Source organism: Aplidium turbinatum, chromosome 4 (assembly GCF_918807975.1).
Source record: "Aplidium turbinatum chromosome 4, kaAplTurb1.1, whole genome shotgun sequence".
NCBI lineage: Eukaryota > Metazoa > Chordata > Ascidiacea > Aplousobranchia > Polyclinidae > Aplidium > Aplidium turbinatum.
The window spans coordinates 1,537,171-1,598,118 of NC_137475.1; the positions used below are offsets into that span (position 1 = coordinate 1,537,171).

Here is a 60,948-nt window from a genome sequence, read left to right on the forward strand (position 1 = left end):
CTATATTTGCCTCAATAAGTTAGAAACAATTGTTTGAATTTGGAAATAATTTGGAATCTTTTTATCGTTTGAATTTAGAAATAATTGAAACAATGGCAACTATATGTGGTAAAAATTTTGTATGGAAGCCACTCTGTCGCTGGCTTTACTTACATTGCAATGATTTAATGCATTCATAAAGATAACTCTCCCGGATTGGCATGAGTGGTGGGAGATGCTCATTTCTTGCATTAAGTGTATATACATTTGGTGTAAGCGGTAAAAGCGCAGTTCGGTAAAAGCTTAGTTTAGTAATAGCAGCAAGGTGGTGACACACAGTCATGACGTTCTGAGTGATGTGCTGCAGTGCGTTTCCTAAGTATAGTTTAAATAAATCTTTGATAGAGAGTTTGCTTTGTTGAACCATAGAGAAATAAAACAGAATAACCTTAGCGGGTTTAACATACTTTTTTACACACAAAAAATATCACATAATTAAAATAAACTCAAACGTTTTCGACACGTACGTGTGTCCTCATCAGGAATTAAAACTGCAATTTACATAAAATAAAAAATCGTAAGATGAATTTTACTTTGCACTATAACTGTAACGACACTCTGGACTGAAAAGCACAAACTGAAATAATAGCTCACTTAAACCCAAACCTAACAACCAAAAGTGCAATTAAAGAGCACATCGCCTCTTGTGAAACGTGCACTGACAATGTCTCGATAGACCAATTTAAAATCATCTCTCGACGTAGATCTAATTTTCGGACTAAGATCATGGAAGCCGAATCAAACGTAACAATCCATCTTTCAACAGGCAATTATTCGCCTGTGGCTCATCGTTCCTTTTGTGTGTGTTCAAATTATTGTTTGTCCAACGCCTGTAGTTTACACCTCATGTGATTTGTTTCCAACCGTATAATTTACTCGTAATCGTTCTTGTGTCATTTGTTCAGTTTGTGCTTTCAGTCCAGAGTGTCGTTACAGTTACAGTGCAAAGTCAATCTTATCTTACGATTTTTCATTTTATGTATATTGCAGATTTAATTCTTGATGAGGACACACGTACGTGTCGAAAACGTTTGAGTTTATTTTAATTATGTTACATGTTTTGTGTGTAAAAAAAGTATGTTAAACCAACTAAGGTTACTCTGTTTTATTTCTCTAAAACTTAATTAGTGCACAAAGAGTTTAATATCACGAGATTTGCTAAATATGATAATTATACAATTATACTATGGGAAATATGTTTCTACAGCAAGGGAATGTAATTAGTTTTTGTTCACAAGTGCAACAGCATTGCATATTCCCACAAGGTAGGATTATAACCTTAATGTACCTAAAATATGCTTTTTGATATTATTTGATGCTACAGCATATCTTTGGGTCATCGCTTCTGCTTCTTGATGTTGAATGTTTTATTTATCATTTTTCTTGCTGATTCAACATAAAATATCAATTGATTGAGTTTCGCTTTTAGCAGCATGATTGTTGCTTACTTCACAGTGTAGATTTTAACCCTATCTTCATACGAACTCTTTTCGTACGCGGAAAGCACGTCACGGGCTATCTTAGCCCCGTGCTAATTATTCGCTAATAACAGGAGCTATGAAAATCACAAAGCCAAAATATTTTACAAGGTAATAGCCATGTGTATTGTGCGTATAGAAATTAGATTTTTATCCTACCAATTTATTGAAATAAAGTGTTTGAGATGAAAAGACGTCAGAAAGATGGTTTTTATTCTACTTTCCCGAAAATAGCTTCAAAATTGAAATTTTTAAATTATAACATAAAGTAGGCCTAATGCTAAACTAAACAAAAATTATTTTTGCTCATAAATATAAGGCATTTTTGGGCGTTTTTACCTTTCAAAGTAACTGCACTAACATTTATGTTGCACTTACATTAAATTATATATATCTAGCATTGCACGAAAATGTCTAGCCACCTGAGACGAAATGCTTATTGTGAAGCCCAGGAAGGTAGAAAAACTACTAGTGTAGGTTTAGAAAATTCGCCAAGAACAAAAACTAAAAGTCAAGAAATTTCACACTTTTTGCTGATTTCCTTCTGTGAAATATTTCACTACTAGTGTGGGGCATTCTCATAAAACATCGTGTCGCTACAGATAGGGTTAACGATCTGTTTTAGCCTGATGCTGCAAGTTTGCAGTGGCAATAACGAATTGCACTAGCTTTCGGAACACAGTTCCCTAGTCATGTGCTATGACGAAAGAATAATGATGTTATGGTGTTTATTTATTGTCGCTCTACAACAGCTAAGGTATTTTAGCGACAGGGCTCATTTTTAATTTATATCAGGTTTACGATGTTATCACATTATTACCCGACTCATTCTCACTGCGCTATGTAGGATAGAACACAATCGGTAATGTTCTTAAAGTCTTCGGTTTGACCCGACCTGGAATCGATCTCAGATCTACCAGCACCAGAACCGAAGGCGAAATCACTCAGCCACTGAGCTGGTTTTTGTGCTATGACAAATGGCATTGAAGTCAGTGAGTGGTTCTTTGATGTGGCTCTTTGGTTTAGCTTGCGGCTGCTGGCTGTTGAGTTTCTGTGCTGTTAAGCGTTATTGCTGTGAAATTTTGTTGAATCAGTTAATTAGTAGATTAGGTGACGTAGTTTTTCCCTTTCGGCACGGTTGTTGATTTTTAGATTTTGTCTGCTTATGAATATGACCTCTTTGAAGCGTAATTGCACCGCGTCATTTTCTCTGGCAATATTTTTAAATCAAAATTAAAACAGTGCCACGCCAACTTTGAATTTAAAATTATTGCCAGTCGTGGTTAATGCTTTTGTGTTGGTTAAGCAAGAAAAATTATAGAAATAACGAAACCTTTATGATCTTCAAGCATGTTTTAGGTACATTAAGGTTATAATCCTACCTTGTGGGAATATGCATTGCTGTCGCACTTGTGAACAAAAACTAGTTACATGCCCTTGCTGTGGAAAACATATTTCCAATAGTATATTTGTATATCATATTTAATAAATTTCGTGATATTAAACTTTTTGTGCATTATTTAAACTTCACTTAGGAAACGCATTGCAACACATTACTCAGAACGTCACGACTTTGTGACATCACCTTGCTGCTATTACCAAGCTAAGCTTTTGCCGAACCGCGCTTGTACCGCTTACACCAAGTGTTTATACACTTAATGCAAAAAATAAGCATCTCCCACTTCTAGCGTGCCCTTTGTTTGATCCCCCATATGTCCCAACCGTTAAACTTCCACTTCTTGAAGTTGAAGACCCTTTGTTAAATATTATGATGGAAATGAGAGGAGAGGAAAAATCAAATGGGAAAATTAGTCTTTTTGAGCCCTGAAAAATTGTATGGGAACGGTCGCTACAACTAGAATTACTGTCTCACAACCATTTTGAGAAGCAATTCTTAACAAAATTGGATTAGCTCAATGGAAAACTACTAGATATTGAAAATGAATGCAAGTTTGTATCTATTATATCGTTGTTGAAGCTTGCTCTAACTTGTTATTTATCACGATATCTTGTTTGCAGTTCTACGTGTTTGGCATCGGTTTACGTGTGAAGTATGACATCATAGAAGACACGTTTGGAGACAAAAACAACTACAATATCTTCTACTTCAGAGATTACGAAAAATTGGTGGAATTCGGTCCTTCCAGAGTACTAGACCGTCTCTGTCCGTATCGCTGCTTTTAACAATACCCCATGGTGTTGGCAATTGCTTTTCGCGTCTTTGTTGAAGAATTTCGTTTGATGAAACTTGTTGTAGTATTTTTAATAATATGCTGGAAGCACTGCTTGTTGCAATCAGCGCGAGAAATATCTGATTCTCCCGAAGCTACACTCTTGCGCTGACTGCAACGCGTTTATTGTTCAGTTTTAATCAGTTCGACTTGTGCACTGGTAGAGAGCACACGCGTAGTTCTTTGCCTTCAGTTAACTTCACAAGCAAAAAGTATCAAACAAGGCGCTGCAAATGGGGTAACGATCCTTTTAGAAAATTCAATGACTATTTAGTATCGTTGTGCGACTTAGTACAAACCTGTAATTACTGCAATGAAGAATGCGCAAACAAAGCCTTGAGGCATCAAATTCTGGAAAGAACTCACGCTGAAGAGACCGTCGAAGAGTTATTTAGAGAGAAGCCTTTGACACTGGACAGATGCGTAGTAATTTGTCGAGCTCGCAAATCTGCCGTCGGCAAAGAGCTGACCTTATAGTCGATCGAGTAAACTACTGGCAGCTGACATAGATGACCTTACAGGTCTTTCGTTGCCATCCTGTTGTGCTGATAGACACTTAATTTGTATGTACTTTTTGTTGCTTATCGCCAGCAAAACAATAAACTGAACTGAACCACGCTTCGGCCTACAAGCGGAACAAAAGGAATTTAACTCAGACGGCTAAAAGGATCACGGCGAGTAAAGACAGCTCAACTTGTGGCATGTGTGGCCGCCCGTGGCATAAAACTTTAAAAGACTGTCCAGCTCGCAATAAAACTTGTTTTAAGTGCGGCAAACTTAATCATTTCTCGGCTCAATGTAAGAACCACAACGCAAGATCTAGTAATAAATAGGCAGTTAATAAGGCAGACAAAGCTCTAAAATTGATGACATTTCAAGAAATGACGCGTTCACTACGTAGAATTGGTAGCGCACCACGAGTAAATTTGGAAGTTCAGTCACTTAATCGATCGGCGAGAATCACTGTGCTGCCGGACTCTGGATCAGATATCTCAGCCGCCGATGAAACGACCTTACGTTTGCTCGGAGAAGACGCACGGAACAAGGATCATGCCACAGCACCAAGAACTATATACACAGTCGATGGATCACCACTGAAGGAGATTGGCCAGCTCAAGGTACAGCTGACGCTGGGTGAGATAACTGCTGAAGACATTTTACACATTTTTCTTTCTATTTCAGGCGGCATGTTAATCTCGTGGAGAACAGCTAAAACTTTACGAATTCTCCCATCGTTTTATCCTAAGCAGATTAATAGTGTATCACGGAAAGCAACGACGAGCACCACACTGGAAGACTTGGTCGAAGAATTTCCAACCGTCTTCGAAAGATATTGGTGATAAAAGGAGAAGAATTTTGCATCGACTTAATGTATCAAAAACAACCATTTTGTGTGAGTACCCCTAGGGTGGTGCCTTATGCTTATAGAGATAATTAAAAAAAGAGTAAGAGCTTTTGGAACCTCAAGGCATTATAAAGGCGTGATGGAAACTACAGAATGGTGTGCACCTATCGTGATCGCACCAAAAAAGAACTCGGATAACATTACATTGTGCGTTATACATCTTCCCCGCCGGCTGAAGCTGTAGCCAGCATTGATGCAGAACAAGTATGTTTTTTCACAACATTTGATGCTTTAAAGGTTACTACCAGTGTCCTTTAGAAAACAATAGCCAACTACTAACAACCTTCATCAATCCATTTGGCCGGTACAAATTTCTACGTGCCCCATTTGGTATTTGCTCAATCTCTGAACATTACAATCGAAGAATGGATGAAGCTTTCTCTGGACTGGACAACGTCGAAAGGTAGTAGATGATATTATATTTGACTCTAAGTAATTGATCACATCAATAGAGTAAGAAAATTTCTTCAAAGATGTGCAGAACCAGGGATCTCTTCATAAGAACAAGTTCCAATTTTGTCAATAACGCATTAAGTTTGCTGGATTAGAATTATCCCAGGAAGGCTATAAAATTGATAGCTCCTTGTACAATGCACTTAGTGACTTCCCAATTAGTGACTTCCGAAGCCCGAAGGCGTGTTGCCGAAGGCAACACTTCCAGCGGGGGGTCTGGGGGGCCTCCCCAAGAAATTTTTAAAAAACACTTCCAATTTGGTACCCTCTGAGAGCATTTCCAAAACAAATCAAAAATAAAAATCTGTCAAATTGTGCTTCGCTTATGTCGTGATCATACATCCATTTAATGTTTAGAAGTCATAAACAATCTTAATTTTAACGTTGCAGCACCAAAATCCAGTGTTAGACATGGAATAATAGTTGTCTAAATATTTAATTCGTCATGAATGTTCATTCTCAGATATTCAGTTAGGCCTACACTCCGAAAATTAACACTTAGGCCTAAACATTACAACCGCAAGCAATTTGTACAAAGTTAATCCTAACTGTTTCACAGCGTGAGGGGTATTGGCTGTATGCGTGGACCTTTTGTTCTCACCATGGCTTATAAGCGACGTCGATACAGTAAAAGCTTCAACTTTGATACGATGATATGTTTCTCGGCAGCCGATTTGTAGCAAGAATTGACAGCGATAGACACCGTGTTTCGCCCATGTGTTAAACTGTTTTATTTGCATCAACAGCGCACGGGTACAAATAATTGACACGGCGAGAGAGCACAAACAAACATAGCCAGGTCGAAGACTTTCAGAAACCGGCCTGCCACACCCCGCGGCGGCGGGGAGCGGCGTGATTTAGGGGTGACGATGCACCCGGAGGGGTAAGTCCACCAGCTTAGGTCGCGGGGAGTCGAGGTACCTGTGGAGGGAGTTCTGCCACAATGATATTCGACCACCGCTTTACCAGTCAGTTTAACTCTCATCTTTGTGGAAACAAAGAAAGAGCCAACAAAACCAGCAGGCGCCAGGGCAGAGGACATGTGAAGAGAGGGGCGTTCTTCCCGGCTATCAGCACAAGGCTGAGCACTCGCTAGTACAGCGAGCAGCTGCGATTCGCTAACCATAACGGTGTAGCTTCCACGCAAGCCATTCAGACTTTCCAATCAACGATGCGTTTCTCGGCAGCCGATTTGTAGCAAGAATTGACAGCGATAGACACCGTGTTTCGCCCATGAGGTTGGGCTCGTCAGTATCGCACCACTAATTCTGCCACAATGATATTCGACCACCGCTTTACCAGTCAGTTTAACTCTTATCTTTGTTTCCACAAAGAAAGAGCCAACTTGCACCACCACGACGGATTATAACATCGAAAAGACTGGTGAACAGCATAGATTCCTCTCTCGACATGAACAACTACGATGATGTTGAGTTTCCCGACACACTGAAGTCTTATACAACTTTTGTAGAAAAGCCAAAGAACAGACAAGAGGGCGGCGTCAGCATTACTTGGTCTAATGCGAGGCCGGCGCACAATGCGAAAAGGGGCCGAGCTAACATTATATCTGGCCCGACTGGTGTTAGAGGAAAAGCCAAAGAAGCCAAGACTCCTCGGCAAGCATGGGAACGATTTTTTTCTTTAAACATTTTGAACATTATTGTTAAAGAAACAAATAGAAAAATTGCCACACTCATTTCTCAATTGCCAGAGAGAATTTTAGATGACAGCAGGTACTGCTATTTTGGCCCAACCAACAACGAGGAGATGCTGGCCTTTGTTGGATTGGGGTATCTTCGGGGGCTTTTAGGACAGGCTGGTCATTCCACGGATGTATTGTTCAATCAACTGCAAGGGCATCCCGTGTTTAGTGCAACAATGAGCAAAAACCGCTTTAAATTTTTATTTTCGAATGTTTCGTTCGACGACCAAAATACTAGGCCGCAACGTTGGAAGAATGACCGGTTTGCCACATTTCGAGTCGTTTTCAAAATGTTTAACGAAAACTGCGGCAAACATGTCATTCCAGGTGACTACTTGTTGTTGGCCGAAACGCTATACCCCATGAGGACACAAATTACCTTCAAGCAATATAATCCAAACAAGCCTGCAAAATATGGCCTTCTGTTTAAGTCGGCAAACGCCAGCAGATTCCCATACACATTTACGGCATCGGTCTATTCAGGTAAACCGAAGGAAGAGCCATTTCATTTTTGCCTGGAGCCTGAAACAACACGGTGACCTTCAAGGTCGAAATATTTTGTATGTCTGCTTGTACATTGCCATACCACTCGCACAGTGGTTGCTTGACAGGTGTATAACGTCAGTGGGAACCCTCAACGCTATACGTAGAGGAATACCCCTGGAAGTGAAGCAAGTGAGTGGTAAGGAGGTTTCATAAACTTTGGCTTCAACCACAGCCTAAGCAAAACGCGGGGCTCAATGAAAGATTTTCCTTTTTTCCTTTCATTAGACAGATAGCTATTTTATGTTGATTCAACATATCAAGAAGTTGAATACTTGTAAACACGCGCGGTTTTGCATATAGATTGCTCATCAAAATCACCTATCCTTTTTTGTATAAAAAGTGGGTCATAAAACTAATCGTAATACTCGATGTAAAATTCAGCATTTTTATAGGCTGAAACAGTATTGTATTCATATTTTATAAATTCATTTTCTATTTAGAAAGTATCAATATAATGCGGTTTGAACATAGCTGAATTTAAGAGAAGTAATCTAATTGCAAACCCGCGCATGTTTACACCGTCTTGTGATGTTGAATCCACGTCAAAATGATTGTATTAGCGTTGTATTCAATTCCTCGTACTATAGAACTGTAAATTTGCAGCCACTGGTAACTTCAACGTGCCTCATTGCATACATAAAACTTACATTGAGAGACGCTGTTGCAACTACAATACATTGCATTTAAACCGCGTTTTTTGGCGCATGATCTTCTATTCGTTTCGTGGACTGCATAATAGTATTTGATAAACGTCACCCTGCTTGTTCAGCTGGTCTACATTTGTTAATAAAGCGTAGGAGTTGCTGTTCTTGGAACCGAGGTCACAAGATCGTAATCTAAATTGGTGTGACGCGCGGACAGAAATCTCATTACTGCTGTAATTGATGAAGCATTGTTCTTTTAGTCAAGCAGCGAGCTTATGTTTGAGCGTGGGAAAAGTTATTATTTTGCATGAAAAATATAGATTCAAATTGAGATTATGTAAAAAAAAATTTAATCACCACATTGCAATGCATGTTCTTCATTACTCTACCAAAAAATAATGTGTAAACTCACGCTACAATTGCTTTAATCGCAAAATAATCCAAAAGTCATAAGTCACCTCAACATTTCAACGTATATGAGCAGTTCTAAAATTCACATAGTTTTAATTTTCGGGTATGCTCAGCGTGAATAATTTTACAAAGTGAATCCCAAATTTTAAAACCGTGTCTTAAAAAATAACAAAGATATCACTACTAAAGCATAAGAAGAATCGACAGCCCCCCTCCCCCCAAACTGAGCAAGACTCCAGGAGCCCAACCTTCTAAGTGTCAAAGCTTTTTTCTCAAAAACATTTCTACCACCTACTGTAGTATTTAAAGATTTAGTTATCAAAAGTGGTAGCTGGAATCTTGGCTCCTCATCTCGATCAACGTGGCATTCTTGACTCCGAGGCCAAGATTGCGTTCTTCCGCAACAAGGATAAAATTCTAAGCAGCTACTTTACTGAAGAACATAACTTTGTATTCTGTAATTATATAAATAGCCTTTGTACCTTGACGGGTGTTGCTCAGTAGGCCAACCATAAAAAAGAATAGCGTTTGTTCACCGATAGCTTTGTTTTGCTTATTTGTCTAGTTTGTTAAGCAAAACAATGTATGCACTTTGTTTGTACTTAGTAGCTTGTCAGTGTTCATGAAGTTGCTAATTAAACTACTTTGCTTGCTACAAGTTTGTGTTACTGCCTCTTATTGTGTCCATTAAGATGCTAGAATGCATTAGAAGATAGCGAGTGAACAGTTTCAGGAATAAGCGAAAACTCGATATTTTGAAAAAATTCAAACCAAGTGAACCAGTGTCAAACGTTAATATTTTTTTGTGAAATTTGGTGAAGGAGATACATTTACCGAAAGGAACAGTATTACAAAGTGACGAAAGATTTAAAAGAAAAAAAATCTTTTTCAAGATTTTGAGCCAGCCTAATATGCAGCTTATAGCTTCTATTGTGTAACTACGAACCTGTATTGTCCGCTTTTGCATGCGATTATCTCTATCCAGCTCAGAAGCAGAAGCATGAGAGGTAGCAGAAATACATTTTATGGTGGGAACAGCAGATTTCTTCAGAATGTAACGTTTTACAAAATCCCATATTAACTTCAAGATAATTTTCAAAATCCTACTCTAGAAAGTGATTTGAGCAGATAACACTGCTAGGGAAAAGTCCACCCCATTTACGGACTTGATGAGCAAACTTGCACCACTTAATTCGCAAACGTTGATCGTTATGAAAGGCAAAAAATGTCACCTTGGCACCAGAAACAGATTTTGTGTGACAGATAGAGCAAATGTTCACCATTTTAAGTGTTTGGCTCAGAACTACAATAATCTAAGAATCAAAGTTGCTAGAGAAATGTTTTGTTTTAAAAGTTTGTTTTTACAAGAGATACATTTGAACGAAAAACTTGAAACTTACAAGAATGTCACACAACATTAGTTTAGACGCACGTAGCCTACCTGACATGCTTTCCTTTTGAGCCTATGACAGCTTTGGTCGGTCCCTTAACCAACAATCTCAATGGATAAGACAACAGACCTGGCTTATTTCTTCAAACTCGAGATTGCAAAGAGCTTATACTATTTGCCTTGACATAAAAAGCACGTGCAACAAGATCGAAGCAGCGAAAAAAAACCTCCTTCCACTAGGACAAAGACTAATGTAGTCATATTAGGGTTTGACCCGGAAAAAATTCGTAACTTAACAAATTTGCTACCAAAACAAGCGAAATTTTATGTAGATCATCATATCCAAAATCCTCTTCAATCGGCTTTGAGCAAATGGAATGGGGGGGCATTTGAAATTTGCGTCTAGCGCCCCCTAACGGAAATGAACTACAATCATCTTTTCTAATACTTCCATACTGATTTGTTTTTTCAAATATCGCAATCTGCAGCTTTTTGAGAACAATTAAAAAATCCTGGATGTGACGTCATGATGACGTCACAAGAATAATTGGAATATCGTTCAATACTAGGGGATGAATGGAATGCAAGAATACTCCCAGTAAAGCCACTTTTTCTTTTCGTTTTTTACTTTGTTGAATACAATAAGTTTAATGGGGAGTGATGGGCTACTTAAAAGACATGTTGCGCTATCTAGTGCAGAAAATGTAAATGTTGACAATCGAGAATTTTCAGTGAATGCAATCGTTGGTTTGTGCATATTGTTTTGTGTTCACTTACTTGAGTAAACCTTTCAGAGCATTTAGAAAATCAATGAAAAATTGTAATACTTGCAGTAGCAATGGCGTAATAATGCACTGGTTAAAAGGAATGTTTTATGGACGATCACGAATATCACTGTTATAAAGTAAAAAGTAAAATTCAATATCAATCTTTGCAAATACTTATGAACAATAATCTACATGTCAAACCAAACATATCATATCAGTAGAAGGCGTTTGAAATTATTTAAAATTGTTTCAAAAGTTTTGTTTTCATGATTTCTTTTCCTGACTTGTAAATCGCTTTTTTTTTGCAACCAACACTTCAAAAAAGCTAGATTTTGAATAATTTTGACCAAATTTGAATCTGATATTTATTTTTCAACATCAAATATGTTTCTATCCGCTTCCTCGTCACTTCCAACGCTGTCTTCGTCTGATGAAACTTCGTCTTTGTCATAATTTTCACAATCCACTCCATTGCAATTACCACACGCAAAAACACATGGTAGCCCGTGCCGCCTGCAGCTGCAAGCGTTGGTACTGCAAGGACTTTTCTTAGTGACGTTACAGTTACATCGTACAAAGCGAAGAATGTTATCAGGAGCCGCACTCAAATCTGTCAGAATAGGATCGTAACTCCCATTGGATAATTTCCAGCCCAAATCGAGCGGATTTAGTTCAACGCTCATCAGCGTTTGCCATTCAATCACCTGCAGATGGATTCGAAGAAAATGATAGTTTGCAGCATTTTTGGTTGGAGCGAGAGACTGTGGCTTGATTGTTTTGATTGGATGATTGATTGATTGATTTGTGGCTTGATTGATTGATTTGTCGGCAGCTGTGGCCGAGTGGTTAGCGCGTTGGGCTCGCAGTCGAGAGCCTGCATGTTCGACTCCAGCCACCCGCACTTGCTGTTGTTTCTCTGGGCAAGAAACTTTACGATAATTGCCTCTACCCAGTGATCGATTTCGAGTAATGGGTCGTACCAAATTTAAGTCATAAGCAGAGTAGACAACCGGAAACAGACATTGCAGTCGGCTGCAGCGTGGGTCAGGTGTACGTCGGAAGGCGTACACCGATGCATCGCGCTCAAGTCCGCTTTCCCGTAATGCAGGATAAAGATAAACAAACAAACAAACAAATTGTCGTTTTAGATGTTGCTGCTGCCTTCATAAACTGATGGCAGCGCAAATCTTCCATCGCCCAGTTTTCTTTCCCAACATAGCTAAAAAGATAAAAATTGTTTATTAAAACTGAGCACACTTCTTAAAATTTTATTGATGATTTGGTGGTAGGAACTTGACATTATCGTTATAATACTAATGTAACCTTTTAAGTTACCTAAACATTAACAATTTAAGTCCTTTTTGTTCTACTTCCTCTGCAGTGGCTGCTTCGTCTTCGAATACTTTAGCAGTTTCTTGGAACACCTTCCTTGTCCCAAACTTCTTCAGGGTACTAGTTTTTCCTGACATAAAAGATTATAGATATAAGTAGCCTGTGCATAGCTTAACCGAAAAATTAGTAAAGAACGAAGGCAATTCCGAATCGTGTTCGTGTACAATTATATTAAAAAGAATACGATAAGGCTTATCTAAATACAATATTTCGTAAAGTAACATTTACATCATTCCAGCAAGTAAAACCAAGTTTATCATGAAAGTTCCTAGTTGCCAAAAACAAATTGTAGGTTACCTTGTTCAAACAATGCACACATAGTATCGCAACCCGACCAAGCATGGATGAACAAAATATGACTTGTAATGACATCTCCAGTTGATTTGACCAAATCTTCAATTTTCCAGATTTCTTTGTCACCTTTGTTGCTGGCATCAGAAAGCATGTATAGATGCATACCATTTTTTCAGTGAAACATCAACAACACTAGAATATCAGTGTCAGCCGCTACTACAACCACATTTTTGTTGTTATGTTCTGCATACTCCAATGCTGCTGAAACGATTTGAGTGTCCGCATCTCCCAAACTGCTTCGAACATCATGACCTTCTCTTCGCAGCTCGTCTGATAGGAAAGATATGAACTGTGATTTATTCAGCTCGTTCTTCAAAAATACTTCTTGGTTGAATGTTGGGATCATTTCTAAGTTATCCAAACTTGCAAAGGCACTCATTTTCCCTGTTCTTCATTTGTGTTCATGATCTTTTACGTAGGGACCATTATCATATCCATCAAAAACTACACACGATCGTCCATATTTCTTGTTTACTTACTTTGTGTATTGATCCAAAATTGACCGATATGGACGATTTTTGAGCCACTTTATTTTATGCAGTAGAGCACCCCCATCCAGTATATGAAATGATTGATCCCATATGTAGGTGGAGGATGTGACATCTTTCTTTAAAGCCTGTCCCAGTTTTGCTTTGCTTGATTTTTGCATCATTGAATTCTGAAACAGCGAGGTAGAAACGGCTGTCAGCTCATACTGGAAATAGCTTTGTAGCCTATATCCTCTTCTCTCTCAATCAACACAAGCAACCTGGAAAATAGGAGCAATGGGTCGACATGCACTTTCTCCTTGTCGACTCTTACACCAATCTCTAGTGCTTCCAGCGTCTTGATCTGATCTCTCTTCTTAATTTTTGCTTCTGAATACGAAACTCCGTCTAGTTGATGCTGGATTGCTTCACCAACACTTTCTGCATCATCACAATTGATTCCATCTCCTTCTGTTGACGTAACTCCTGTTGCAATATTTCTTAGTACAAGCTCACTTTCATAGAAGGGGTTATGGCTTTCAATCCAAGATCGAATCTTCACCAAATCATCATTGTCTCGCTTCATACGGCTTGTTCCTAATTTTGCATGTTGATTGCTTGTTTTATGTGTGTTCCCAGTTAATGTTGTCATAGCGTCATGTATTGAAGCGCAAACATGCATCGTGTGTACCAAGGTCAGCATTACGCTTTTTGTCATCCCTCTTCCAAGGGTTAAGCCACCACGTGTCTTCAGTGAGCGTATCAACACCTGTTCAATCGACAGATCAGTCTAAATTCCGTTCCAAAATCGAGCGCTTCGTCGGACAACATGATATTCGTTGAGCGTGAACTGTTCATGCAAATCTGGGAATGTTGATGGGAGGTCATTCATCATTTGCAGATAAAGTCTGGCACTCTTTGCGTAGTTGATATGACCTGTTGCAGCAAATAAACTCAAGTTGTTACTATCCCTTCAGAATCCGTTTCTTTATGTTTTCACGTTTCATCAACCGTATCTGTTACTGGCGTAGACCTTATGGTCTCGCCCTTTGCTAATTCAGCAATTTCACATAGAAGCAGTGACGCTAGAAACCTGAGATTTCTTGACTTTTATTTTTTTTTTTTGCCCCAACTTTTAATCCCGATTATGTTGGTATCGGATAATTGTGAAGTTCACAATAAACCTTTTGTCACAGCCAGTTATGAAATGCAAGACATTTGCTGATATTCAATAGCTGGATTGACAGTTTACTGTTAGCGTGCGGTTTCATTTTGTGTTTGTAATTCATAATGATTGAGTTTATTTCCTTAGCTTGCGGAAAACGCTTTCAGCCATGCAAGTCAATGAAGAGGTTACGTTGATTTAACATCTACTAATGTCAAATTTACCTAAGATGAGATTTTTGACTAAAGAATTTCGCTATCGCCTATCCAAGACGAAAAGAATTGCTACAGGGTTATGTATAATTATTCGACATTACTTGACGTGGAATCGACGTAAATATGGACACCAACCCATTAGTTACTTTCACATATGGCATTTTACGACAGTTCAGAGGTTCACGCTGCATGAGGAGAGACCGCGCTTCGAATGAGTCATTTTTTGCTGGCAGACAATAATTAGGAAGGTAATCTGTTATTCGCGAAAATTGCTTTGTAGTGCAAAAAGTGCATGGAATACTGTTTGCACAGAAACGGAAAAACAAAATTGATGAAATTCTGTATTTAATGCAAGAAGACTTTCAAAATAAAATGTGAACTGAGAAATTTGACCAAGAAAAGGCGAAAATAGGTCAAAAACCGAGTCTTTATCACCTTTTCTACCTAAAATACACAATCACGAATATATTTTGCGAAATAAATTGATTGAAGTGATAGATAAGGCTTTTGACCAACGGCATACTTTTTCCCGTTGTTATTTGATATAAACCGACGGAGTAATTAGCAATAAGAGAGACGTAGACCTGATGGTCTCGGCCAGTAACTCTTGCCGCTAAAAGGATGCAGTGACAGATATGGTTAATTGGTTAAGGTAATAATCTGCCATGCCTTGAAAACATGCAACATTTCGTTTTCCATCAACTTCAGCAAAATGCACTTTAACCTTTAAATTTGCATCGCATGCACGTTTTAAACTTTTGTAGTTTTGCCACCTTTTCCTTTTGTTGGTTTTGTTCCCGTTCATTATTTGTAACTTTATCATTGCTGTTGTTTTCCGACAAAGAAAAATAAATTGAATTGAATTGAATTTCCATATCTCTCCTGAAGTTTCTGTTTTAATCTCTTTGTGAAATAAACACTCTCTTCGCCTGCAAAGCTGGACATTTTGTCATACAACTCTTTCAAAGTGTAAAGTTCTGCGTCTGAATCAACTTCCAGCCATATACAGAGCATTTCAAACCAGTGAAACTTGTCTTCGTCTCTTGGACGGCCTCTTTCTCCGCAGTCTGGATCTGATGATTTCTTGTCCGTCATAAATCTTTGAAGACATATTTTGTGGTATCTGCCTTCATGTGCAACCAGGTCGTTACAGCAATTCAAACGATTGCACACCTCCTCACTCCAAGTGTCATTTCTCCTTCGACACTTTTCCAGCAAATTCCTGTGAAAATCCAAAAGTGTTACTACATGGGTTGTATTTCTTTCGTTTTTTTTTTTATCTTCTGTGGAGATTCTTCCGCATAAGAAACATTGACGTTTAAAATCACAAGATCCAATGCTTGAACGCAGCCGTTTTGTTCGAGGCTCATCGCTGGCGGTCGCCTCATTGATTTTGAAAGTTCTTCTTTTATCCGTAAAATCTCTTCGACACAATTTATGAACCAAGATTTGTGCTGCTGCTTCAACATCTCTTTCCAGCCTCTCTTCGATGCTTTCGTTTTGCCGAAGTTTGCAAAAATTTAATAATGATTGAATGCCCTTCTCTCCGACACAAATCTTCGGACTTTAATTGGAGAATCCATCCAAGCAAATGATGCACTTCTCTGATCTGCTCTCCTCGTCCATTGCCTGAAAACTATAATGTATAATACCCTGATATAATAATCTATAGAACCTAATAATAAAAATGTACTGTTATTTATTGAGTTTCGAACCTAAAACCCTCGGTTTACCAGTGTGACACGCTAGCCGAGTGAGCCAACATTTGTGACAAACCGAAGTAGCCAAAACATGTACATAGAGATATTTTAGGATACGTTTAAAGATAGGAACTGAATGGTAGGCACTTTAACATGCAGATATCCAATCCAGCACGAACCAATCAGAAGTTGCGCCCAGCACCTTTATTTACCCTTATTCAAACACAAACAAAGATATTAATCATTAGAAATCCCATATGCTGTATAGCCTAACTATAAACAATCCGGTTTACATCAATTCGAAATAGAATCAATGTAGTAGCCTACCGACCATACCAACAGGAATGCACGTGTCTGACACTCTAAAGCAGTTCGCCTTAAGATATCAACTGCTCCTCGTACTGAAACGGTACAACTGTGATTATAAACTAGTTGATCATGGTTTTATCCGGTTTGAAGTTCAAGTCAGTCTACGCACAACAAAGAGCCTGTGAATTACGTCGAAATTGCATGCTTTTATCATCCAGATCACATATGACAAGCTGACAATGCTAAAGTAACCCAGTTTTACATAGAAAATAGATTTCTGGTGGTTATAATTATATAAGAAAACTTTGCATTGCATTACACATACAAATTGTTGTTTATTATTATTTTTTTTTCTGTCGTCACTACAGTAGGCTATATAAATCCGAAATTTTGTTTTTGTACATCATTCGCTCTGAAAATGCGCATTGCCATGATGCGCCAAACGTCAGTGAAGCAATAAACAACGTATCTGTTTCTGCTTTTCCTTTCGCATTCATCAGATGAACGCTGCAAATATTGCTAGAAAAGATACGTGATATTCCTGGTAAATATCCAAACTTTGCAGTATTCACTTTATTTGAAAATCGAAAATGTGAGTTTTGACATAGTTATATAGAAATACCTTTAATTTCTCAAATTATCGCAATTTATTTTACTGTAAAAGCATTCCTAAGTTTTAATTTTGAAGAATTTGATTCTGTGGCATCACAGTCTCTATATTACTAGTCTGGAAGCTCAATGGCGTTGCTATGCAAGGGTGTGTCTTAGCATTTGAGACAGCGCCTCAAGTGGCACGTCAGTACTTTGCAATTCGTAGCCAAAAGTCTAGGCAGGTTTAGCCGAGTAATGTCAACTGCAGGTTGTTTTAACTTTAAGTAGGCTAAATTCTTATTTACATATTACCGCTAAATAGGCCTAGGCTATTTTTTCTTATTCCAGATTATCCTACTAAGTTAGTCTTAAATTTTTAATATAGAGACTGTGGTCAAATCACAGAATCTGCTTGGAAGGTAGGCTATGCAAATGCAGGCATATTGCCAACTATCAACGGTGAAACTGCATGATATTGTGGTTGCAGACTGTTTTTAACTAATATAGAATGTTTAGGATGTTTGTTACAGTTAATATCTAGCATGACTACAAATAGTTAAAATATGATGTGAGTTTTCAAATTACTAAGGAATTGATTACTTTATAGTTTGAAGTAGTGGTCTTTAAAGTTCATAAGTTTCTATGTACCAAGTATATACAGCAGCTTAATATAATTGAAGGGTTTAATTACTAAATATTTGTGGAAGCTTTAAGCTGAAGTAGGCTTGAAATTAGTACCGTAATTGGCAGATGCTACTTAGCCATCATCATTTCCAAAAACATTGATTGATCAACTAATTCAGTTGACACTTATTTAAAAATTTAAGTTAAAGTTGTTTTATTTAGTGATACAACAAAAAGTTGATATGTTTCAATCTGTGGCACTCAAAATAGTCACTGCCAAAAATAATTTGTAAACAAAGAGCATTAGCAAGACAATTTTGAGTACGGTACCGGTAAGTATGCAGGTTCAGTAATTTAAAGCGACAAAGATTAAAAGTTCTGAGATTTAACTTGTATATATAGCAGCGTTTCTCAACCTGGGGGTCGCGACCCCTTTGGGGGTTGCGAAGGTCATTTGAATGTGACAACATATGAATTTGACAACCATGTATGCAACAGGTAGGCTTTTTTACTCATCCAAAGCATCTTGCAAAGAATTGCTTGTGCAAGATTATAAATGTACATAAAATCCAAGACTGTGTACCAGAGGAATATGCCCAGTTGTTTGAGTTAGCTGATCATGGAGGTTTGTCTGCTCCTACAGATGCTCGACTGCACTACATTATTTTCTATATGTTAGTGTAGCGATCCCCCCCCCAATCAAGGAACTTCAAACATCCTCCGAAACCAGGCAACAATGAGCGACGTGGCAGTCGCGATACCCCCCTTTCAAGGGTTAATATGCTTGCCCATGGCAGCAGGGGACCTGGAGCCACCGGAATTGCTTAAATACTTTTCAGAATTGCTTAAATACTTAGAATTGCTTAAATACTTTTCAGAGTGCTACGTAGTGCACTCTTCGGCTTATGCGATTGTTTAGCTGTTTTGTTTCTACCATGTAAGAAGTCTTGTAGTGGCAAAAATATAACCTCCTCATTCGCATTTCCAGCACTTTTTTTATAAGTTCATTTTTTTTTATTTCTGACCATCACAGCGAAAACAATACACGTCAACATAACAAGGGTCTAGAAAAGTTCTTCAAAAGCGCCTTCGTAGAGAGTTTCCAGTTAATGGATTGCTGTATACCTTGCACAGTCCAGGTCCGGCAATAAGCTTTCTTCACAATTGTCATGATATGCATCAGGCAGATTAAGGTTGTTGATTTCATTGCGCAATATGTCGTTGTAATACTGTAATACCCCACTTTTTGAAGAGAATTTCCCTGTCATTGGCGAATTTCACCTTCCAAATCTTCATTCAACTGTAAGTACAAATGAATTCAGTAATGCACCATTTTCATCAAGTGCCAGCATACCAGTAATGTACGTAATGCATATGTGTAAAATAAGTCACGTTCAATTGCTATATATACGTAGTATGCAAAAAATTGGCACCCAAGGAAGAACGTTCATTACCGGTACCTCAAAACGTAAATATAGCTACGGAATTATTGAATTAATGTACTTCTAAAGTAGCACCATCGTAATGGTGTATATATAATTGCATAGTATGCTTTTGAAAGCTAACTTTTCCAACACGGGCTAACCCTGAAGCAGTTAAGTACTTCATTGGCTAGATTTCCAATTTTCATACCATATTAATAATATTATTATTACTATTTATTTGCATCAGGCCAATAAGTCCATATTAATTATGTACCATACATGCAAAAAGACAAAAACAAAAAATACAAGAACAATCATAATAACCCGGCTAACCTATAATGCTGTTGTGGAGAATTGTTAATGAGTAAGCTGCAAATGGCACATTTGAAATAAGACGATTTGATAAGAGCGTCAGAATTGCAGCAGAGCATTTATGAATAGAAGTCTTAAAGAGACTTACCGTAGTTAGTAAGATATATGAATAGTATTTTGCATGTAAACAAGTGTAGTTCAACATACCTTATGAAAACATATTGTAAGTTCTTGTTCACTCTTGTCTTGAAAAGACTCCAAACATTGTGACAACATTTTAATGACTTTTTAAAACAATTAATAAAAAACTTTTCTGTACCCTATTGCTGCATTGTAAAAAATATATTATATACTATTATATATATTATATACTGTATTTATGAACATGCTCTGCTTGTATTATGCATATAAATTGTTTTCTATATCGTGAGTGGCCCACGAGTAACATGCTAAATGTGACATATCTGAAATATAGAAGTGCTGTATTTCCTTTTCTATGAAGCTAGCCGTTTGCATTCAAAAGTGAGTTACCAATACCTTAGCCCACCCGACGGTGTTTAACGCAAACATAGTTATTTTGCTTAAGGAATTGGCTCAAAATCAACCATGGTTACGGTAGTGAATAAGAACTCATAATATATAGGCTACAAATGTGTCAAGTGGAACAAGAAAGGAGATTACATACATAACGTAACTTTATATTTGTATCAGTAGTAAACAAACAAATTTTTTGCCAGTATATCTGCAATCTGTAGTAAACTGACAGCAATAAATATTCAATGGCAAGTTAGAATGAACTTATAGGGCCTAACCTAGAAAACTAGCCACAAGAATGGGCAATTTTTTTACTGTACTGTAATTCACATATTCTTAATGAACAGCAAAATTGTTGATTGTGACAGGTATAGATTTGACCAATGCATCATAATTTGCACAAGTCTGATATAGCTTTATCTAGATTTACATAATGTACCGGTTATCAATATCTTTTAAAAACTCTTCAGAATAAATGCCTGTACATATACATTTATAAACTTTGAATAGACAAAAGTACTGTTTAATCTTGAGTCTAGGTCAATTTCCATTGGCAACAAGTGCCTTCCTTTAAACTAACCAGTGCCTAATATTTCTGGCAGAAAAGTTTAGCAACTAACCAGCCTTTCAACAACCTATGTTTTGGTCTTCTGCTGAAGAAGTCAAAATTCAATTCTTTTATAATTTGAAATCTAACATCATCTTTTAACTACTTATGTTCATGCTAACCTAAGCCTAAGAAAAGTAAAACAAACGAATTTTACTAGATAAATACTGTAACTAACATCCTAAACATTCTACAATAGTTAAAAACAAGTCTGCAACCACAATATCTTGCACAATTTCACCATTGATAGTAGACAATATGCCTGTATTTGCATACCTTTGGTGCTTTGCTTTCATAATATTCTGACGCACCACTAGGAGCGCTGTTTCACGAGCGACGACAACTGCCTTTTTCGTTAGCCTTCCAGACTAGTAATATAGAGACTGTGGTGGCATCTGACTATAGTGCTATTTCATTTTGGAAACACTGCGGTCTCGCTTCACTGATTTTTTCGAACACAAAGTTCTTTGAGTCAGGTTCATAGCAACAGCAGCTTAGCCTAGATGTTCTCTCGTAAAGTTTTGGATTTGCAGAACACCCAGGTGCGTTGGATTTTTTGTTTTATTTGAAAATAAGACTGTTGGAGTAGTTGATAACAAAATATTTCATAAATGATGTTTATATATGCTACAGTCATCCTAAGTTCAAACGTAACAAATCTGTTGACTTCGTCCATCATGCAACTGTTTTTTTGACCTCAAAACTTTTGTTTTGTTAGATTTGTAATCAATAAAGTTTTATTTTCATAGGTGCAAAATGAATGCATGATCTTTTTATGGAAAAAATCGGTATACAAGACTAGTTGGTGGAAAAAGAGAAGATGAATGTTTTGATATTTTGGAGTCTGACACTAAGAATATTTCAGTAGTGGACCCTTCTACCTTTGTTGATGTGCCAGATGACAGCTTTAGTGATTCAGGTAAGTTTTATACAAATAAAAACTATCAGTGAACACGTATAATGGCTGGCCTTCCATATAACCAAGCATTAACTCAGCTTTAGTGGACTTTGTCATAAAAGAAACTTACATGTACTGCAAAAAAATCCATTCCATGTTACAATGATAACCAGAGGCCCACACGGCGACGACAACTAAAAATATAAATCATACCTCTCTACTATCAAACTGATGTGTTCGATATATACTCTGATGGTAAAAAGGACTCTCCACCATGCTCTCTTGAGCCACATTGAGTTTTGTATTTGTTTGAGAATGTCTCACTTATTTCTCAGTCCCACAATAGGTAATGTTTGTACAATGCATAATTGCATATGTATGTCAAATTCATAAATGGAAAATAATAGTGATTCTTGTCATTTACTATGTCAAATACTGCAGCTTTGTAGTATTTTTACTCTTTTACAACTTGTTATTTTTAGATGAAGGCATAATTGAATCCATCAATCCACCAACAAGGACAACCAAACCACCCTGTTCAATTTGGAGCTGTGTAAGAAAAAGTCCTTCCATGAGAAACACCCCTTCGATGACCACTGTGCGTGAACAAGCTGACCCACATTTCATCACCAGCCAATTATATCAAACTGTTATATGATGAAGCTATTGTGGAGCAGTCCTATTTGTATTTGGTCCAGTTAGACCCTTCCAAACGTCTCGAAAAAACAGCTAAGAAGTTTGCATATATATTTACAAAGAAAGGGGATTATGCAAAATGTCTGGCTGGACAAGCTGCCTATACTTTTGTTAGAAGTGTGAAGAACACCTTTGCATAGACAAAACGAAACACTGTTTTGAAATTCCATCAAAAATGAACAATTTTGTGCTGTTTGAGTAAAAATAAACTAGTTGCTTGTTACTGTTTGTTGTGTGCTTTTGTTGCTAGAGCGCCTGACGTTACAGTTCTGCTACGTTTCAAAATTCTGTAGGTAGTGCGAATGTGCCTGACGTAACAGATCTGCTACGTTTGAAAAAAAATTAAAGTACTCGAAAAAAAAAAAAATTAAAATACAACATGTTTTGACTGGACTAAAATGTTTTCAAAAAATAGAAAAAAATTTTTTTTTTCAACTAAACGATAAATTTGTCCATATAGGGTTAATTTGATTTTTGCTATCAGTTTGTTATGTTTGTAGAAAGCGTTCCCGTTTGAAAATAGCTGTGTTTCCTTTTAGTAATGTTTTCTGGAAGTTGTTACTACTATTTGCATTGCGATCGCATATTGTTCACACTTTGCAAATGGAGAATTGTTCAATTTCACTCTACATTTGTCGTATCCAGGCTTACACCCGGTAGTTGAAGATTTCGATAAAGTGGACGGGAAGGCAAGGAAGCCAATCTTCGTGTCCACCTTCAGGCATGCCTTTTAGTATCCTGCCAAAGACACAGCCGCATGCTCTTGAGCAGTGTCGCACAGGCGCCCTTTCAAACGTCGTTCCAGGGCCCTGACTGCTCGGCTATGCAGCCGCTATTTTGTTTAAGAAGTATAACTCGACAAATCAATACAGAGGAATTATGCATTAAAATTTTTATTCATTAAAAATTTAGAAAACTTTGAAATATTGAAATATATTTTGAAATATTTTGCTTGAAACACTCCCACGAGAAACTATAGTTCACATATCTTGACCAAGCACTTTATATGCAAGCTCGCTCAATTTGCACTTTATGATTCTTTTCGTGTTGTAACATCTTTTGCATTTCATTATTTTTCCAACGCATCGCAACCAAACTGCTACGACTTCGAGATGAAAGACAGAGATTTTTCCGGTGATATGAAACAAAAATTTGTGTTAAAAACTTTTTTAATATAAAGCAATAGGTGACTCATCAAAGTCAGATCTCTTTGAGGTTTCAAGTTAGTTATGTTAAATTAACATTAAAGCGATGAGTCCTAATGTACGTGAAAATAAAAGCCTACTAAAAATTACCACAGCCACCATTGAAAAGTAGATCAGTTATTCAAACAGTGGGTTGCCTGGGTTGGTCGTAGTCTAGTTTTGCTTCATGCAGACTAAAGTAGGCACAAAATTTTGATACCAGCTAAACATTTTTTTACATTCCGTCACAAAAGCATTGTTGGCTATTGGTAATTGCTGATATTAGAATACAAACTTATCTTTCTTAACCTCGATGATGATGATTAGATTTAATAATTTGCGTTTATGAGTGATAAAAATGAAGATGATAACTCATATAAGAAAACCATCATGGCAATGAAACGTTAAAGAATTCAGATTATTTCTTTCAATGGATACGGTTGACAACTGACAACTAAAAGATGAAAAACGATCTGCGACCAAAAGACGATAATGATGTCATAAGTACGTTTGTAAATACTTGAATGGTCACAATCAACTTTAGTAATGAACTAATGACGTATTCTTGGGATGTTACTGCTATTTCTTGTCTTGCAATCGAGTTTTCAAACAGAAAAGTTTCCATAATTCATAAACATTTCAAACCGCCCTTATGAAAATTTTTAACCTTATAAATTTTTCCTTGAAAAATGATAATTTTTTTTACTGTAACGTCAAAATGATTGGGGGATTGGGGGAGCACATGCCCCCCATGCCCCTAAGTCACATCATCAACAACTGTGCAAAATGGGAAAGAAGATTTAAACTGTAAGATAAGAATTTCAAGATCAAGCGGCGCTGGTTCGGCTCTTGAGGTGTGCGCTTGAGCAATGCATTTCCGGTCTGCTCTCCATTGAGCGGCACCTAGTGAATGGAATAATTCACAAAAATTTAACAATTAAAAACTTCAATCTGTCAATCTCAGTGACTAGCCCTGTGTGTCAATCATAGCCGTACGAGACCAAACCATTTTGGGGGGGCAGAACGTAAATTTGCCCAAATCTGCACGCTTTTATAGAAATTGCCCAAATATAATGTAGCCTATGCGGTGCATGATAACGGTGAAAAACTAACATAACAAGATCACCAGCTATAGCTAGAATTTCTTACCCAAGTAATCAAGATAGAACAACTGAATTCATCTTTGAATATACCTTGCTTGTGCATTGCTCGATGCTTCTGCACTTTGACATGGTAGGTAGGAGTAACATTTAGGAGTATTATATACTTCAGCAGTAGCATTTTAAATGTTGGTGAAATTAACATGACATAGTTGCATATACAAACTAAATATTTATTTTTTATTTTGGGGCGCAACTGCATCATTTTAATTTGGATAGTTTTATAAAAGTAACCAAACAAAGCTGAGCAACACCACAACATTAACATTACATTTAACAGGTACAGTATAACATTTTTTCGTTAAATGTTGTGGTGTTGCTTAGCTATGTCCGTTTAAGTTTGAAAAAGTACTGTAACCTCTCCACCCGAATTGTTTTATAAAAGTATTCACCAGATTTATGTAAATTCATATTTTGTAGTTGCCCAAATCAAGATGATGCATTTATAGATATTAGGCCTATGAAAAAAATTAAAGACTTTGTAAATTTTGATGCCGAGGCATCATGCCAATTTGGGCAGTTTTATAAATGGACTATTGATCAGATAATTTCATATTTTTTTGTTGCCCAAATCTAAACGATACAGTTATGTAAATGGGAAAAATTAATGAATTTGTTCATTTTGGGGAAACTGCCTCACGCTAATTTGGGCAGTTGCATAAACAGATTAGTCAGATAATGTCATGTTTTCAGCTGCCCAAATCAACACGATGCATTTGTGAAAATTAATAAAATTAGCAATAGCCTATAGCAAATTTTGTGTTTTGATTTGGGCAGATTCATAAAAGTATTAGAGACATATTTTGGTGGCTGCCCAAATTGGCATGATGCAGTTGGTTAAATGCATTTCGTACTACAGTTTGATCACCATACAATACATCAATACGGGTGTGCCAAATGAAAATTTTGCGGCATATTTCTTGTGCAAATAAGAGGCTGTACTGTACTTAGTTTGATAGGTAAAAGATATTAATTTGTAGTTTTTCTTAAATCATGCAATTTTGAAGCTTTTCATATAGCAATTTTTGCCCTAATAATTGCAAGATTTTGCCCGAATTCGCAACGTTTTAAAACAACAGGGGGGCAGCTGCCCCCCTGGCTCGTACGGCTATGGTGTCAATGGTTCAAAACCTGTATAAGAATGCAAAACTGTCAGGAAGAAGTTCTCAAAGAAGGTTCGAAAGTAAAGATTTCCAAAATCAATAAATCTTGGACCTTGGACATAATTCATGATCTCGGTATTTATTATTCATAAGCAAAACTCTTTATATTTACTGAAAACTAATATCGCTATCTGCAAAGCTATAAAGTAAGTAATAGGCCATTGTAAAGCAACAATCAATTTGTGAGTGATATGTATTGAGTTGTAGTGAATTGTGAACATTGCTAAAGTGCAACTTGCGCCCTTGTGAGCAGTGGTGAGAGGTACATGTCCGTTTAGGGTTGGTGAAAAATAAAAGTTTAGTAAAATTTGGACTTTACTTGCAAGGGAAGCACAAGCAAGAAAGAAAAAATTAAACGTGCAGCAAGAGGTAGCCTACAGCTCCAATCCTCCAGGGTGCGCCTATGCAAGCGATTGTTGGAGCTTTTACAAGATATTGACAACAATCAGCTTTGTTTCGATTGAGTGTACGACTCAGTGATGAGACCATGCACTTGATGTTTGAAAAGACGTCGATACAACGCTTATTGAGAGCAGGTGTCTGTGTTTTTGGCAAGGCTTACTTGAAAGTGGACACAAAAATTGGCTTCTTGTCTGTTTATTTTTGAATCTTTTATCACCGTGCAAAAGTCGGTACCCGGACAATAGACCTTTTGCACATTCAAAATCACCAGAGCGTGACGTTTGAGTTACGCGGTGTCCGAGAGTTAAGAATCGCTTGTTTTCTACGGTTTATGAAGGCGTTTCTTGTTATTGCAAGCAAGCATGAGGTCGCTGGCAGGTGAAAGTAAATTTTTGTGTTTATGAATTGCTGTAGGTTATCGGTACACTTCAGTTCTTGTTCGTTTTAATCATAGTGTTGGCTAACAGACTAGGAAAGGCAATTTAGGACGGCCATTGTGGAGCGTGTGCATTTTGACCGGGAATTATGGATCACGTTAGTGGTACCTTGTCTTGCAACATTTTATTTTCATTCTGCATAACACATGCAACAAACCAACCACACTTCATTGGTGATGCCAAGCATAGTCACTGGTATTTTCCTGTCGAAGATGTGAAATTGACGAATTTTTTTATGGCCCACTCTCTACATGAATGCGATGGCGTGCAATACTTCGTGTATTCAACACTTCGTCTTCACTCATTTGAGGCCTACCTAGGAACGGTAAAATATTCAAATGTAGACCAATACCATGTAGGCTAAATCTTTTTCTATAAGAAACCCTTTTTCGGCCATAACAGCATCATTGCAGTGCAGTTCATTAGTAGCTATTTTCTGCTTCAAAAGGTGAAAAAATCCGCTCCTCTGACATATTTCTTTGTCACTTACATTACCAGTGTACAACTGAGATACAAACATAATAGCCCCATTTCTTGGATCAACTCCCACTAATCTAATGCCTTTGCAATGTTCGTACTTTTATAGTTCGAGTAGCCTACGTTTGCGACTGACGATGAAGTGAGGATTCGAGACGGACTTCAGTGCAGTCGATGATGATCATGGTGCTTGAGTAGTCCTTTTTGAAGTCTGGCTTCATGGCTGCTATGATAACATCACGATGACGGAATATGTTCAAACTAATCAACCTTAAATACATGAGATGCATTCATGAATAAAAAATACGGTGTACAGTACGAATGCAGAACTAATACCAAACCTTGTGCATAAGTCTGTATAAAACAAACCCAGGCGAAGCTTTATCAACACCAAGAAAAATTCATCTTCCACCGCTAGTCTATGTAGCCAAGATGCAGTGCTCCTGTATCATTTTGAGGTATTTTGAAAGTAGCATCGTCATCAAGTTCTACATCAACATTTTGATTTGCATGCTTAGCTTTTGAAGCTGTATAATACAGGAAATTCTTCCTATCTTTGCCGGGCAAGATCGCTTCCAATACAGCAAAGAACTGGTCGAAGGTTAACACTTCTGTAGCCTAAGTTTACAACTTAAAAGAGTTTTATTTTCTGGAAAATTATACTGATACACTGATACACGCCTGTAAAGACCACAAAACAACAGCTCAAGCAAACGTTAAACAATTTATTCGCTTGCAAACTACACCACTAACTCTATCGCACAGCATTACAAACAGCGGCTAGTCGTTCACGACTCCAACGTCACGCTCTGTTGGTTTGTTATGCAAAAGGTCTATTGGTCGACCGACATTTGGTCGACAGTCATTTGGTCGACAGACATTTGGTCGACAGGACGTTTGGTCGACAGACATTTGGTCGACAAGACGTTTGGTAGACAGACATTTGGTCGACAGGACATTTGGTCGACAAGACATTTGGTCGACAGAACGATTCATTTTAGGGTTAAGGTTAACTAACCCTAACCCCAACCTAACCCTAACCTAACCCTAACTCTAACCCTAACCTAACCCTAACTATAATCCAAATGTCCTGTCGACCAAATTTCTTGTCGACCAAATGTCTTTCGACCAAATGTCTTGTCGACCAAATCTCTTGTCGACCAAATGTCTTGTCGACCAAATGTCTGTCGACCAAATGTCTGTCGACCAAACGTCCTGTCGACCAAATGACTGTCGACCAAATGACTGTCGACCAAATGTCTGTCGACCAAATGGCTGTCGACCAAACGTGCTGTCGACCAAATGACTGTCGACCAAATGTCTGTCGACCAAATGTCTGTCGACCAAATGACTGTCGACCAAATGTCTTGTCGACCAAATGTCTTGTCGACCAAATGTCTGTCGACCAAATGTCTGTCGACCAAACGTCCTGTCGACCAACTGACTGTCGACCAAATGACTGTCGACAAAATGTCTGTCGACCAAATGACTGTCGACCAAATGTATGTCGACCAATCGACCGGCCGCCCAAAAGTCTGGGTACGATAGAATAAAACTTTATCTCCAACGTTTCGTCAGCTAGCATAACCGCCTTCGCTGATATTAGAAAGTCGGTTATCGACTTTAACTAATGCTCCAATGCTATCTAAACAATGATTGAGAGGCGATCTTGGGTGGGCTGAAGAAACATATAAGACCAACTTCTTGTTTTGCTTTTAGCTTACTAATGCATACAACTACCGTATTGTCGAGTTTTGTGCTCTTTGAAATATTTTATCAACACTACGCAAAAAGTGGTATAGTTTATTTTTTCTTACGTTTTTTAAAAGCAGCCACATTTTTATTTCTTTTGAACATTGATCTGAATTTGTTAAGACCATGCAAAATCTTTGTAGCCTACTCAGAATATTAATTCAGTCACAAACACGTCTCAACTTTCACGTTTTGTTGTTTTTACCTTTTTATTAGATCTCTGCTTTGTGGGCACGAATTGCTTTCACTTTGATGGTCAGAAGTAAACATATAACTGAACACAGATAGGCTACATAGAAATCGTAATATTTGACTTCGCTGACGAAATATTATTCCTGGTTTGTTCGGTTTGTTAGATTAAAAATTGGGAACAAATTGTTGCAAAACTGGTTTCAGTCATTAAGGTGTTAAAGTGTTGCGACCGTGCTATATTTTAAACTGATTGTCCTGCTTTGGTGTCATGCATGTTATAACGTTTGCGTTTTGTCGCTTCTACCTTTTTCTAGACCTCTGCTCTGTTTGGAAAATATTGTTTTTCGTTGTGATGGTCAGAAATGAAAATAAACTGAATTGAATTGAATCATGGCTCCGTTGTACGTTGTTTACTATTCCTTGGTTCTTCAGATCCTCACAGCAGGTGAGGTCAAACTTATCCATCAAGATCTTTAACTGATGTTCGAACGAGTTTGTCATTTCTTGAACTTGAATTTTAGTAAATACAAAAGCTTGTTTCACAGGCACATCATCACAAAGGGAAACCACCAAACAAACATGTGACGTGACTTCGTGTCCCGATATACTTCACGATAATCTTTTCGTGATGTCATGTACCAATGGATTTGAAGTGGGTAGCGAGTGCAGGTAAATTACTTGTAACGTGGGAATAATAAAATTCAAATTGATTTATGGAAAATCAACACCCTAGTTCAGAGATGACAAACACTTTATAGTTATTAATAGCCACCATCTTAAGTTAGGGGTGACCAGTATCTAATTCATAAATGGCAACCATTATAGTTCGTTCAGGGTAAGCCACCGCCTTAGGTGAGGGATGGTCACCGCTCTTGTTAAGTGGTAGACACCGGTTTCGGTTTTAAATCTTTATCTTCGAACTGACAAAGCCTTAATTGGTTATTCCTTTTAGTTTCGCATACTTGTAGAATGTAGAGGCTCTTGACGCAGGGCCGGTTACCGAGATTGAAAGAGTGAAGTTTTCCGATTGTTGAAGTGTTGTTGCCGGAGAATTATTCCATCCATTAGGTGCCGCTGGATGGAGAGCAGTCTTTAGAATGCGTTGCTCAAGCGCACATCCCAAGAGTCGAACCAGCGTCGCTTGATCTTGCAGCTTCTTTTTTCACGAAGTCACGCTCTAACAAACTTAGCTAACCGGGCGGACTAACTTTAGTTCAGGCTAGGCCACCACTATATAGTACTATAATAATTCAAGGGTGGCCATTAGTGCACGCCAGAACCTGGGAGCCTCTTTTGTTTCACAAATACTTTTAAACAGCTTTGAAACATCAGATCAAACCATTTTGTTGTTTCCAAGTATAACATGACCTTGACTTGTCACGTGATAATTCTTATTGCTGGAGGCATATGCATTGGTCTTCATAATTTCTGCTTTAAAGTGATGTTCTTTTACACATACTATCCATCTCACTGCTTGAGACTTGTATTTTATTTGTGTTATTTATTTGCAATCAGACACAAAGTCCATATAGAATTCAAGTTTTTAACAGTCATCACACAAATATCAGACCAACACAACACCAAGCAGGCTACATCAAACAACATACAAAATACTGTTGTAGTGAATACAAAATGTAGAATTAAAATAGTAATCAGAAGACATACATTGCGCAAAAGTGGATTAATTGATCTTTTGCAACGTTCTAGAAATGTATACCATTTTTTTTTAAATAGAGCATCAAAAGTTAAAACGTCGTTCTGTACTTTATACACTCTAGCACTGTCAGTGTCGCATCTCGACAAATTGTGAATAATTCTGTACAAGTCGTTGTAAGCAACTCGTATGCGATTTAATGCAGAAGTTTTAGAATTACACCATAGCTGAGAACCATACATTGGCAAACAGTATGAATGGTACATTACGTTTTTAACTTCGGTAGAGCCATTTTAAAACTTGGACCTAAGCTGATTGGCAGCAAAATAAAGATATTGCAATTGCCTTTTAATGTCAGCGTTATCACACATGGTATCATCAATCAGTTTCCTAAATATTTCACTTGTCTAACAACTTTAATTTTTGTATTATTGTGTAATATATTCATCAAATATTAACTGCGTAGTTTCACGTGTCCACCATACCACGTTAGAATGGGCGAATCTTCCATACAATGCAAAAAACCTTCCTTTGCTTGTGGAGCAGTGGAGTGGTCGTCCAGAATTCCTTATTGTAGAGGTCTGTTAAATTTATGGCATTGATCATTACTAGCTTGGTGGTCCAAACTAGCAGGCGTCCACAACAATTAATGACGTCAGAGCAATGTTTTTGTCACTGATGCATCTACAATTGAGTATTTTGACTGTGGTGATGCTAAATGGAGAAGTTTGTTGTTATCAATGGTTGTATGCGTACGAATTTTAAAATTAGCTTGTGAATTGTTGTTGTGAATAATTCCAGAGATGGCGTAGTGATACTGCAGAAATGGTTTCTTGTGGTTATCACATAGACTATGCTGTATTTTCAGTCTTACTTTGCTCGGAACCCCCAAAAGTTAAGGAGGCTACATGGACTTGTTCAAAAAATGTGAAGCTAGGATCTGTTTGCAAATATAGTTGCAAATCTGGGTACAGACTGGTACCACCAGACCACTCTGGCTTCCTTTGTTACAAGAACGCAACTTGGATTGGAGATCCGAAACCTTGTTGTATTGAGAACATAGGTGAGTGAAAAATACCAACAAAATTTATCGTTGGGTTGAATTATACGTATTATTGTAATTGATTGAAACATGGCGCGACTGCTCTGTTGTCGCGTCTTTGTTTTTTGTTTGAGATGTATTTCAAGTCAGGTTCTAAGAGAAGAATTTGTCGATGTTATCTTCGCCTGCTTGTGTAAGCTGGACAGAAATGTATTTAAGACTAACTCGTTGTTCTAAATACTTTCAAGTAGCTCAAGTTAGCCAACAACGCCAGACCTCAGTGCAGTGGCGTAGGATTATATGCTGCCGCCCCTGCCTTTCGTTGAAATGCCACCCTAAGTAGACGGCAGCAAATTTTGAAATAGTTTCATGTTCAAGCAATCTTTTCAATAAAAATAATTACAAATAATGTGCCGCGTCTCAGAAGTTCTATATTGCTTGAGAAAGAAACCTTACTGTCTCAGCGTTAAGGCCAAAAATAAAAGACATAAAATGGACAACAAATGTATTAGGCAAATAAAAGATCAATAGCCGCCTCAAAATTGAACTTTTCAAGCTTTCGCCGAAGCAAAATCAGCGATAATATCTTCAAAATCAAGTTTTAGAACGTAGTCTCTTTCTATAGAAAGAATCGATAGAGCTGATAGCCGATCATCATTCATGGTAGAACGTAAATACGACTTTATCATTTTGAGCTTTGAGAAACTCCTCTCAGGGCTCGCAATTGAAACACCAATGGTAAGATAAAGTTTTAGACACAATCATAAATATGGTGTCGAATCAAGTAGGTGTGATTTAGCTAGCCACTGTAAAACATCAAACGCTGTTGCATTACGATCAAACGTGGTATCACTGCTTTGCATCGCAGCCTCTTAAATCTGTCAATTTCCACAGCTAACTCCAAAAAGTCCATCTCGTCGTCATAAGTGCTTTTAAAAGTGTTGGTAAATCCATTGTGACTTTCGCTTTGCAGCAGCGCGCGAGGATTCAAAAATCCAAACACATCATTCAAGTGGTGTATGCCGGTAAACCTAGTTTCAGCTTCAAGTTTAAATCTTTCCAAAGCTTGAAACATGCATCGTCTTATTTGCTAGCTGTCTCTTTGTAAATCATTTTCTTGTTTTACTTGTTATTTATTTTTGCATTACTTCATTTCTCGTGCTGTGTGCACTGTGCAGCCTCATTTTGCCGCCCCTTGCAGCCTGCCGCCCCTGGCGCAGAGCCAGAACCGCCAGGTGGCTGCTACGCCACTGCCTCAGTGTCAACAATCACGTGTTAAGATTAAAGCTGTTGAAAACAACACGTCAAGATACCAAAAACTACGCTATGTGGCAACATCATGTCACGAATCAGATAATAATATGCAGTCAAATCAACAGAAAGTGTGAAACTATACAAGAAGTATGGTTATAATATTCATCGGGTAGCCTAAACATTGCGCGTGTCGTTAAAGAAGCAAATAATCCTAATTCTTAAATAACATCCGTGCACACAAACTAGCCTACTAATTAGCTAAACCTGGATGGGCACAGCGGATGCTAATTAGTCTGAAGGTGATAATTCTAACGGATTTCTTTATGAATCCTACGCAAGTTGCAGAAGATTAATTTAAAAATTTTCTTTGCTTGTCAAGGAGCATGGGATCTGCAAATTATTTATCTGATTGCTAGTGTAATGTTGGTAACATAGACAGTAGGCTACTTGTAAACACTAAGTATAGTGTGTGTGAGTGAAAGAGAGAGAATGAAAGAAAAAGAAGAAGTGAGAAAATGAGAGAAAGTGAAGAAAAGAAAGAATAAGGGAAAGAGAGGCAGTGAAAGAATGAGTGAGGGAAAGAGACAGTGAGAAAAAGACAGGGATAAAATAACAAGGAAAAGAAAAAACAGAGTTAAAGAAGGAGATGAGTAGAGGGAAAGGAATCCTTTATCTGTCTTTTGGTTTGTTTAAGGACGAGACATAAATGATTAGGCTATAAACATAACATATACATTGCTGAAAAGACTGGCAGCACCATATTACCTTGCAGAACTCAATACAAACGAACTAACTTGTTGTTTTTAATGATAACAAGATCTAATTATTTTTTTTCCATCAAAATTTTTGGATGAGAAACAGCGGATGGGCACAGCGGATGCTAATTAGTCTGAAGGTGATAATTCTAACGAATTTCTTTATAAATCCTACGCAAATTGCAGAAGATTAATTTTAAAATTAGTTTTGCTTGTCAAAGAGCATTGGATCTTAAAATTAATTATTTGATTGCTGGTGCGATGTTGATAAAATAGCATTTGTAAACACCAAGTATAGTGTGTGTGAGTGAAAGAGAGAAAATGAGAAAAAGAGTGAGACAAAGAGAGAAAGCGAGGTTAAGATAGTGAGAGAAAGAGTGATAAAAAGAGAGAAAGTGAAGAAGAGAGAGCAAGGGAAAAAAAACAGAAGTAGAGAAAGAGATGACTGGAGGGATGGAGATTAGGGTGGCTCGTTTTTGAACTTTTTTTTAAAATTCTTTCGGGGTAGTGGGGAAATGGTGCCAACGAGTGAGAAAACGCTCAAGACAAAATTTGAGATTCGTTAAAAATTGTCTTCAGCCTCCTCATGGGGCCCAAAAATCGAAAAATGGGGTCAAAAACGCGTTCTTTTTCAAAAATATTTTTAGTTTGGGTAGATACAATATTGTTTAGATATATCTAATTAGCCTAAGAAAAAAATTGAAGTCATTTGAACTATTCCTTCATCTTCCTCACAGCTTCTGAAAATTTCCATTTTGCTGAAAATTTTGCATTTTTGTGGGTGGTTACATGATACATAATTGCATTAGACATTTTGCCAGCTATAAAACGTCATTGTATTTCTCTTTATAGACCTGCCCTGAGCCGTTGCGTCATTTTTTAATGAAATTGAATTAATTTGGTAGGAAAAAGTGACGTCTTTTATTTGAATTTACGTCACTAACGAAGTTTGTAGTTATGTAACCACAAACAAAAATGCGAAATTTTCAGCAAAATGAAAATTTTCAGAAGCTGTGAGGAAGCTGAAGGAATAGTTCAAATGACTTCAATTTTTTTTTAGGTTATTTAGATATATCTAAACAATACTGTATCTACCAAAACTAAAAATATTTTTGAAAAAATTTTCGTTTTTGACCCCATTTTTCGATTTTTGGGCCCAATGAGGAGGCTGAAGACAATTTGTTACGAATCTTAAATTTTGTCATGACTGTTTTCTCACTCATTGGCACCATTTCCCTACTACCCCGAGAGAATTTAAAAAAAAAGTTCAAAAACGAGCCACCCTAATGGAGATGCTTTATCTGTCTTTTAATTTGTTTAAGCACGAGACATAAATGATTAGGCCAGTGGTTCCCAAACTTTTTTATCCGGTGGACCCTTTTAGTCAATATTCAGATTTAAATTTCCTCCCTATAAATTTTGTCTGTTAAAAACTCGTTTACATTAACAGTTTAATCTAAGTCTTGTGAGATAAACTAAACTTTCACTACTAATAAGCTTTTTACCCTGTAATATTCCTTTTCATACTAAAGTAATTTAATAAATGAAGAACGTTGCTGAAAAGTATTTTATTCAAAAAAAAAAAGAGATACAAAGACCAGCTGAAAGTCTCCCTCAATCATGCAAACATTGATCTGGATTCATGTGAACAACTTGCTAGTGACAGATCACTCTGGAGAAAAAGAACTAGGGAAGGCACGAAAATTTTCGAAAAAAAAAAACAGTACAAAAAGCCCATGAAAAACGAAATACTAGAAAAGAAAAGCTAAAACTACCACGTCTCCCACCATTCATACACCGTGATTTTTTCCCACGTCCTTCCCATCATAGACTGGGCCTCCGAAGCCACATATGACATCACTATCCAAAGCTAAATTTCATCGGACAAGAGCTGGAGCCAATGACATTCAAAATATAAGAGTGAATGCATTTAACAGTCTGTGTGAAGCTTGTGATTTTTTTGTTTCGACAACTCATGAATGTGATTGAAGAGTATTGGAAAGAGCATACCAAATATAATTCTCCACGTCTAATCTGTTTCTCTGTTTCCTTTTCATCTGCAAAAGTTGAAAAACCTGATTTGCATAGATAAGTGGAAGCAAACGGAAGGATACTTCGAATAGCTTTCTCTGCCACTTTGGGATAGGAATTACACGTTAATGGCCAAAATCCAGTGATAGTTTTTTCTCTGAATAAGTCTCTTGTGCAAGAATCCGTTTTGAGTTCTAAACATTCATTCTGCAATTTATCGGAAAGTTTTTCCATCAACAATGTGAATGAATTTCGTATTAAATCAAGCTCATCGTCATAAATTTTAGGAAAATATCGAATGAATTCCAGCTCTAATGCTGTGAGATGTTGCAAAATCAATTCTTTTTCCAACTCTGGAAGAACTTGTTCTTTGCCGTCAATAACCAGCACCGATGATAATTCTTTAAATATGGTGGCATGTTTAATTGTTCATTCTAACTTTTCTCTTTCAATCATGAAGCTTGCTAGTGAAAGCTTCCAAAGCATCTTTAAATGCTGAGCGGTACTGGCATCTGCTCTTGGAAGGGCCACCAAAGCCGGGCTGGTCGAAAAGTTGAGGCCAGAAAAAACGTAGTTCCCCGCGATCAGGACAGCATAGCCTTCTAGTACCTTAAAACAATATCCTAATGACAGTGACATATATCAATCATTCTCTTCCAACCTGCCTTGAGCCAGCACGAAAACAGTAGGCTACAGTTTGTAAATTCACATGGTATCAATATGCCAATGGCGCATGGATACAGATAACCCATGTTGATGCGCAATCTGCTTCAAACGGAGATGGCGATTGAATTTGAATATGTATACACCATTCACCATATATTGGTGTTTTTCCCTTGCGTTTTCAGATTCAGTTTATTCAATGGACCAAACAAATAAGCAAGAAATCTAATCCATCTGTCATCATTCAGCAATGAAACAAATTCCAATTTTATAGGACAAAAAATAATTTAAGCTCGTCTCTGAGCTCAAACACTCGCTTGGTTACGTTTCCTCTTGAAAGCCATTGAGAATTTTAATGAAACAGAAGTAGGCCTACGTGATAGTTTGCATCCATGTCAGTGCACAGTTGCTTAAATAATCGGGAGTTAAGGGCTCCTCCTTAACGCTTTAAAGCTCTGGTCTTGGCCAACTTACTAGACTTTAAAAGCTTTACAATCCTAAAACCAAATTCCTCCCTGAAAATTGCAAAATTCCCCCTAGTGGGGAATTCCCCCCCGGTTGGGAACCACTGGATTAGGCTATAAACACAACATATACATTGCTGAAAAGACTGGCAGCACCAAATAACCTAGCGGAACTCAACACAAACGAGCTAACGTGTTGTTTTTAATGATAATAAAATATAGTTATTTTTTATTGTATCAGAATTTTTAAGCAGCTTTGACACCACGCAAGCAAATACAAGTTACTCCATTGTGTTTGATTTGATCTGACAAGTTTTGAACTCCCGTCTAATAACTCAGATACGAACATTCTATCTCTTAGGCCAGTCAATACTTAATTGGAAAAAAATCAATGAGATTCTAACTTTGGTGTTTGTTGCAGGTCCTTGTCCTCCAAACCTGAAAGCAGATATCGCTTTTATCATGGACACTTCTGCTTCCTTAGGAATCGAAAATTTTCTTCGTACAAAGCATTTTGTCCGAGAAACCGTAAGGTTGGTTAGACCTGTTTTTAAAGTAAAGATTATCAAATTCTGTTGCTTCTTGCATTGTTTCGTATGATTTTGACCATGAGAAATCCAAAAATGACAACCATATTGCACTCAGATAATAAGATACTTGCTTCAAGAGACCTAAACATTTCCATCTTTGCTAAAATTACCCAGTTTTGACCTGTTAGCCATGATCTTGACTGTTCAACTCTTTATTTCAACTGAAAACACTTAGGGAGCGTTCAAATATTACGCAACCCTGTTTTCCGAATTTTTGACCCCCCTTCCCCCACGTGACGCTTTTCCATTACAAAGCCCGTTTTGCCAGTTTCAATCAAAATTATGACGTGAAAACATGTGCTGATAAAATATCTTGGTTTGTATGCACCTAAAGCTTACGTTTGAGACATGAAATTTTAGCTATATTCTTTTTTTTGGAATTAAAACGTTATGTACCTACTGAAAACGTTTAGTAGCCCACCGTCCAAAATGTTTCGATCCAAACCTTTCATTGTTTGGTTATGTTTTGAAAGAAACATCACAAAAGCGGAAAAGAAACCGCAAGGAAAGCTAAGCATCTTCGAATGGGGTCATCAATGCTTCAAAAATGTTTCTATATATTGGAGCAGTACTCTCGCTTGTGTGGTTCGAACTTGATGCATAATTGTCTTCTTCAGACTCGCACATATAAATGTCTTTTACCTGTTGAGAGGTTTGTGTCAAAGTCGTTTGGTTCTTAATGAACATATGTAGGCCTAGGCTATGTAACAGCCATAGGTACACCTACATACCTGTTCATGTATCACCATGTGTCGCTTTTTTGCTGCTTGACTCGGAAAGTATACATTGCATTCTTTGCAAACGCGTCTCTCTAACTCTCCAGGTTTATTCCGAATAGACGGGAAAAAGTAGTCATAAGACAGCACTTTGCACTTGTTACCTGTATATCAAAAAGTTATGGTTTAGGTTACTCTACTTAAAATGCTAGCATCATTGGGCTGCGCAATTTATAGTTTAGGCCAGGGTGGTCCAAACCCTGGCACGCGGGCCGCATGCGGCCCGCGTGAAGCTTTTGTGCGGCCCGCGAACACTTTGCACATGCCGGAATTATCAGTGCTAAATCCAAGGTTTAAAAATACACCTACGTTTTATAAATACATGACATCCGCCACAACCTTAAATAAATCGCGCATAATCGGGTCAATAGGTAGCTATGAGGGAACAATGTCGGTTTGTGACTACACAAACGTGCATTGGTAGTTTGCTTTTATTGCTAGCACTTTCTCTGTCATGAATGCACTATCTTCGTTATGAAGCGATTAAAAAGCGACACACGGAACAAAATAGCTGATGAAACCCTGGATGCTTGCTTACGTCTGTCGACCACTGAATTTAAACCAGAGATCGACACTATATGCAAAAACAAAAAACAATAAATTGTTTTGGTTTGCTAATTTGTTTACGTGTTTTGTATCGTATCTTTTTTACTAGCTGAAAATCACTTTTTGAGTCGCAAACAGAGATTAAAAAGTGAGCTAGGTGTGCAGCAAAACATTAGGTCGATCAGAACAGCAAACTCAGTCCTTTCATTGCAACTGTATTTTGTCAGCGACAAGATTTGTTAATGTTCATAGCCTGCGAACAGTAAGAATGTAGCTAAAACAGATCAAAATCTATAGAAAAGAAGTTCAAAATCGCAACCTAGTTAAGTTTTTATTTAACAACATTTCTACTTTCAGCAACGCGTTATCATTTCTGACCATGTGGCCCGTGAAGTTTTTCTCAGACCCTAATGTGGCCCTTCATGTTCGCAGTCTTGGACCACCCTGGTTTAGGCTACTAACCTGCAACAGGTAGACTGTCCAATAGCAGCGTGGTTTGCAATGACATCCACTCGCAACGTTCAGTAGGTGATTGCAGTTTTTAAATGGTTTACAGAATCAGTTGCTTACACCTTACTATGCTGTTGGTACTATGTACTGACTGCTGACTAAGCTAAAAGACTTCACTAATTAGGCTACCTGGCAATAGTCCCGAAACCCGGTTCAACTCAATAGAACCACCCTGTCCACAGCTAATACATTTTCTATGTCTCTACTTAGTAATAAAAACGGATATAGTTCAGGCTTTAAGTGATACTTTTATTTGCAATTTACTTAAAATAAGACTGATTGATTGAATCTTTATCCTCGGACTGAGAAAGCTTCTTGCAGAGCTTAATCCTGGTAGTTTCGCATCTTGTAGAGGCTTTGAATCACTGACGCAGACCGGCGAAATTTTTTTTCCCACGAGATTTCTGTCTCATTGATTTTAGTCACTCTAAAAGTAAGATTTTCCGAAAGTGTTTGAGAGATTGGTTGATTCAGATTGCGAAATAACTATTTGCCAATAAAATTCTGCAATGATAATAAAATATAAGCTTTCCCTAACCCTACTTTTTTGAAAAGCTCTTGTGCACCGCAAAAATTAATTTAAAGAAAAAAAAAAAGTTTCACTGCGTCGGGCGTCGAACCCTCGTTCTCACGATTACTAGGCGGAGGATGATACCACTGAACCAACCGTGCCAAAGAGAGAATGTTGCATTCACACGGTTTTAATCCAAACTTTTACCAAAATATGTAAATGAGACAGAAATCTCGTGGGAAAAAATATTTCGCGGCCCGGTCACCGAGATTGACAGAGTGAAGTTTCCGATTGTTGAAGTCTTGTTGCCAGGGAGCTATTCCATCCATTAGATGCCGCTGAATGGAGAGCAGTCCTTGACGTGCGTGCTCAAGCGCACACCCCGAGAGTCGAACCAGCGCCGCTTGGTCTTGAAGCTTCTTCGTTCTAGAAGTGACGCGCTAACCAACTGAGCTATCGGAGCGGACTTTCTAAACCGGTCAAAATTTGCAGCCATAAAAAGGGCCAAATAAGGCCAGATTTTCTGGCCTTATTTGCATCAGTTTTTTAAGCCTACTGCAATTTAAAAAGACCAGATTTTTGGAGTTTGGCCTAAAAAAAGGCCATCTGGCAACCCTGATGTTGTTCACTCACATCAAAGCAAGCTTTATGATTTAAGAATGCTTACAGTACCGTAGTTGATACTTGATAGAGATTTTGTTGGTGCTGAATAGGTGCTGTTGGATATGATTTCAGCTTAATTTAGTATCCAAACGACAATATCAGCCAGCACATGAGCAAAAATAAACTACCGTACTCGTAAGTGTTACGTAACGTTTTGCTTGAACCCCCTCCCTCCCGATGCGACGCTAACGTAACACTTTTCATAAACCTCCCTCCCCCTCGATAGCGTTACGTAATATTTGAACGGTCCCATATTCATCTAATGCTTTATTGATAGCTCTGAAGTGAAAATTAACTTTTCGATGTTTGGCATGATTTTGAGAAGTGCGCAAGAATTAAGAAAATTAAGAAGCGCTTGGCGCCACGTTTAGTGAAAATATATTTTGCTTATTTTAGGCAACCTGTACGCATTTTATGAAATTACTCAATGCGTCTAGTCTGACAGAAAGAGATCTCAAATTATCGGTGACAATGACGTCAATATTACGCCATAAAAAGTCATAATGACATCATCTTAAAATTTTATATTGTACAATAGCCAATTCAAAAATCAAAAAATTTATAGTTTTTCAGCCTCTCGCATCGTACTCAATAGTCTTAACTATAAGAAATCCGAACGTGACAACCACTTTTTTTGCAGATGATTGGATCGATCCATAAAGAGCCCTACACGTTTATTTTTTGCCAAAATTACCCATTTCTGACCTGCCAAGCCATGATTCCGAAGGGTGAACTTATTGTTTCGACAAAAACACTTTTATCTAATCAATGCCTTTCAAACAGCGCGCAAGTGCTAAATCAATTTTTGAATTTTTGGCATGCTTTTGAAAAGTGTGGTGGAATTAAGGAGCAGCACTCAGCGCCACTAAGTGCAGCACTAGTGGAAAAAGTAGTTTGCACTACTTTGTGGATGTTGCAGTTATCATTACTTTACGTTACTTCTATGTACTACTACATTACCAGGGTTGCTACAACAAGACCTCATGTGTTTCTGGTAGAGACCTTGGAATTGATTGCATTTGTACTTCGCGTTGCAATCAATCAGCGTTCTGCACCAAGTTCCTCATTTTACATTCTCTGCGTATCTTGACAACTATAGATCGGTTTTAGTTTAAGTTGGTTAAGTAAAAATGGTCAAAGTGTTCTACTTGGTTTACTAATGTAACTGTCTTCACAAAGTAGACATTAACGACCTGTTTTAGCCTGATGCTGCGAGTTCGCTGTGGTAATAGCGAATAGCACTAGGTTTCGGAACACAGTTCCAATGGTCATGTGCTAACACTAATGTATGACGAACACAAGAAATTGTGTTCCGAAAGCTGGTGCTATTCGTTATTACCACAGCGAACTCGCAGCATCAGGCTAAAATAGGTTATCAATATCTACATTGTGACTTTGTGAGTCAGCAACGATCATGCTGCTAAAAGCGCAACTCGATCTATTGCATAATGTTAATGTGTTCTTCTTCTATCGAGTCTTCTAAAGTTCGTTGATACACCACAGATTGACATATTCTTCTGCAACGGAATTATACACTGACAGGTCCCACCTACTACACCGTGTGGCAAGCTGAGGGCAAACAAGAAGGTGGTCCGCTACCTGGTTAATGTGTTAACAAACAGATAGGCTTTCCAGTAGTTTTTTTATTTGCAAAATGATGCTAAACAACAAAGGAAATTGGTTGAAAACTGGAATTTGGCATATAATACTGTTCATTGCATTCTTCTCTTCTGGCGAATGGCATGTATCAAGACAGTGACAAGATCGAATGTTATGTGTAATTTTGTAAAATTACTTGAGACGCACAAAGAAGTTTTTTCCAGGAACAAGGACAAAGAAGTGATTCTAGTAGAAAACGAGCATATTCGAAAAAAATTTAGATCAACTGTTTGGTATTGCAGCCCGTGATGCAATTGCTGAAATTCTAGGAAATAGACTGCAAACAAAAGAAAAGAAAGATGAAGATGTGATGGTTTATGAAGATCAAAAGAGCACATAACTTGCCAATATGTCAGGTCATGACAAATAGTTTAAAGCAAAAGTGCAACAACAGACGGCGAGAAGAGAAACAAAACACAAGAAAAAAAAACAGCACAAGAAGTCAACAAGAAAGTGAGATGTTATGTAAAGATTGTGAAGTGATTGAAGATGAGACCGTTGAAGTTTCTGTGGGAGAAGATAGAGATTTGACTGATAATGGCCGTGATGACTACGTTCTAGAATGCAGGCTATCAACTAGTTCAGAAACAATTGTATTGGCATTCTCAAAAGCAATTGTGGCTAATGGAGAAATTTGCACCACAGCTGATCGTCTTTCGTTGTCAGATTATAATCAAATCACTGCGATAGTAGCTGTTGTATTGAAGGCTGGCGGTGCAAGCCTTGACGAATTTAATATCTCAACTTCGATCACAAGAAGAGAATCAGTTGAAGATACCACTAAAGTTAAACCTACATGAATGTATTTTGAAAGCGAACACCAAAGCATTGTGTTCTTCATTGGGATGGCAAACTCTTGAAAGATACGCTGGATTCACAGCCAGGTTTCAGAAACATTGGTAGTATCAGTGTCTGGAACACCAAAATGTGAAGTAGGAAAACTGCTGGATGTGCCAAATTTCAGAGATTCTTCTGGTGCTTCCCAGACAAATGCATCACTTGAGTTGCTCAGCGTATGAGACTTAAAGAAGAATATAGTTGCATTGGTATTTTATACCACTGCTTGCAACAGTGGAATTCATAAGGGTGCTGCTAAACCTTTGGAAGAAGACCGGGATAAAAAAAATTGTACATAGCTTGTCGCCGTCATGTGCAGGAGGTTATTTTTGGTGCAGTGTTAGATATTGTTTTTTATTAAAGTAAATAGTTCTAACAATTCATGGTTTAAAGAACTTGCGGGCAAGTGGTCAGAAATTTACAAAGAAAGTCTACGGTGAATAAAAGTTGAATCTGATAAAGTTGATAAGGCCTAGTGAACAAAGAAAAAAATACTGTCTCTTCTGCGTGACATTTTGCAGAAGCCTACCTCTCCAAGAGCAGACTACAGGAAAGTGGCAGAAATGATCATGATTTTGCTGGATGAAAATCCAGCAAGAAGTGTCTTTCGGAAAAGATCCAGAGCCTTCTATCCATCCAGCCGGATGGATCGCTAGAAATATTCATTCTCAATGTTTATGTTTTCAGAACAACGTAACTACAGTAAAGTTGTTGAGAAAATTTAGAGAGGATCTGTCAATATCTCTCACTTTTTATAATGTTTACTGGATGAAAGCCACTTGCACCCTTGATGCACTATTTCTTGACCTACTATTTATCAAACAAATGTAGGCTACAAATATGCCAAAATTAATCCACAATTATCTGGAGCAGATTTAAATAAAGCCAAGAACCACCTAGGCTATAGTACCTCACCAAAAAATTGTTCCATTCATTTTACCTAGCTCCAGTTGTCAAGTACCCGATGCTTTGAAGGAACTATGCTTGCTATAACAATTTTGAGCATCGAAAAGCCAGAGAATTATAGAACGGATAAGCCCATTTTTCCGCAGTTGATGATTCCACAATTCTAACTGATCTTGTTGGGCAGGAATCTCTAGTTTTGTTTCACTTACTAGACGAGTAGACGTATCTACTGATTGGTTTGCTAAACTTGAAAAAGACTGGCACATAAATAAACATTTTATGATTGCTGAAAAATTTGTAAAAATTGTCACGATAGTAAACGATGTAGCAGAGAGAGGAGTGAACATGATGAGTGATTTTTCTGCTGTAATAACCACTGAATTTTGTTTGTCGTATCCAGGCTTACACCTGGTGGTTGAAGATTTAGATTAAGTGGACGGGAAGGCAAGGAAGCCAATCTTCATGTCCACCTTTAGGCATGCCTTTAAGTGTCCTGCCAAAGACACAGCCGCATGCTCTTGAGCGGTGTCAAACCGGCGCCCTTTCGATTGCCGTTCCAGGGCTCTCACCACTCGGCTATGCAGCCGACGAGTGAAACCACGATAAAGAACAGCAATAATGATTTTTTCAAGTTGCAGAATTCCACAGAATAAGATACGACAGTTTAAAAAAGCAACCATGAAACATTAAAATTTTTAATTCGAATTTTGCCATGCACCGAATAACAAAACAGACAAGTTTGAAGCAGTAAATTGTGTACCATTGTGTACCATTGTGTACCATAGTTCATCTGTGCGCATTTTAGAATTGTGCAGCTGTTTGTTTGCTGATCTTCATCGCTACCTAAGAAATTTAGTCTGTTTTGAAAAGTGGTCGTACCAATATTGCAGCAACAGTTTTTCTTTAAAAGTGTAGTATTCCTTCTTATTCACGTAATTCAATTTTTTAACTCTTGCAATTTGACACGGATATTCGCCTAAGTAGCAGTAATGCAATGAACTAATTTTACTGTCTTGTCATACAGAGAGATGTGCTAAACTCTTGCTCTCTCATTGATCAGTATTGTGCAAGTTCAAATTTTAAGATGACGTCATTATGACTTTTTATATAGGCATGTTGACGTCATCGTCACAAATAAATCTGAAGTCTCTTTCTGCCAGACTACCCATTGAGAAATTTCAAAAGATGTGTATAGATTGCCTGAAATAAGCAAAATATATTTTCACTAAAAGTGGCGACAAGCGTTACATAATTATCTTAATTCTCCCACACTTCTCAAAATCATGCCAAACATCGAAAAGTTAATTTTCACTTCAGAGCTATCAGTAAGGCATTAGATGAAAGTGTTTTTAGTTGAAATAAAGAGTTAAACAGTCAGGATCATGGTTTTAACAAGTGAAAGCTGAGTAATTTTGGCAAAGATGGAAATGTTTAGGTCTCTTGATGCAAGTATCTCATTATCTGAGTCCAATATGGTTGTCATTTTTGGATTTCTCATGATCAAAATCAAAGGAAACAATGCAAGGAGCAAAAAAAAAAAATTGAAAACTTTTAATTTTAGTACTAAAGAACTAGGACTAAAGATTGACACATTATAATTTGCTTAGTGCTGCTTGTCTTGGTTGACGTCAGATGAAACTAAGGGCGACAATAAGACCCATTTAAAGGGATTCTCTTTCAAGCTTGTTGAAGAAACTATTTCCATCTAGTTCTTCATATCCGTGATTCAACTGGAATTGATTTCATACATAGATGAAACAGATGTTCTAGAAAATGAACATACAATGAACAACATAAGATTGTGCCCATCTCCATCAGCAAATGGCTGAAAAGCACTTTGCTTGTAATCGCCCCCATTATGACTGAGCCTGAAATCAGTGTCGTCATAATTATATTTTGATAACATAGTGTGATGATGAAAACAAGTTAGTTGCAAAACATCAAACCGCAACATTAAACAAATGTATTTTTAAGGTTGTTTCAACTTGGCAAGGACAGAGCCCGGTTTGCTTTCATAATATTTAGCGATGACATTCACTTTGAAGATCAGGTAAGAGTAAATCGCGTTGCCTCAACAATGGCTTCATTGTAAACAAATAAATGTCGTAGGTTCAACCCCTGCCTCTTGTATAATGAAAGCGACTACGGCCTACTTGTCGCAAACTACGCTTTTCGTCATAATGTGATGTTCTAAGTGGCAAACATAAATCGATGTCATAATGGTAACTTTGCTTCACTATTTCCAGGTTTTGTTTGAAGGTTATGAAAATAGTTTGAAGGATTTGCTCAGTATTATCGATGATATCCCTTACTTTGGAAGAGGTAGGAAACATATCTTGGAGATTTTACACTTTAACAAAGCAGCAGATTTGGCTGGTTGTTAGAGTTGATGCTTAGTACCATGTCCATTTCTAATAAATCAATGTGATTGTTGCTATTCTATGAGTTTTAAGTCAATGGCAGCAACCACATTTAGATTTGTGACGTCAACAGAGTGCACTGTCACCGTCACATCAACTGCAACTTTTGTTTTATACCGTAATCATTGTCTTATGACGTAATATTCATTTCTACTGTTGTGTAATAGTGATCGTTTTCGATCATTCTGTTATTCACATTCCAGGCACAAACCTCGGCAAAGCGTTGCGGTACGCGAATTCTGTTGTCTTTCGTGCACAGAATGGAAATCGACCTGATGCAAATGACATTATTTTCCTCTTCACTGACGGAGCTTCACGCGACCGTTTTGCCTTCCAAGCATCGAGGTTAAAGCGGAGAGGGGTGCAGGTAAAAATCGTTGCTCCATAAGTGCTCTTCCATCCTCATAGACGTCTGTAAGGTGGTATTCGACGAAGAACGTGTCCGCCAGAAAATGCGTGATGGACAATCGTGATAACGTTTTCTTAATGTCTGGACACCCCTTTCACAAATGCTTTTTATCTAAACCAGTGGTTCTTAACCTTTTTTTCCCCAGCGCCCCTTTTCAGAGATTTCCATAGTCTGGCGCCCACCATAATATAAGGGCTGTAGCCTACTAATGACATTTTCTTCCAAGACTATAAGGCTAGCCTACAGCCAGTAGTAATTAGTTATTAGTTAGTAAGAAAAAACTAGTTTAAGCCGATGTTAGTTTTAATACTAAAAAATCAGCACAGATGTGCCTTAAGGCTCTTAACTTAAAAGTCTTAAGGCACATCTCTGCTGATTTTTTAGTAGTTAGTAAGAGTTACACTAACAACCATTATTGACTGACTATTCATATGACCAGTCCTTATGGTTTGCTTGCACTGCCTGCCCGCTGTCCCTGCCAAAAGCTGACCACAAAATGCCATTTACTTACTACAAGGAAAGGGAAACAATGCCCATTATCAACAACAAAGGCCATGCACAACACCATCCGACGTCCACGCTTGTCGGATGGTGTTGTGCATTGTGCTGTATAGGCCAACATAGAATGCTCTGAGAGAGAATCACTACTTCCCTTGTTAAACACAATCTCTATACTGTATATAGCTCCTCATCCTCGGTGGATTCTCGTACCCCCAGCAGAACTACTAAAGCAAATTTGCAGTGAGGAAAATATCGTTACACCTTCTGAATGTAGCGCCCCCTATAACGCCCCCTGAATATTTCCGCCCCTCTAAAAGTTAACAGCGCCCACTAGGGGGCGGTAGCGCCCAGGTTAAGAACCACTGATCTAAACAGACAAAAAATACGAAAAGTTTTAATACTGAATCCAAGATGAAAGCAACAAGATAAGCATCGATTAAATCTCTTGAAGTTTGTATAATTACCGATTTGTTTCCTTAGAAAAAACTTGAAGAAATGCCTGGTGAAGTCTTATCTTATATTTGCCTCAAAAAGTTAGAAAAAATTGTTTTAACTTGGAAATACTTTAAAATCTTTTGTCGTTTGGATTTAAAAATAATTGAAACAATGGCAACTATGTGGTACAAGTTTTTATATGGAAACCACTCTATCGCTGGCTCTACTTACATTGCAATGATTTAATGCATTCATAAAGATAACTCTCCCGGATTGGCTTGAGTAGCGGGAGATGCTCATTTCTTGCATTGAGTCAGTGGTTCCCAACCTCTTTTATCCGGTGGACTCTTTTAGTCGATATTCAAATCTAAATCCCCCCTATAAATTTAGTTTGTTAAAAGCTCGTTGACATTAATATTTTAATCTAAGTCTTGGAAAATAAATTAAACTTTTGCTAGTAATAAGCTTTTTAGCCTGTAGCCTACACCTAATATTCCTTTTCATAAAAACTGCGCTGGAACGTATTTTATTCAAAAAATACACTCAAAATATAAGAGTCAATGCATTTAACCGTCTGTGTGAAGCTTGTGATTTTTTGTTTCGACAACTCATGAATGTTGCGGAAAAGTATTGGAAAGAGCACAACGAATGTCATTCTCCACGTCTGATCTGTTTCTCTGTTTTGTTTTCATTTTCAAGAGTTGAAAAACCTGATTCGCATAGATAAGTTAAAACAAACCGGAGGATACTTTGAATAGCTTTCTCTGCCACTTTGAGATAGGAATTACACATGAATGGACAAAATCCGATTTTTCTCTGAATAAGTTTCTTGCACAAAAATCCGTTTTGCGTTCTAAAATTCATTCTGCAACTTATCGGGCAGTTAGTCGCCAGCGTAGAGGCTGGGGTGGGGGAACACTGGGATGGCTGTTGATGTTATCCGCGAAGGTGGGGGCTTGTAGACAATGACGATGTTGTAGCCTGCTACATCTACACAAAGCCACTCGATCTCCGATTGAGCTTGGGATTGATTAACCAAGGACCAGCTCAGCTGGTCATGGACAAACGTGGCGAGGCCGTGTTTCCTGCTGCAGGTTGCGCCTGCGAGTGTGAAGTTGGTTAGTACCAACTTATCCACAGACGTGCAGTGGGTCTCCTGGAGGAGGATGATGATGGCTTGATGCTTGGTGGCCAGGTGCTCGATGATGCTGAGCTTGCTGGCCGTGATGCTCTCGGTGTTCAGCCGCAGTACGGTGGGTCGTCGGTACTTTTGGACAGTGCGAGCGCTGCCGTGCCCTGAAAAGGGCATTCCCCTATCCACCCTGCGCTGAACAGTCTCGTTAGTTTTTGTTTGACAAGCTTCGTTTCGCATACGTTTCATTTATGTTTCGTTTGTTACTGACGGGGGGGGGGACCACGTGAAGGTGCTTGTCTTCCTCCCCAACACCCAATGCTTGTCGTGCTTGTCAACACCCAAATGAACAGCTAGGAAACAAATTGTTACTACACGTATTTCTACAATCTGAAGATTAGAAAACATCAACAAACCTAACGCAATGTAAATCATAAATTGTTATTTCAAAACAAACACAAAGAAGCAAAATAATGCGAGCACAAATTTTACAATACATAATCTCACTTAATGATAAGAACACGCGAACAAGACTACGAATACAAGTTTTAACTTGATAAATTACGGACTTGTGATATTTTGTTGAAATTTCTTAGCTTGTAAATAAGTTGGTAATTATCTGTGGATAAGTTGGTACTAACCAACTTCACACTCGCAGGCGCAACCTGCAGCAGGAAACACGGCCTCGCCACGTTTGTCCATGACCGGCTGAGCTGGTCCTTGCTTGACCAATCCCAAGCTCAATCGGAGATCGAGTGGCTTTGTGTAGATGTAGCAGGCTACAACATCGTCAATGTCTACAAGCCCCCACCTTCGCGGATAACATCAACAGCCATCCCAGTGTTCCCCCACCCCAGCCTCTACGCTGGCGATTTTAACTGCCACCACACTGACTTGGGGTACAACTCCATCAACAACGACGGAGATAGTCTGGCCGCTTGGGCAACCAACAACAACCTCGCCCTCTTATACGATCCTAAGGGCGCACCGAGCTTCCACTCCGGTCGTTGGAACACTGGCACGAACCCAGACCTGGCTTTCGCAAGTGATGACCCCGATGATCGCCAGCCGGACAGACGTGTGTTAGAGAAGTTCCCAAGGTCTCAACACCGACCCTCGCTAATCACGCCCCCCTTGCTTGCCACACCTATTCCGAGCAAGCCTGTCAAGCGATGGAACTTCAGAAAGACCGATTGGGAATACTAAAGCTTCCTCACAAACGAAGCTACGCAGTACCTCCCATCCCCACACACCATCAAAGTGGATGAAGCCTACCAGGACTTCTGTGATGCAATCATATCTGCGGCAAAAGACTCCATCCCGCGAGGTCGACGGAAAAACTACATACCTTGCTGGGATGTGGAGTGCGACAGGCTTTACCGCGACTTCCTCCGTTCCCCCCAGGGTACCGCCACCACCAACTCAGCAACAGCCCTGCTGGCAAAATTGGATTCAAAGAGGAAGAAGCGCTGGACAGAAGCCATAGACTCAATCGACTTCACGCACTCCAGCCGCACAGCATGGAGTACACTCAACAACCTCACTGGCAGATCACGTGCCTCTCGTCGCCAATGCCCCATTTCGGCAAATGCCATCGCCTCACAACTTGTGAAAAATGGAGTGCACAGAACGAGAGACCGTGAATCAGACAAGTCCGTCCTCAAGGAAATGACGGACCTCTGGAAGGTCCCAACACCTGTCGAGGGCAACATCTCTGGTGAGTTTACCCCAGAAGAATTTGCCTCGGCCCTCCAGCACCTAAAGCCAGGCAAATCCCCGGGCCTTGACCACCTATGCCCGGAACTAATACTCCAAGCTGCCCCCTCTATGAGGTCCTGGTTAAAAGAATTCCTTTCTTGCTGCTTGCGTCACCTGCGCATCCCAAGAATCTGGAGAAGAGCCTTAGTGGTTGCAGTCCCAAAGCCGAAGAAGCCCCCAGGGGATCCGAAGAGCTATCGCCCCATCTCTCTGCTCTGTATCCCCTTCAAGATACTCGAAAGACTTTTCTACGCCCGTGTCGAACCGATAATAGACCCTCAGCTCCCTCGGGAACAAGCCGGCTTTCGCCACGGAAGATCAACTGTAGACCAGGTCACTCTGATGACCCAAGACATCGAGGACAGCTTCTTGGCAAAAAAGAAGGCTGGCGCCGTGTTTGTCGATCTCACGGCTGCCTACGACACTGTATGGCACAGCGGCCTTACCTGCAAACTACTCCGTCTCCTTCCTGACAGGCACATGGTCCATATGATTATGGAACTTGTGCAAAACCGCAGCTTTACCCTTTCCACCGGTAGCGGCCGACGAAGTAGACTACGTCGACTCAAGAACGGCGTCCCACAGGGCTCTGTCCTGGCTCCCCTCCTCTTTAACACTTACATCTATGACCTGCCTGACACCATCTCCAGGAAGTATGCTTATGCAGACGATCTGGCTCTCCTGCATCCAGCCGGAGATTGGCAGTCAATGGAGAGGAACCTAAGCCAGGACATGTCAACTATATCAGCATATCTCCAGAAATGGAAGCTACAGCTCAGCAAGGCAAAGACAGTGTCGGCGGCCTTCCACCTAAACAACAAGGAAGCAAAACGTGAGATCAACATTACCACCGATGACGAACACCTACCCTACTGCGCCGAACCCACCTACATCGGCGTAACCCTGGACAGGTTACTCACGTACCGACGACACCTGGAGTCACTGCGCAAAAAACTATGTGCGCGCGTTGCACTTTTGAGGCGGCTGGCGGGTTCGGCTGGGGAGCTGATGCGAAAACCCTTCGCACAGCTACCTTGGCCCTTGTCCATTCTACCGCTGAGTACTGCGCACCAGTGTGGTGCCGCAGCTCTCACACCCGCCACATTGACACCGCCATCAATGACGCACTACGCACTGTGACTGGATGCCTGCGTCCCACTCCAACGGACTGCCTTCCCATCCTTGCAGGCATCCAACCTGCTGAGCTTCGCCGTAAAGGAGCCATGATTTCCCTTGCTCGTCGCGCACTGGACCCTGACCACCTCCTCCACAGTACATTCCAGCGCCTACCTGGAGGACAGCAGCGACTGAAATCAAGACGCCCATTTGTGCCCGCCGCACGACAGCTTCTGAACAACGTTGAAGATCTTGGAATAAGTGCGGCACACTGGACGAACTACACATGGAACATGGAGTGGCAAAACAACACCTCCCGACTCCGACTCCGTGATTTCCTACTCGACGTCGATCCCCACCCTCCGGGAATGTCCCTCGCAAGACTTGCGTGGGTCCGGCTTAACCGCCTACGAACCGGCGTCGGTCGCTTTCGTTCAGACATGTGCAAATGGGGCCTGGCTCCCTCACCGGGATGCGAGTGTGGCGCCACAGACCAGACAGTAGATCATGTCGTCCATGACTGCCCAATCCATCAACCACCACATGGAGCGCCTGGACTGAAGGCCCTGGATGACGAGACTGTCGAGTGGCTGATGACATCATGCCCAAACATATAGTCCAGAAGAACAGCTCATACGACGAAGCTTGTAAAAAAAAATTACGTTATTTTTCTTAAAACTATTTTTTCACTTTGTAAATCCCAGTGTAAATCATAGAAATCAAGTAAATATTTTTTTGCAAGAATAAAGTTTTTTCACCAAGAAATTATTTTTAAAAGGAAAAAGAAAAGTTTCATAAATATTTTTATAAAACTAAACGTCTCACTAAATAAATATTTTATATCAGAGAGATAGATGTGCTGTTGGTTCCATGATCGATCCCATGCTTGCATTTGTAAAAAGTATTAGTTGTCGTCTTGTTAATACTGTGCTCACAAGTATTTTTTTTCGCATTTTTAACCCCTGTTATTTTTGTTAAACACATGCATGGTTTACTTTGTAAATGCTAAAATTGTTATGCTGGTAGTTTTATCAAGCGTATTGAAATATATTACAATTCATCTGTAAAGATAATGATTACTTAAAACTTACTGTTTTAAGATAACAACGTAATATTTTTTAAACAGTGATAAGTTGTATATCGCATAATTTCTAAAGCCTTTTTATTAAAACGTCTTTGGCACAAATGTGTTTTGCAAACTCCTGAACTACTGTACAAGATTTTTTTTGAGGAAAAAGGAAGTCACGAAGTTGCATTTATTTTATTCAAATTGTGCTTTGAAGAATATAAATTTTTTAGTATTGACTTAAATTTATCATTCAAAGTTTGATAGTTTACAACACAAGATTCATTTTAGTTTCTTGCATAAGTATCCAATCGATATTATTTATGGATTTTCATAACAGGTTGTTTCTTCAGTTCTATAAAACTAGGAGCTTGAACTGTTTGTTATTATATCTAATAAATTCTTGCTACAAATCGGCTGCCCAGAAACATAATAGCTAAACATACAATTTCTAACAGACTTACTAAACTTGTTTATTACATTGAAAGATGTTTTTTATAGAAACCCATTGTTTTACAGATTCTATATGCATCTAACTTTGTAACATCTTAACATCTAACCACATCTACTTGTAGCCTAACTTCAGTGAGTGTTATTCAAACCAACAACTTTTTTACGAGTACAAACCCACAACTAAATTTGTTCACTCCAATTCATTATTGGCTGGAAGCACGCAAGCAGCTCTTGCAAACGGAAGTTAATTTATGCCTGTCGACCTAGTACATAGTGCATAGTCTAGTCATGGACTTCTAAATAGTAGCATCTGGACTGGAAACTCAGTGGGCAACATGAAGCCAAACAGTTGGTACAACAGTTGACCAACAGTGGGCCAACAGCCAAGTAACTAACCCTGTTGGCCCACTGTTGGCCAACTGTTGTACCAACTGTTTGGCCTACTGTTGCCCACTGAGTTTCCAGTCCAGATGCTACTATTTAGAAGTCCATGGTCTAGTCTTGTATCGTATCCAAACTACAGAACTAATATGTGCCTAGAACTAAACTAAAAGAGTCTTGAGAAAATGTTAACTAGGCCCACAGATTATCAAATCCACACTAGTTAGTATGTTGAGATAGATATTTTATGTTGATTAAGCAAGAAAAGTGATAAAAATAACGTTAGTAAACTTTTATGATCTTCAAGTACGCTTCAGGTAGCTTAGGACTTGCACTGTAATAAAATAAAAGTGAAACAAGACGATATGAATTCCTATGAGACGCGATTAAAACATTCAATATCAAAAAACATATTTTAGGTGTATTCAGGATATAATCCTACGCAATTGATTGAGTTTCGCTTTTAGCAGCATGATCGTTGCTTACTTCACAGTGTAGATTCTAACGATCTGTTTAAGCCTGATGCTGCGAATTAGTTGTGGTAATATCGAATTACACGAGCTTTCGGAACACAGTTCCCTAGTCATGTGCTGTGACGAATGGTGTTGAATTCAGTGAGTGCTTCTTTCATGTGGCTCTTTGGTTTAGCTTGAGGCTGCCGGCTGTTGAGTTTCTGTGCTGTTAGGCGTTATTGCTGTGAAATTTTGTTGAATCAGTTGTTAGTAGATTAGGTGACGTAGTTCTTCCCTTTCGGCACGGTTGTTGATTTTTGGATTTTGCCTGCTGATGAATATGGCCTCTTTGAAACGTAATTGTACCGCGTCATCTTCTCTGGCAATAATTTTAAATTCAAAGTCGGCGTGGCACTGTTGTTGATGATTAAAGACCAAACTTTTATCTGAGCTAAGGTGTACTTTGATGCGGAAGTGGAGTGGGCGGATCGTGCTGCCCATGCAGCTTTCCCTGCATTTTTTGCATGTGATCTTGTAGACACAGTTCTTGGTGGTACACATGTCGTCGTTCCGTAGTAGGCAGTTTTGCAGCCGGCAAGGTTGGATTTTTTTGGTTTTTTAAGTGCGTTTCGGAGGGTTCGTGAGCGTCGAAAGAGGCGGACTGGCAAGGTCAGGTCTTTGAAGACTTTCTTTATATAATCCTACCTTGTGGGCACATGCGTTGCTGTCGCACTTGTAAACAAAAACTAGTTATACATGCCTCTGCTATAGAAACATATTTCCAATAGTATAATTGTCTATCATATTTAATAAATTTCGTGATATTAAACTCTTTGTGCATTATTTAACCTTTACTTAGGAAACTCACTGCAACACATTACTCAGAACGTCACGACTTTGTGACACCACCTTGCTGCTATTACCAAGCTAAGCTTTTACCGAACCGCACTTTTACCGTTTACACCAAATGTTTATACACTTAATGCAAGAAATGAGCATCTTCTACTTCTGGCATGCCTTTGATTCCCATATGTCCCAACCGCTAAAATTCCACTTCTTGAAGTTGAAGACCCTTTGTTGAATGATATGATGGAAATGAGAGGAGGGAAAAAATCACATGGACAGATTAGTCTCTTTGAGCCCTGAAATAGTCTGGGAACGGTCCCTACAACTGGAATTACTGTCTCACCATCATTTTGAGCAGCAATTCTTAGCAAAATTGGATTAGCTCAATGGAAAACTACTAGATATTGAAAAATGAATGCAAGTTTGTATCTATTGCATTGTTGTTGAAGCTTGCTCTAGCTTGTTATTAATCACGATATCTTGTTTGCAGTTCTACGTGTTTGCCATCGGTTTACGTGTGAAGTCTGACGTCATAGAAACCACATTTGGAGACAAAAACAACTACAATATCTTCTACTTCAGAGATTACGAGAAATTGGTGGAATTCGGTCCTTCCAAAGTACTAGACCGTCTCTGTCCGTATCGCTGCTTTAACAATGCCCCATAGTGGTGGCAATTGCTTTTCGCGTCTTTGTTGAAGAATTGCGTTTGATGGAATTGACAATTAGCCAATTGTTTGCCAGGTGTTCGGATGAATACTGATGAAGCGGGGTGCAACTGTTTCAAAAACAAGTATTTAGAAGCGTCATTTGGTCTGTTCCGAAATTTTTGATTTTTAAACATTCGTAGTGTTAAGATTTTTGCAAAGCTCGCCTCAAGATAGCGCTATTGTCCTGGAAGTTTGAAAAAATAAAAAAATATAAATTCTGTTCGAAAAATAAGATTGTGAAGATCCCATCAATAATGAAATAGACTGTTAAGGTTTTAGGAGAGCCGCAAACCCTGTCCTACGTAACATGTAGCTTGTCGCAACAACAACCGGTTCTATTCCAACAACCGGTTCGCATACCTGTAATAACTTTTAAATCCGGTTAGTTCACGCCAACCGGCGAGTGTCTGAGCACCATCGATGGGAAAAGACACATTGAATTGTGCAAATTAATTTGTTTAATGTTTAGTTGTGAAATTCTTATACGTCATTATTATGTGCGCACTTACACGTCATTATTATGTGCGCACTTACACGTCATTATTATGTGCGCACTTGACTGTACATATAGGATACATGTAGGTCACTTATCACGCTTGACAATTTTCAAGTTTCGCTTTCAGTTCCAATAGATAAAAAAACGAAATTCTTTGAAACATATTTGATATGAAATGTCCAGTTGTTCCTGCTGTATTACGATTGAATGCGTAAATTCAGGAACAATTCAATTTCCACAAAGGTACTTTGGAAATGAATGCGTTTTAATTAATTTGGTCATTTGCTTTTGTGGTAGAAGTTCGATAATGATTATACTTTTAGATATACTGGTAAGAAGTATTATGCCTGAAAATGTCACTGTGTGAAGATTCTGTTGAGAAACTATGGAAAAAGTTGCAGCCCAATTGCTGGGATTGGGCCTTTCTTAAAATCAATTGAAGGGGTCTTTTTCAGATTAAAATTAAAAAAAGTGGCCGTTTATTCAGGTGTCATTTAGAAGACACAGAATGACATCGGAAAAGCACAAAAAGTGAAATGAAAAAAAAAACAAACTGTTAGACGCCGTTCTGTACTTATATGGGTCTCTGGACTCAACCTTTTCATACCATGCAAATGTCAAATCAATGTACAAACGGACTGATTTGTCAGGAACCTACGTGTTTTATGAAGGGAGTAAATGTGATATAAACCAACGTAATTTCATGATAATTTTTTATGTTAGTTTCTCTCCCGCAACAACTCTGCTATTATATATCTTGACTGTAGCGAATTTTGCCTTTTGTGTCTTGTTTTATTTTTTCCTGTCAATGAAGTAACAACCATTGATGAGAGAGTTTTAGTAAACGGCATCTCCTTAAACAATATTCGCTATGCTGATGACACTGTGCTCATAGCGACATCCCCGGACGGTCTATAACCAGTAACCACTAATTAACAAAACTTCAGACATCAGCGCAAAATATGGAATCCAAATTAATGACAAAAAAACAAAATGCATGACTATCTCAAAACAAAGTCCTGAACCCCACTTTGCACTTCACCAGGGAGGCAGCACAATTGAACAAGTGTCTTCTTTTAACTATCTTGGTTCTCTCTTAACAGCGGATGCACGATGTAAAAAAGATATATGAAGAAGAATAGGCCTAGTCAAAGACGCTTTTAATAGACTACGACCTATTCTATTGGATCGCAAACTTTCTATTCCTCTGAAGGTGCGACTTCTCAAAGTGTTGGTGCGATCTGTTCTCCAGTATGGTTGTGAAACATGGACCTTCAACACAGAAACTAGGCGTAACATTGAAGCAGCTGAAATGTGGTTTTACAGAAGAATGCTCAGGATTTCATATACTGATCACATCACAAATGCAGAAGTTTTAAACCAGGTACATCAAGATAAGGAACTATTGAACAACATAACTCAACGGCAACTCAAATTTCTCGGTCACATCATCAGAAATGAAGAACTCGAAAATCTTTGTCTAAGCGGCCGCCTTCTCGGGAGACGTGCTCGTGGCAGGCAACGAACAACATTTATATCTAATTTTCAACGAAATACATCAATCAGCCAACCAAGAACACTTTGGGACACTGCACGACAAAGGGAACATTAGAAGAATTTACGAACTGAACATCTAGTTCATCAAAGGCCGCATCGGCTATGGTACTGTAGTAGTAGAAGCAACTACCACATAGGCCAAGTAAATATTGATTTTCTGTCTAATGCTGGTAGGTCTGGGTTCGATTCCAGGCCGAGTATACCAAGAACCTGTAAAACGCTACCTATTGTTTTCTTGCTTGTATAATGAAGAGGATAAGTCAGATGATAACGAAGGGGCATCTTAAATATGAACCAAAAAAGCGATGATGCTTGATGGCCTTAGCTGCTGTAATCACAGTAAGTAAACCTTAGCAGTATAATGACTGAGATTCGCTTTTAGCAGCATGTTATAGCTTACTTCACAAATGTAGATAGGCTACAAACGACCTGTTTTAGACTGATGCTGTGATTGCGCTGTGGTAGTAGAGATTTAGCAACTGCTATTATACCGCTTTGTGACGTCACTAGTATCAGCTGATTCTTTTGGTGTCAAAGGTCGTTAAACTCAGTTAACCTCAATTTATTGTGGTGCTTCTGCCATCGCTCAATGCAGTTTTAATTGCGTTATATTATCTATTTCCAATGTAATGAAATTACGAGACCTTGATTAGGCCCTTTAAAAGTTAAGACTTGCTTCAGTGAGAGTGTTGCTATCTGGAAGGGCGAGATGTCTTGCTGTTGCGTTGGTTTAGTTCGATTCCAGGTCAGGTCATGCAGGTGTAGCCACCACTTGAGTCAAACAGCAATGTCAAGATTGCAGTGACAGGTATCGTACATCCCTGACAGAAAATCAACAGTTTTGTACATTGATTCAACGTCCGCAAACATTGCATCAATGTATACAACAGTTGATTTGAAGTCTGGGATAGCACCAGTGGCTCAGTGGTTATCGCCTTCGGCTCTGGTGCTGGTAGCCCTGGGTTCGATTCCAGGTCGGGTCATACCAAAGACTTTAAAAAGGGTACCGATTGTGTTCTTTCTTGCATAACGCAGTGAGGATAAGTTGGGTAATACTCTGGTGACATATCTCTTCCAATTCCAATCTGCCTTGAGCCAGCATGGAAGCAGTACGGCTAATAAAATCACATGGAACCCTGTCAAGTAACCCATGTTGATGCGCAATCAGCTGCAATCAGAGATAGCGAATGATTATTATTATTATAGCACCAGTGATAGGATCATGAAAACTCGCATTTACTATTTGGTGAGGAGTTGTTCAAACGTCATGAAACGATTGGGGGTGGACAAACACGTCACATTACGTTGTATGAGCAAAATACGTCATTATTATTAGCGTAGGTTAAGAGAAACGCGGAAATAGCGTAATATGATGTCAGCCTCTTTACATTGGCCTGTATTAGCCGGTGTGAGCCATTCCCAGTCAGCTGCATCTCCCTCTTGTCTACTTTGATTCAACGTCTACAGACATCGAATTTATGTAAGAAAGAAATATTTGTGCTTTTGCTTTGTGTCAGTTTGAGAAATGTCTTCAGTTCAGTTGAGTTGTTTTTTATTTTGTGTTTTATTTCTGACCAGTTTTTATTTCTGACCATCATATCAAAAACAATGTCTTCGTTTTTGAGTTCAATATGTGATATTCTTTGGCGTAAAATAGCTACAGATACCAGCTGTTCGCTAATGTCGTGGACTGCAGGTAGAACGCAAGCCGTCACGTCAATACAACAGTGGCACAGCACAAAAGACAGGAATGTACATTCAAAAATAAATACTAAATGTCGATGTAATCACATATTAAACTTAAGTTTATAAAAGTTTGTGTGTAAATTCTGCTGACCATTTTGAAGGCCAGCTTGTTTTTATTAAATAATCACCAAAGACGTGTATTTTTACATTGCCCTCTGCTCTATTTATATAAAAAAAACTTGTGATACTTTTAATTTTGACCTCTCAACTTCGACTTGCTGACTCGCTGGCAGAACCATTTGTCCCCGGTCGTTTTATCTAACAAGGATATACGTTGCTCTCAGTCGTCAACAAAGCAAGCTGTCTGCACTGCAGCAAGTGACGTAGTTATGAGACAAATAAAAACAAACAGGAGCCCAGTATCACAGTGAGCTTCCGCGTCATCTTGCATACTTTACTCGCTCTACTTTTCTTTTCTAAATGTGAAAAGGTCAGATTTTTGAAACATGAAAACTATTGAAGATTTCTTCAAATTGATTGAGTTTTAGAAACAATCCAAAGATGAAATGTCTGATGAAATATTGAAAGTTAAAACAAGAGTTTGAAAACAAAAGAAAAAGAAGAAAAAAACTACGAGTTTGTTTTGAGACAGAAAACAACGTACCGTAACATCATATTGAGATCATCAATCAACCTATAAGTCATCTTAAACAACTAATTTTGTTTGATGATTATGACTTCAATTTGAGGTCCTCAAAGTGTTGTAAATCGATAAACTCATTTTGCTTTTGAAATTTTATGATGAGTTGTTTAATGAGCTTTGGCTATGCTTTCGATATACCTGACATACGGTAGTATTGTTTTCAAAATATTGAAGATCTATGATTGATTTTCTTGAACCCATCTTCAATCTTACATATTCATTTAAGACCAATGGTACAGCCAACATGTGTAGGTAATGTGTATTCTTGCATTAGTATAATAGAATGATGCAACACAGTGTTAAATGAGTCTTAAACCACTTGCTATTGATCAACGATTCATGGTTTTATGTTTGGAGTTAAGGTTTAGATTCCGTAATCGGCTTCAAGTAGACATGTTTCCGCATTTTATTTGAGTGATTTATGTGTGAAGTGTTGACCTGTATTGTAGCAGGCTACTCAACAAAACCTCGTGTTAGTTTTGTAAACAATATAGTTTGACTCGACCGGGAACCGAACCACATCCTCGAGCTCACAATCGAACACACTATTTGCCAGGCCAGAATGCTTTTTCAAACTAAAGCATTCATGATTCTTTACAGTACAAAATAAATCAAACATGTATGCTATGTAAGTTTTTTTTACACACACTCAGCGTTTTGTCGTTTTGCATAAAGCAGTTGTGAAGTAAAGGTAATGATTTCAATTTCATATCAAAACTAAGAATTAGATGTAATTGCCGGTAGTGGAAGAGCGTACAAATTACCAGAAAAAAACATAATATCAGCCTTGAGCTATCAACTTTATACAATAATCATAGATTCATTGACGCAGTTTATCGAACGCTC

At 38.4% G+C, this 60,948-nt stretch overlaps 1 protein-coding gene and 2 long non-coding RNA genes across 3 annotated transcripts; all 3 read left to right on the forward strand.

The window, feature by feature from the left end:
* Window positions 1–21,243: 21,243 nt before the first annotated feature.
* Window positions 21,244–22,476, forward strand: LOC145768160 (uncharacterized). Its single transcript, XR_014288916.1, has 3 exons — window positions 21,244–21,302; window positions 21,510–21,679; window positions 22,141–22,476. It is a non-coding gene; the product is annotated as an uncharacterized LOC145768160 (long non-coding RNA).
* A 7,212-nt stretch (window positions 22,477–29,688) lies between these two features.
* On the forward strand, window positions 29,689–31,763 carry LOC145768498 (uncharacterized). Its single transcript, XR_014288946.1, has 3 exons — window positions 29,689–29,790; window positions 31,242–31,354; window positions 31,644–31,763. It is a non-coding gene; the product is annotated as an uncharacterized LOC145768498 (long non-coding RNA).
* A 1,954-nt stretch (window positions 31,764–33,717) lies between these two features.
* On the forward strand, window positions 33,718–55,618 carry LOC145768311 (matrilin-1-like). Its single transcript, XM_082579789.1, has 6 exons — window positions 33,718–33,754; window positions 37,406–37,517; window positions 45,957–46,032; window positions 46,229–46,304; window positions 46,606–46,769; window positions 55,442–55,618. The coding sequence occupies exons 1-6, from the start codon at window positions 33,718–33,720 to the stop codon at window positions 55,616–55,618; spliced, it is 642 nt and encodes a 213-aa protein (XP_082435915.1).
* The last annotated feature ends 5,330 nt before the right edge of the window (window positions 55,619–60,948 follow it).

Coding starts and splice junctions, on each gene's coding strand:
- LOC145768311 (XM_082579789.1), top strand. CDS start 33,718: ATGAGTAGAGGGAAAGGAATCCTTTATCTGTCTTTTG. Junction 33,755..37,405: donor AATCCTTTATCTGTCTTTTG/GTTTGTTTAAGG, acceptor TGTTTGTTGCAG/GTCCTTGTCCTCCAAACCTG. Junction 37,518..45,956: donor TTTGTCCGAGAAACCGTAAG/GTTGGTTAGACC, acceptor TGTATTTTTAAG/GTTGTTTCAACTTGGCAAGG.